This window comes from Triticum urartu, chromosome 4A (assembly GCF_056163025.1).
Source record: "Triticum urartu cultivar PI428250 chromosome 4A, HENAU_Tu73, whole genome shotgun sequence".
NCBI classification, from domain to species: domain Eukaryota; kingdom Viridiplantae; phylum Streptophyta; class Magnoliopsida; order Poales; family Poaceae; genus Triticum; species Triticum urartu.
In genome coordinates, this window is record NC_141876.1 from 588,646,841 (window position 1) to 588,718,929 (window position 72,089).

A 72,089-nucleotide genomic window follows, 5' to 3' on the forward strand; every position below is an offset into this window, starting at 1 on the left:
TTTATTTGAAGGTTTAGAGTTTGGAACATACAAATTTACTTGGAACAGCAGGTATATACCGCATATACGAAGGTATAGTGGACTCATATGGAGTAACTTTGGGGTTTAAGGGATTGGATGCACAAGCAGTATTCCCGCTTAGTACAAGTGAAGGCTAGCAAAAGACTGGCAAGCGACCAACTAGAGAGCGACAACAGTCATGAACATGCCTTAAAATTAATAAACATTAGATGCAAGCATGAGTACGATATAATCCACCATGAACATAAATATCGTGAAGACTATGTTGATTTGTTTCAACTACATGTGTGAACATGTGCCAAGTCAAGTCACTTAAATCATTCAAAGGAGGATACGACCCCATCATACCACATCACAACCAAGATAAGGGCACGCAAGGTAAACCATTATAACTCATAGCTAATCAAGCATGGCACGAGCAACTATGATCTCTAATTGTTATTGCAAACATGTTTATTCATAATAAGTCGAATCAAGAACTACGAACTCATATATTTACGAAAACAAGAGAGGTCGAGTTCATACCAGTTTTTCTCATCTCAGTCAGTCCATCGTATATCATCATAATTGCCTTTCACTTGCACGACCGAACGATGTGAAAATAATAAGAGTGCACGTGCATTGGACTAAGCTGGAATCTTCGAGCATTCAATAAACAGGAGAAGACAAGGCAATATGGGCTCTTGGTTGAATCAACAATGATGCATATAAGAGCCACTTCAACAATTTAATCATGGTCTCCCCCTATCGGCCCCCAAAGAAAAGAAAAGAAATAAAACTATTTACACGGGAAAGCTCCCAACAAGCAAAAGAAGAACGGGAAATATTTTTGGGTTTTCTTTTAATTATTACTACTACAGCAGGAAAAGTAAACTACCACTAATTTTTTGGTTTTTCTGAAGGTTTAACAAACACACAAGAAGAAAGCAGGAAAAAGAAAATAAAATAGCATGGATATTAAAGTGAAAGAGTATGAGCACCGACATCTAGCAATGAGTGTGTGAACATAAATGTAATGTCGGTGAGAAATACGTACTCCCCCAAGCTTAGGCTTTTGGCCTAAGTTGGTTCATTGCCAGGGATGGCCTGGCGGATATCCGTAGGTATAGCTGGGGTCGTACTAAGATGCATCGACTATCGCCGCCTGAGCTGCAGCATGGCGTCGGGCTGCCTCCGCTCTCCTCTCGTACTCATCTGCCTCCTCTCTGGTAATATATCTTCCTTTTGTCTGAGGATCAAAGAAGGCAAGAGCAGGGAGAGTAATACGGACAACATGCCGTTTGTTAAAGATTAGTCGATACTGGAGAGATGATTCAGTCCTCTCGACAAACTGGTGGGAGGCCATGGAATTAAAATCTAAATAAGCAGGAGGCAACTCCATATCACCCTCACGAACGTCCACCTCAAGAAAATGTAGCGACCCGACCTCAAACGGTCAAGTCTCTGTGCTTCAGTGTCATCCCTAGATCGGTAATGCTGACACACACAGTACTCGAAGGATTTATAACAGAGTAGCAATCACACACTTATTACATCGAATGTCTCAAAAGATAACTTACTACAATAAATATGGCTTAAGGCCATCTAGTACGATAACAACGGAAGGCTTGGAAGATAAACTGAGTCCATCAACTCCAACGACATAGCTGAGCTACACGGCAACGACCTAACAAACCTTACTCGTCGTCTGAAAAGTCTGCAACATAATACGTTGCAGCCTGAAAATGGGTCAACACATGGAATATGCTGCTAATATAACACAGTAGAGCAAGAATAGAATAATGCTATCACTACATGCATATTTGGCTGGTGGATAGCTCTATGGTTATAGTTTTTGCGAAAAGCCAATTTTTCCCTACAAAAAAAGAATAAGTTTTATTTAACTATCATGGTGGTTGAAACATCATTGAGAAGGTTCCTCCAACTCAATCCCAATTAAAAGTAATTAACAACGCAACAATATTAATTAAGAGTGATGAGATACTTAAGATACTCCAAGTACTAGATACTCAAGATTGTCCACAACCGGGGACACGGCTAACCATGATTAGATTGTACACTCTGCAGATGTTTGCGCACTTTTCCCCACAAGACTCGGTCGCCTCCGTTGGAGTTCTCGCACTACATGGTGTTGGAGAAACGGATGACCGAGACACGTCTTTCAGAAACATTAACTCTCTACTCCGGGTAGACCAGACCAAACCTACAAACCCACTAACTGCTGATCTACCTCTTCAAGAGCTTCACGTAACTTACTCAACTATGCTAGAGCCCAAAATAGCTTGTGGCTGCACACAGAAGTTTCTAGCAGCAATCATCTGTGTTCCCTTTGAGCCTGGGTGGCGGTCCATAAGAAAATCACACGGATCCCCGGGATTTCGAAAGAAATACAGGCAACACTGGGTACTCCAGGTGCCTCAATCCACCCAGATGTGTATTTAAGTTGCCACCTTAAGTTGAACCATTAATTAACAATCTCACATCTGTCATGGATTTCACTCAAACCCATCCCTCGTCTACGAGCATAGCATAGCAATATAAGCAACACGTAGAAGTAACTCCCAAGGTTTTGAATATAACAGGGCAATAGGCTCTACCTCAACACTACTTCCCAACCCACATGTTAATGACATCCTAATCATGCAATGTTTGAGGATTGAAACTAATGCATAAAACTGGGAATGGAAAGAGTATGATCAATGTGTTACTTGCCTTGCTGACGATCCGAGAAAGCTAGGGACTTGTAGTAGCACGCTTCGCACTCCGAGAATTCTATCGCAAGCAAACAATAGCATACATAAGAAATCAAGCGAAGATGCACGGGCAAAACTCAAATAAGATGAATCGACCGGAAAGTTCAACTTAAGAACTCCGGTTTGCAAAAAGAATCAAACCAAATGGAGCAACGAAACTCAAATGGCGAAAGAAAAAAAAATCCATTTACTAATCTGAATTAAATTCAAATTTTATAGTACCAAAATCTTGTTTAAGTTGATTAAACAGAAAGAGGGTCTCGAGACGAAGATCTAGGCGCTTGAATCGCCTGATTTCGATAAACGAGCAAAAAGAAAAACAGAAATGAAAATCGGATCAGAAATCGCGATCGAGAAAAATCACGGAAAAAACCGATAAAAAGAAAACGGACGAACAGACTAACGAACGAGCGTTCGTTAGCTGTAACTATCGGGCAAAAACCGTTCGTTTAAACGAACGTACGAACGAACGTCCGCTAAATAGAAGAACCGGGAAAAACCGGCGAACCGATCTAAAAATATGAACTAGGGTTCTATAAAAAAACCGAATCGGTTTTCTTGAAAAAACCAGGCGGCGGTGGATCAGCGCGTTACCTCTCCTGCGAGGCAACTCCGGTGAGGCGGTGCTCGGCGGCAGGCTTGCGGGGCGGCGGGGCGGCTCGGCGGCGCGGGCGGCGGGGCTGGCGAGGGCAGCGGCGACTTGGGGTTCCAGGGGGGCCCCGGGGTGGCTTTGAAAGGGGGGGCGAGGCACGGGTAGCTTGGGCGAGGGGGCGCCCGGGGAGGAGTCGGGCTCGGACTCTCCTCGGCGTCCGTGCTGCGCACGGCGGCGCGCGTGAGGGGAGGCTTGCACGGGGTTGGGCCGGCTTGGCTCGGCTGGGCTTCGGTCCGGTCGGGCGCTCGAAGTTTTTTTTTTAAAAAATAATTCCACCGAACAGAAAATAAATCCTATAAAATAAAATAAAAATCTAAAAATGCCAAAATAAATTTTCACCATCTAAATAAAATATTTAGAACAAGATGAACATTTTCTTGGTCCTAAAATGCAATTTTGAAAACGTGCAATTTTTCTAATGCAAATAAAATCCAAATAAAATCAAATAAATGATTTTAATATTTTTCCTCCAATATTTCAATTATTTTGGAGAGGTCATATTATCTCCTCTCATATATTTTAATATGAAATATTTTTCGGAGAGAAAAATAATTAAAACCAAAATCCTCGTTTCAATATTTGATAAAAATCAAATATGAAAACCGGGAAGTCCCCAACTCTCTCTGAGGGTCCTTGAGTTGCTTAGGATTTCAAGGATTGCGGAACGAAAATGCAATAAAATATGATATGCATGAATGACCTTCCAAATTGAAAATTTGGGATGTTACAAACCTACCCCCCTTAAGATGAATCTCGCCCTCGAGATTCGGGTTGGCTAGAAAATAGGTGTGGGTGGTCTTTGCGTAGATCATCCTCTTGTTCCCAGGTGGCTTCATCCTCGGTGTGGTGGCTCCACTGAACTTTTCAAAACATGATAACCTTGCTATGGGTGACTCGGCTGGCAAACTCAAGAATCTTAACTGGCTTCTCCTCATAAGTCAAATCACTGTCCAACTGAATCGCTTCCAAGGGTACTGTATCTCTTATCGGTATATCGGCCATCTCAGCATGACACTTCTTCAACTGTGAAACGTGAAATACATCGTGAACTCCTGACAGTCCCTCCGGTAACTCCAACTTGTAGGCAACTTCTCCCATACGTTCCAAAACACGATACGGTCCTACAAATCTCGGGGCTAACTTTCCCTTAACTCCAAAACGTTTCACTCCTCGCAAGGGAGATACTCGCAGATACGCTCTCTCTCCAATTTCATAGGTTACCTCCTAGCGTTTCGAGTCTGCATAACTCTTCTTCCTGGACTGAGCAATCTTCAGTCTATCACGAATCATCTTAACCTTCTCTTCAGACTCCTTGATCAGGTCTGGTCCAAACAATTGTCGGTCTCCTACTTCATCCCACATCAACAGCGTTCTGCACCTGCGTCCATACAGGGCTTCGAATAATGCCATCTTCAAACTGGCCTGGTAGCTATTGTTGTATGAGAACTCTGCGTAAGGCAAATTGCCATCCCAACTAGATCCATAATCTAGCGCACAGGCTCTCAACATATCTTCCAGAATCTGGTTGACTCTCTCGGTCTGTCCATCCGTCTGCGGGTGAAATGTTGTACTAAACTCCAATCTCGTACCCAAAGTCTGGTGTAACTAATGCTAAAACTTTGAGGTAAACTGTGTTCCTCTATCTGATACGATGGTCCTCAGAACTCCATGCAGACATACGATCCTGGACATATATATCTTGGCCAACTTCGCACTTGTATAAGTGGTTTTCACTGGGATAAAGTGAGCCACTTTGGTCAAGCGATCAGCTACTACCCATATAGAATCATATCCTGATTTGGTCCTGGGCAAACCGGTGATAAAATCAATGCCAAGTTTATCCCACTTCCAATCGGTTATCGGCATAGGCTGTAACAATCCTGCTGGCTTTTGATGCTCTACCTTCACTCTCTGACATACATCACATACGGCTACATTCTCGGCAATATCCTTCTTCATACCCGTCCACCAGAAATGTTCCTTCAAATCCAAGTACATCTTGGTGTTTCTGGGGTGTATCCAGTATGGTGAGTCATGAGCCTCCTGAAGTATTAACTTCCTGATCTCTGGGTCATTGGGCACGTATATCCGGTCCTCAAACCATAAGGTATCGTTCTCATCCTCACGAAAACCTTTGGCCTTCCCTTTGCTCATCTTCTCCCTTATCTCGGCAATCTCTTTGTCATCCTTCTAAGCTTCCCGAATCTTACCCAACAATGTCGACTGAACCTCCATTGTTGCAACAAAACCTCTAGGAACAATCTCTAATCGCAGTTCCTTAATATCCTCTGCTAACTCCTTTGGCAATCCCGTACTCCCTAGGATATTAGCATAACTCTTTCGGCTCAAGGCGTCTGCTACGACATTGGCCTTTCCTGGATGATAATATAGCTTCATGTCATAATCCTTTATAAGCTCCAACCATCTCCTCTGTCTAAGGTTCAGCTCCTTCTGTGTGAAAATGTACTTCAAACTCTTATGATCCGTGTACACATCACAATGATTTCCAATAAGTTAATGCCTCCAAGTCTTCAATGCATGCACTATGGCTGCTAGCTCCAAATCATGCGTGGCATAATTCAACTCGTGAGGTTTTAGTTGTCGCGAGGCGTACGAAACAACTCTTCCGTCCTGCATAGGCACACTTGGAAATCCTTATGTATATCTGGCAGTGTCAGCACTGGGGCTGTAGTCAAACGTTTCTTCAACTCCTAGGAACTTGCCTCGCAATCTTCCTTCCATTTAAACTTAGTATCCTTCTTTAATAACTCCGTCATTGGTTTTGCAATCTTGGAAAAATTCTCAATGAATCTCCGATAGTATCCTGCGAGTCCAAGAAAACTGCGGATCTCGCTAACTGAAGTGGGTGCCAACCATTCAGTGACTCACTGAACCTTGCCGGGGTCTACTGATATACCTTCTCCTGATATAACATGTCCAAGGAATCCGACTTCCTTCAACCAAAACTCGCATTTGCTGAACTTGGCATACAACTGGTGTTCCCTGATTTTCTCGAGAACTAATCGCAAATGCTCCTTGTGCTCCTCTTCATTCTTTGAATATACCATAATATCATCAATAAACACCCAACAAACTTGTCCAAATATTCCATGAATACTTTGTTCATCATGCTCATGAAATAGGCAGGAGCGTTAGTCAGTCCAAACGACATGACCGTATACTCGTATAATCCATACCGCGTGGTGAATGCTGTCTTTGGTATATCCTTCTCTTGAATCTTCAACTGATGGTATCCCGATCGCAAATCGATCTTCAAAAACACCTTTGCTCCTTGCAGTTGATCAAACAGATCATTGATCATCGACAGTGGGTACTTGTTCTTAATCGTCATTTCATTCAAAGCCCGATAATCAACAACCATTCTTAGGGATTAATCGTTCTTCTCAACCAAAAGCACTGGGGCTCCCCAAGGTGATGAACTCTGTCAAATGTAACCTTTTTCCAATAACTCCTTGATCTGTTTCTTAATCTCCTCCAGATCATTCGCGGGCATCCGATAGGGTCTCTTGGATATTGGCCCTGTACCTGGCAATACCTCTATCAAAATTCGATGTCTCGATCCGGTGGCATGCCTGGTAACTCTTCTGGAAAAACATCCGGGTAATCCTTCACTACAGGCACTTCCTCCTGAACAACTCCCGTGAGGTTATTCACATGCTCCTCCTAGGTACATGCCTATGAAGGAAATATGCCCTAGAGGCAATAATAATGTTATTATTTTATTTCCTTATATCATGATAAATGTTTATTATTCATGCTAGAATTGTATTATCCGGAAACATAATACTTGTGTGAATACATAGACAAACCAAACGTCACTAGTATGCCTCTACTTGACTAGCTCATTAATCAAAGATGGTTATGTTTCCTAACCATAGACATGTGTTGTCATTTGATTAACGGGATCACATTATTAGGAGAATGATGTGATTGACATGACCCATTCCATTAGCTTAGCACCTGATCATTTAGTATGTTGCTATTGCTTTCTTCATGACTTATACATGTTCCTATGACTATGAGATTATGCAACTCCCGTTTGCCGGAGGAACACTTTGTGTGCTACCAAACGTCACAACATAACTGGATGATTATAAAGGAGCTCTACAGGTGTCTCCAAAGGTACATGTTGGGTTGACGTATTTCGAGATTAGGATTTGTCACTCCGATTGTTGGAGAGGTATCTTTGGGCCCTGTCGGTAATGCACATCACATAAGCCTTGCAAGCATTTCAACTAATGAGTTAGTTGCGAGATGATGTATTACGAAACGAGTAAAGAAACTTGCCGGTAACGAGATTGAACTAGGTATTGAGATACCGACGATCGAATCCCGGGCAAGTAAAAATACCGATGACAAAGGGAACAACGTATGTTGTTATGCGGTCTGACCGATAAAGATCTTCGTAGAATATGTAGGAGCCAATATGAGCATCCAGGTTCCGCTATTGGTTATTGACCTGAAATTTGTCTCAGTCATGTCTACATTATTCTCGAACCCGTATGGTCCGCACGCTTAAGGTTTCGATGACAGTTATATTATGAGTTTATGAGTTTTTGATGTACCGAAGTTAGTTCGGAGTCCCGGATGTGATCATGGACATAACGAGGAGTCTCGAAATGGTCGAGACATAAAGATTGATATATTAGACAGCTATATTCGGACATCGGAAGTGTTCCGGGTGATTTCGGAGAAAATCGGAGAGCCGGAGGGTTACCGGAACCCTACCGGGAGAAGTAACGGGCCATATGGGCCTTAGTGGAGAGAGAGAGGGGCAGCCAGGGTGGGCTGCGCGCCTCCTCCCCCCTGGTCTGAATTGGACTAGGAGAGGGGTGGCGGCGCCCCCCTTTCCTTCTTCCTCCCCACTTCCTTCCCCCTCCTAGTAGGAGTCCTACTCCTACTAGGAGGAGGACTCCTCCTGGTGCGCCAATAGGGGCCGGCCGGCCTCGTCCCCTTGCTCCTTTATATACGGGGGTAGGGGGCACCCCTAGACACACAAGTTGATCCACGTGGTCGTTTTCTTAGCCGTGTGCGGTGCCCCCTTCCACCATAATCCTCGATAATATTGTAGCGGTGCTTAGGCGAAGCCCTGCGATGGTAGAACATCAAGATCATCACAACGCCGTCGTGCTGACAGAACTCTTCCCCAACACTTTGCTGGATCGGAGTCCGGGGATCGTCATCGAGCTGAACGTGTGCTAGAACTCGGAGGTGCCGTACGTTCGGTGCTTGGATCGGTTGGATCGGGAAGACGTACGACTACTTCCTCTACGTTGTGTCAACACTTCCGTTGCCGGTCTACGAGGGTACGTAGACAACACTCTCCCCTCTCATTGCTATGCATCACCATGATCTTGTGTGTGCGTAGGAATTTTTTTTGAAATTACTACGTTCACCAACAGTGGCATCCGAGCCTAGGTTTTATGTGTTGATGTTATATGCACGAGTAGAACACAAGTGAGTTGTGGGCGATATAAGTCATACTGCTTACCAGCATGTCATACTTTGGTTCGGCGGTATTGTTGGACGAAGCGGCCCGGACCGACATTACGCGTACGCTTACGCGAGACCGTTCTCCCGACGTGCTTTGCACAAAGGTGTTCGATGGAATGCCCGAGCCACACTACTTAAGCTTTCTCCTCTCCAAGCTCGACCTCCAAGCTCCATTTTCCATAATATTTGTCTAGGTTTAGCGGTCCGTCACGCCCCGTCCCCGTCTTCACCGCCGTTGATCACCCGCGCCGAGCTCATCGCCGGCACCACCGTGGTGAGCCTCTTGTTTTATCTTCTTTCTGAAAGGAAAAATATTCTTACTTGTATGTTTACATAGATACTTGTATTATTTTCTTACTTTTATTATTGCATCTTATATAGTGCGATGGTTTTGGTATCCGCCCCCGTCGGCCCTCGTCCTGTCTATGATTGGGATGTGGTATATATATTATCTTTATAACTATTGGTTCATTTATTGTTTATGAAAATTATGCCGACCAACGTGACATGGATTTTATTTATGTAGGATGTATGTGAATCGGAAATGCCAACCGACCCTATTGTCGAGAGGTTAAATTTAGTTGAAGAAGAAAACAATTTGTTGAAGGAAAAAATAAAAAAATTGAGGAGGAGAAGATGATATTGGAGTTGCATGTTGAGGATGTCATCGATGATCACAAGATCAAGATGGATGCAATGCGCTAGAAGATTAGAAAGATTAGAAAATATGCCATTCATACCGAGGCTTGGTATCATTATGCCGTTGGATCAATTGTTACCTTGGTTGCGATTATGATCGCATTTGTTTTCGCATTGAAATGTTTTACATAGTTTCAATGTATGGTTTAATTAATTAGATGCTCTGGAGAGATATATGTTGTTATATGAGAACTATGTATGCACTTTGGTTTTCATATGATGATGAACTTCTATTAATTTGGACACTTAATTATATATAATGCACGCAGATGAACCGGCAATGGATGTACGGTGATAGACACACCCGCGAGTACATTAAGGGCGTGCATGAGTTTCTCGATGCGGCTGAGGCAAACAAGCAGAATGGTTTTATGTGTTGTCCATGCACTGAATGTGGGAATACGAGGTCTTACTCTAACTAGAAAATCCTTCACTTCCACCTGCTTTACAAGGGTTTCATGCCACACTATAATGTTTGGACGTGGCACGGAGAAATAGGGGTTATGATGGAAGACGGCGAAGAAGAAGAGTACGATGACAACTATGTGCCCCCTGAATACGGTGATGCTGCAATGGGGGGAGCTGGTGAAGATCAAGAGGAACCAAACGATGTGCCGCATGATGCTGCAACGGGTGAAGCTGTTGAAGATCAAGAGGAACCAGACGATGTGCCCAATGATGATGATCTCCGCCGGATCATTGTCGATGCAAGGACGCAATGCGAAAGTCAAAAGGAGAAGCTGAAGTTCGATCGCATGTTAGAGGATCACAAAAAACGGTTATATCCCAATTGCGAAGAAGGCAACACAAAGCTCGGTACCATACTGGAATTGCTGCAGTGGAAGGCAGAGAATGCTGTGGCTGACAAAGGATTAGAGAAGCTACTGAAAATATTGAAGAAGAAGCTTCCAAAGGATAACGAATTGCCCGACAGTACATACGCAGCAAAGAAGGTCGTATGCCCTCTAGGATTGGAGGTGGAGAAGATACATGCATGCCCTAATGACTGCATCCTCTACCGCGGTGCATATAAGGGTCTGAACGCATGCCCGGTATGCGGTGCATTGCGGTATAAGATCAGACGAGATGACCCTGGTGATGTTGACGGCGAGCCCCCCAGGAAGAGGGTTCCTGCGAAGGTGATGTGGTATATATGCTCCTATAATACCACGGTTGAAACGTCTGTTCAGAAACGAAGAGCATGCCAAGTTGATGCGATGGCACAGTGAGAACCGAAAGAAAGATGGGAAGTTGAGAGCACCCGCTGACGGGTCGCAGTGGAGAAAAATCGAGAGAAAGTACTGGGATGAGTTTGCAAAGGACCCAAGCAATGTATGGTTTGCTTTAAGCGCGGATGGCATTAATCCTTTCGGGTAGTAGAGCAGCAATCATAGCAGTTGGCCCGTGACTCTATGTATGTATAACCTTCCTCCTTGGCTGTGCATGAAGCAGAAGTTCATTATGATGCCAGTTCTCATCCAAGGCCCTAAGCAACCCGGCAACAAAATTGATGTGTACCTAAGGCCATTAGTTGAAGAACTTTTACAGCTATGGAATGGAAACGGTGTACGTACATGGGATGAGCACAGACAGGAGGAATTTAACCTTAAGGCGTTGCTGTTCGTGACCATCAACGATTGGCCCGCTCTCAGTAACCTTTCAGGACAGACAAACAAAGGATACCACGCATGCACGCACTGTTTAGATGACACTGGAAGTATATACCTGGACAAATGCAGGAAGAATGTGTACCTGGGCCATCGTCGATTTCTTCCGACCAACCATCAATGTCGAAAGAAAGGCAAGCATTTCAAAGGCGAGGTAGATCACCGGAAGAAGCCCGCCATGCACACCGGTGATCACGTGCTTGCTATGGTCAATGATTTACACTACGTAATCTTTGGAAAGGGTCCCGGTGGACTAGCTGTTCCGAATGACGCTGAGCGACATGCACCCATGTGGAAGAAGAAATCTATATTTTGGGACCTACCCTACTGGAAAGACCTAGAGGTCCGCTCCTCAATCGACGTGATGCACATGACGAAGAACCTTTGCGTGAACCTGCTAGGCTTCTTGGGCGTGTATGGGAAGACAAAAGATACACCTGAGGCACGAGAGGACCTGCAATGTTTGCACGAAAAAGACGGCATGCCTCCAAAGCAGTATAAAGGTCCTGCCAGCTACGATCTTACGAAAGAAGAGAAAGAAATCTTCTTTGAATGCCTGCTCAGTATGAAGGTCACGACTGGCTTCTCGTCGAATATAAAGGGAATAATAAATATGCCAGAGAAAAAGTTTCAGAACCTAAAGTCTCATGACTGCCACATGATTATGACGCAACTGCTTCCGGTTGCATTGAGGGGGCTTCTACCGGAAAACGTCCGATTAGCCATTGTGAAGCTATGTGCATTCCTCAATGCAATCTCTCAGAAGGTAATCGATCCGGAAATCGTACCAAGGCTAAGGATTGATGTGGCGCAATCTTTTGTCAGTTTTGAGCTGGTGTTCCCACCATCCTTCTTCAATATCATGACGCACGTCCTAGTTCATCTAGTTGACGAGATTTTCATCCTGGGCCCGTATTTCTACACAATATGTTCCCCTTTGAGAGGTTCATGGGAGTCCTAAAGAAAGATGTCCGTAACCGCGCTAGGACAGAAGGAAGCATCTCCATGGGCCATCAAACAGAGGATTTTATCGGGTTTTGTGTTGACTTCATTCCTGGCCTTAAGAAGATAGGTCTCCCTAAATTGCGGTATGAGGGGAGACTGACTGGAAACGGCACTTTTGGAAGAGACTCAATAATATGCAGGGACGGATATTCTTGGTCTCAAGCAAACTACACAGTTCTACAGAACTCTACCTTGGTGACCCCGTATGTCGATGAACACAAGAACAGTCTGCGCTCCAAACACCCGGAGCAGTGCGACGACTGGATTACATGTGAACACATCAGGACTTTCAGCAGTTGGTTGGAAACACGTCTCAGAGGTGACAACACTGTTTGTGATGAGTTGTACTTGTTGTCCAGGGGACCATCTTTGACTGTATTGGCTTACAAAGGATACGAGATAAATGGGAATACATTTTACACGATCGCCCAAGATCAAAAGAGCACCAACCAAAACAGCGGTGTCCGCTTTGATGCAGCAACCGAGAGCATAAAGGTCACATATTATGGTTACATAGTGGACATATGGGAACTTGACTACGGACCTGATTTTAAGGTCCCTTTGTTTAAGTGCAAATGGGTCAATCTATTAGGTGGCGGGGTACAGGTAGACCCACAGTACGGAATGACAATAGTGGATCTGAAAAATCTTGGGTACACTGACGAACCGTTCGTCCTAGCCAATGATGTGGCACAGGTTACCTATGTGAATGACATGTCTACCAAACCGAGAAAAAGAAAAGATAAGGAAGCGAATACATCATACGATGAGCCAAAGCGCCACATAGTTCTTTCAGGAAAAAGGGACATCCTGGGAGTGGACGGCAAGACAGACATGTCTGAAGATTATGAAAAGTTTCATGAAATTCCTCCCTTCAATGTCAAGGCTGACCCAAGCATCCTGATAAACAATGAAGATTATCCATGGTAACGACGCAATAAGCAAATGACACAAGCGAAGAAAAAGTGAAGACCTTCTCCCGCAACTATTATGATGATACCACGCCAACTTTGTAACACACGAACATGCTACCATTGTCCATTTTGTACATGAACATGCTATGTGGGTGAAATTATGATACCATGCAAACTTTCAACTTTTTCAGAGTTCATTTGAAATGCTTTCATGTCTTATGGTTCGGCCCTCGTAATACCATGACCATTAGTCCCTGGCCCATGCCAACTTTCAACTTTCAACTTTCTAAAACTAATGGCACTAACAGAAAGTTTATAATTTTGCTCCTCGCCCCTGGCCCATGACCATTAGTCCCGGTTTGTGCCACAAATCGGGACTAAAGGGTTGGTCCTCGTTGCGGGCAGAGTTTAGTCCCACCTCGCCAACCGAAGGGGGCTCACACCGGTTTATAAGCCCGTCCCTCTCTGCCTTGTTGAGCTCCTCTCAAAGTGAAAATAGATGCCCTAATAGAGAAAAGTTTAACCTAAATTCATAGTGAATTTCTCTGAAATTCATAGAAATTTACTAGGAATTTAGGTTGAATTTTCTCTATAAGCGCATCTATTATCATTTTTTAGTAAGTTAATCACAAACTTGTGATTCAAACAATTTTCAAAGAATTCAAATTTTAACTATTCAAATTTGAAAACTAATGGCACTAACAGAAAATTTATAATTTTTCTAAAACTAATGGCACTAACAGAAAGTTTATAATTTTGCTAACCTAAAAGCAAACAGAATTAATAATTAAAGCAAAAAACAAAAGAAAATAAATAATGCAGAAAACAAAACAAAAAACTAGAAAAAATAGCAACAATAAGTATTTTGTTGTAAGTAGAAACAAAATAAAATAAATAAAGCAACAGAAAGTTTATAATTTTGCTGACCTAAAAGCAAAAAGAATTAAAAAATAAAGCAAAAAACAAAAGAAAATAATTAATACAGAAAACAAAACAAAAAAACTGGAAAAAATGAAAATAGCAACAATAAGGATTTTGTTGTAAGTAGAAATAAAATAAAATAAATAAAGCAACAAAGAAAACGAAAGAAACAAAAAAAGTGTTTTCAAATTTGAAAACTAATGGCACAAACAGAAAGTTTATAATTTTTCTAAAACTAAAAGCAAAAAGAATTAAAAAATAAAGCAAAAAACAAAAGAAAATAAATAATACAGAAAACAAAACAAAAAAACTGGAAAAAATGAAAATAGCAACAATAAGGATTTTGTTGTAAGTAGAAACAAAATAAAATAAATAAAGCAACAAAGAAAACAAAAAAAACAAAAAACGTGTTTTCAAATTTGAAAACAAATGGCACTAACAGAAAGTTTATATTTTTTCTAAAACTAAAAGCAAAAAGAATTAAAAAATAAAGCAACAAACAAAAGAAAATAAATAATGTAGAAAAAAAACAAAAAAACTGGAAAAAAAGTTAAATATAGCAACAATAAGTATTTTGTTGTAAGTAGAAACAAAAAAAAACAAAAAAAGTGCCACCTACTGGGCACCCACGGCCTGAATACGACTAGAAACCCTACCATGGGCCAGGATTCAGGCCCGCAGGAGGCCCAGTAGGCTCACAGGCACACATTGCGCGGTTAGGCCCGGAAGCCTGCTTTAGAGAGGAGCTCGAGAGGGAAGGCACACCGCACCTTATAAACAGGTGCGGCTCCCTCTCAACTAGCGAGGTGGGACTAAACATTTGGGCGCGGGGCAACACAAGGCCTTTGGTCCCGGTTGGTGGCACCAACCGGGACCAAAGGCCGCCGCTTCCCGCCCTCTGGGCTGCTGAAAACTGGCCTTTGCTCCCGGTTGGTGGCACCAACCGGGACTAAAGGGGGGCATTGGTCACGGTTGGTGCCACGAACCGTGACCAATGCGCAGTCTATTAAGCAAGACTTGTGAAAAATTTCGTTCAGTTCTTCCATCGCGCCCCGACGACACCGCCATGCTGCCCCTCTGCGCCTCGCCGTCGCCGTCGTCGCCCTGCCTCTGACGCCGTCCCGTGCCGCCCCGACCTGTCGCCACCCTGCGCCGCCCCGACTCCGTCGCCGCGCGCCACCCCGCGCCGTCGCGGTCTCTCCGCGCCGCCCCGACGCCGTCGCGCCCCGACACCGTCGCCGCCCCGCCTCTGCCTCGCCGCGCCCCAGCTGCCCCGCGCCGCCGTCGCCTCTGCCTCGCTGTGGTCTGGGCCGGCACCGCCCCCCTCTTCCCCCTTTTTTTGCAAACACATATATGTTTTTTTCCTGCAGATTATATGTATATGTATGAGTATATGTATGAGTATATGATGATGTATCAGTATATGTATGTGCCGAAAAGATAGATTTTTAGAAAAAATACTATTTTTTCTGTTGATGATATGATGATGTTTTTTTTCATATATGCATTTTTTCATATATGTATTAATTTTTTTAAGTTGTTAGTAGATATCGATTTTAGGTTAGTGCATTTTATCACTGATTTTAGGTTAGTTGATCGATTTAGTGCATTTTATGTTTGTTGCATTTTATGTTTGTTGCATTTTAGGTTAGTGCATTTGCTAAGTGATATTAAGAAAGGAAGGAAACGAAGGATAGGAAAGAAGAAAATAGGAAGAGGAAAGAAAGAACAAGAGGAGAGGAAGAAAAGGAGAAATAAATAAGAAGAAGAAAAAAGAAGAAAAAGAAGAGGAGAAGAAGAAAGGAATAGTGGAGAAGAAGAGAAAATTTCTATTTTCTCTTCTTCTCCACTATTCCTCCACTATTCGTTTCTTCTTCTCCTGTTTTTTTTCTTTTTTTTCTTCGATCTTCTCCTCTAGCTATTCCTTTCTTCGAGGGTTCTATAGGGTCGAGGGATCGAGGGTCGAGGGTTCCAGGGTCGTCTAGGGGTCGAGGGTTCCAAGGTCGTCGAGGGTTCGAGGGGTCGAGGATTGCTGAGGGGTCGAGAGAGGTTTCCTAGTGTCAAAGTATTGAAGAAATCCATGGCTTCATCATTAGCCGGAAGTAACCAGGGCATGACGAAGTCCTCCAAAGTTATTTTGGAATGGTGTCCCGGATAGGATAATTTGCCTTTTTGTATGAATTTCAGCAAAGGCCTTCCAAATAACGATATTTGGAAGGTTCTTGCTGAACTTTGTACCAAAAAGCGAATTATCTTATCTGGGACTTCGTTCCAAAATAACTTTGGAGAGCTTCGTACCATCATGCACCTGTTACTTTCGCCTAATGATGAAGACATGGTTTTGTTGAATCCTTTGACACTAGGCAACCTCCCGACCCCTCGGTGATCCTCTCAAACATGAGAGGAAGAAGAGGATAAAAAAGAAACTCCTCTATTCTTTCTTCTCCTCTTTTTTTTCTTCTTCTTCCTCTTTTTTTATCGGGAACGAGGGTCGTCGAGGGACATGGATGTAGTGTCGTCGTTGTCGATATATACCCCCTCCCGGTAGCTTACTATGATTAGGTAGCTAGTTCTACGTTTGGCACTAATATAGGATGTAGTGTCCGACACCGACGGCCACGTGTATCTCACACCCACGATACTTGCTATTTAGGGTTTCCTCTATCGCTCGTTGACCCTCGACGACCCTTGTTCCCGATAAAAAAAAAGAGGAAGAAGAAAAAAAGAGGAGAAGAAAGAATAGAGGAGTTCTTACTCCTATATTCTTTCTTCTCCTCTTTTTTTTCTTCTTCCTCTTCTTTTTTATCCTTGAAGCGTTGTCGAGGCCACCCCAAACCCTAGAGAAGCAGCGTCGAGGCCACTAATTAATATTAGTTCTACGTTTTTGCCACTAATATATCCATCTGTCATGTTTGAATAATAATTGCCATGTTGTTAATATTTGTAGAAACTATGGACACCGCTCGAGACGAAGTACAAGAAGAGTTGTTGGGGGACATAATCGCATGAGGAAGTGATGCCATCTGCTCATTGTTTCTCAACGAGACCGATGGTCTGGAAGCAGCTGATTATGATGGCTCCGGTGATCTAATGCCGGTGCAAGAAGGAGACCGTGAGGACGGCTCTGGTAACCCAATGCCGGTGCAAGAAGGAGACCGTGATGACGTCTCCGGTGACCGAACCGAGTTCGGCTAGGTATATATATTAGTTAAGCTTCTGCTGACTGGCTAATTGATGCATTCATTGTTTTGGTATGTACACATATTAATTAAGTCTTTGTTGTTTTTTCTAGCCCTCCGGATCGAGCACAACTTCGGTAAAGAGACAAGGCCCGAAGAAAAAGTTGAGCTCAGATGAAAAGTTTGAGATCATAGCAATCGCGCCCGATGGCCAACCGATTGAACCCCTCCGGACAAAGAGCGCATTTGTTGCTCAGTGCAGGGTTTTGGTTAGGGACAAGATCCCGATCAGCATCCAGCAATGGTTTAAGCCGGCTACAGAAGACCCTGAGGTGTCTTATGTCAATGATATGCAGAAAAATGATCTTTGGACTGAGCTGAAGTCAAATTTCACTCTACCGCCAGAGGATAATCCAGAGAAGCCTGTTAAAGAGCAATTAATCAAGTCTTTTGCTCTTAAGAGGATGGCAGAACAATTCAGGAGGTGGAAGAAAGAGCTGAATAAGTTTGTCGAAAATAATGAGACACCGGAATTCAAGGGCAGATATGAGAAGACCAGAGATCACTGGCCCGCATTTGTGGCCCACAAGACATCGGAAAAGAGTAAGAAGATGTTGGCGACAAACAAGCAAAATGCTGCGAAGAAGAAGCATCACCATCGCACGGGGTCAGGTGGCTACCTCGTAGCCCGGCCTAAGTGGGCCAAGACTGAGAATGATCTGGTTGATAAAGGGATCGAACCAGAGACAATTAACTGGCCAGACCGTTGCCGGACTTGGTTCTTCGGGGCTGGCGGAACCTTGGACCCTGTAACAGGGAAGTGCATTTGGATGAACGATCAAATGGACATACCAGTCAGGAAGCTTCAGCACTATATCGAAGCAGTGCAGCAAGGGACGTTCTTTCCAGACAGAGAGAACGACAAGCTCACAATGGCCCTCGGGAATCCTGAGCACCCTGGACGGACACGAGGCACGCCAGGCTCCATTCCGTGGAAGGTTGGGTTTCCGGACACAGGCGGTTACAAATCCCATGAGAGGAGGAAAAAAGTGCAGCAGACCCAAATGCAGGCGCTGCAAGCAAGGGTACAAGCGATAGAGGAACGAGAAGCAAATCACAGCAAACGTACTGCCGAAGCTTCCCCCGAAGCTACCCCGCCATCTCAGCGGAGAAGCAGCGTGGCTTCCACCGAGCTGCTTCAGCCGGAGCATGCCTTGATGGCTCCTGCCAGCTATCCCGTGGATGCTATCACGGAGTCTCAAAATTGGCACCTTATGATGCAATGGATGAATTTGAAGGTCAAGGCGGCTGTTGGCTCTGTTTATCCTACTGAACCCGGCACAACTTTTCACTGTCGGCCGATTCCAGAAGGATATGCTAGGGTGATGGTGGATGAAATAACGGAGGGATTTGAGGACCTCCAGCTTGACCGCCCTACCGGTGAAGGGTAGACTAGGCTGGGGTCTGCTCTGAAGACTCCATGCCTATGGCGGAAGGAGCTCATCAACCTTCCGAACTGGACGCCTCCGCCTCCGCCTCCTCCTCCTCCTCCGGCAAGTCAGGGCACTCTGCCTCCTCCACCACCTCCTCCTCCGGCGAGTCAGGGCACTCCGCCTCCTCCACCGCCTCCTCCTCCGGCGAGTGACGATCAGGGCACTTTACCGGCTCCTTCTCCAGCGCGTGGCGGCACTCCTCCTCCTTCTCCGCCTGCGCCGACGCGCCCGAGCAGCCAGCCTCCTCCTTCTCTACCTCGTCAGCAAGGGCGGAAGAGACCTGCCGCCGCTCCGGCTGCTTCGGCGTCTCGTAGTCCTTCTCCTCCGCCTCGTAATCAAGTAAAGAAGACAACCGCTCCGTCTGCTCGACCGGCGTCTAGCAGTACAGCCAGAGGCGGGAGGACATACAGATTCGGTCCTTCTCTGAAGACTCCAGAGAAGTTACCATACGAGAGGTCCCCGGAGGAGAACGCTGAGATCGCACGAACCGAAGTGGATGACTGGTTTCAAGGGTTGAAAGCAAAGAGACATCCACTTCTGGAGGAGAAGGTAGATCCGGTGAAAGCGAAGCGCACTCTGGCTGCCCTGACAAAACCACCCAAGTCTCCGCCGAAAGGAAACTATGAGCGCATTATTGGAAAGGAATTTGCCAAAGCGGAGCTGTCGGGAAGTACTGTCAGTGATCAAAGGCTGAAGGAACGACGAGCTGGGAAACAAATTGCCCAGCTTGGCGAACAAGCGAAGCAATCGTGCCCCCCGCTCAAGGTGCCTAGCCACAACGTCGCTAATGATCCGAGGATAGTGCCCGGTTATAGCAATCTTGCAGATTATCTGCCCGATGATGTACATTATGAACCCATGGAGGTGCAGATACAAAGATATGAGTACGGGAAGCCTGTCGTCAAAGATGAAAGATCTCTATCAACGATGATGCGAAGATTGCATGATTAGTACTTGAAAATCTGCAGAGACTCTGGGGGGAGGAGTACTTTGTATGTGAAAGTTAAAAAGGAGCATGACCTCATTGGAATTGAACTGTTGCCTGTTCCATTTGAGGAGTTCTATCAGTTTTTCAATCAATTGGCCCTCAATAAAACAACGGTCGCCTGCTACTGTCTGTAAGTAGTACTACTTCTGTCATTAAGTCTCTCTATATAGCTCAGCTCTTTCATTGCATGTATTTATAATCATCCTCACTATATTATGCAGATTGAAGATCGCCGAATTGAAGAAAAGACAAGTCGGTGATATTGGGTTCATTAACACATATCTCATAGATGCAACTCAGGTTAAATTTCATGCCGCAGCTACCGAGGCCAACTTGCTACGATCGTTGGTAATAAATGAAAACAAAGATATAATGCTCTTTCCTTACAACTTCAAGTGAGTGTTACTGTCTTGTGCGTATTCGGTTTCCCTTATATATTTGTCAAGGTTATAGTAATGTAATTGATGGGTTATGCATGCGTGTGCAGTTTCCACTATATTCTCCTAGAGATTAGGCTTGAGCAGGGACTAGTAACCGTCTTAGACTCAAGACGAAAAGATCCCCAGGACTATGTAGACATGACTCAAATACTCGAGAAGTAAGTTAAATTGATCATTATCCACCATATCAGCAACTTTGTTCATTTCCTGATATATCAAGTAATTGTTTTCTTTGTCCGGCAGGGTTTGGAGAAAATTCACCAGAAAAGCTCCGGGGCTGCCGAAGGAGCTGCAATTTAGGCACCCGAAAGTAAGTACTATAGTAGCATGTTCCGCGCATCTACTAGTCATTCAAGCGCTAGTTTCATCAATACCATTTGGCATTCTTGCTTATCAGTTTGATTGACCTCTATTTCTTATAAAGTGGTTGTGGCAGGAACAAGGGAATGATTTCTGTGGATACTACGTTTGCGAGTCCATCCGCCACACGACCTGTGAGCGGGGCTACACTGACAAACAATATGAAGTACGTAAATAACAACATTCACAATTTTATTTTATTACCATCATTTGTGTTGAGTTTCATTCATTCATATATATATATATATGTATGTATTGACCCCCTTCTTTAAATTAGATGTTTCGGAAGCGGGATGAACTCCTAGCACCAGCTCGCATGCGAGCAATTCAAGAGGAATTGGCGGCATTCTTTCTTGACCACATGATCCCTGAAGACGGAGAATACTATGTGGACCCTGAGTCCGTATGATTATATTTGTAAGAGATAATTATTGTATATATGTAGCCGGTAGTGTCGGATAGATATACAAGAACTTGTTGTTTGACCAATCTCTCGGAGAAGGAGAGGTGGTCGATATCACTTCTCTCTGTATGCATATATGTTCATGAGGATCTTCTGTTTCCTTCGTTTGCTTACTAGCTAGCTAGCGTGTCTAGTCTTCTCTATACGTATGTATAGTATGTAGCGTCGACCAAGCACGGACATAAGAGAGGACACTTCTCTCTATTAATTATAGCTAGCTAACACAATATATGAAACACCTAAATTAACCCCCCAAACCCCCCCCCCCACTTTCGAAAAAAAACAAAAACCCCAGCCACAGAAATGTTGACGCGTGGATGCCTATTGGTCCCGGTTGGTGGCACCAACCGGGACTCCTGCCTGGGCTCCGCGCACAGGCCACGTGGAGGCCCATCTGTCCCGGTTCTGGATTGAACCGGGACTAAAGGGACAGGGCATTATTACCGACCCTTTAGTCCCGGTTCCAGAACCGGGACAAAAGGCCCTTACGAACCGGGACAACATTCCCTTTTTCTACTAGTGTTTGTGTTGTGAAGTTTTCAAGTTTTGGTTAAAGATTCGATGGACTATGGAATAAGGAGTGGCAAGAGCCTAAGCTTGGGGATGCCCAAGGCACCCCAAGGTAATATTCAAGGACAACCAAGAGCCTAAGCTTGGGGATGCCCCGGATGGCATCCCCTCTTTCATCTTCGTTCATCGGTAACTTTATTTGGAGCTATATTTTTATTCACCACATGATATGTGTTTTGCTTGGAGCATCATTTTATTTTTTAGCTTTGCTTGATGTTTGAATAAAATACCAAGATCTGAAATTCTTAAATGAGAGAGTCTTCACATAGCTACATAATTATTTAACTACTCACTGATCTTCACTCATATCTTTTGGAGTAGTTTGTTGTTTGCTCTAGTGCTTCACTTATATCTTTTAGAGCATGATGGTAGTTTTATTTTGAAGAAATAGATGAAATCTCATGCTTCACTTATATTATATTGAGAGTCTTAAAATAGCATGGCAATTTGCTTTAATTAATATCATGAGAAATTTGATGCTTGATAATTGTTTTGAGATATAAAGGTGGTAATATCATAGTTGTGCTAGTTGAGTAATTGTGGAATTGAAAAATACATGTGTTGGAGTTTGTGATTCCCGTAGCATGCACGTATGGTGAACCGTTATGTAACGAAGTCGGAGCATGAAGTATTTGTTGATTGTCTTCCTTTGTGTGGCGGTCGGGATCGCGCGATGTTTAACTCCTACCAACCCTTCCCCTAGGAGCATGCATAGTAGTACTTTGCTTCGAGGGCTAATAAATTTTTGCAGTAAATATATGAGTTCTTTATGACTAATGTGAGTCCATGGATTATACGCACACTTAACTTTCTGCAATTTTCTAGCCTCTTCGGTACCGCGCATTGCCCTTTCTCACCTTGAGAGTTGGTGCAAACTTCTCCGGTGCATCCAAACCCCCTGATATGATACGCTCTATCACACATAAACCTCCTTATATCTTCCTCAAAACAGCCACCATACCTACCTATCATGGCATTTCCATAGCCATTCGGAGATATATTTCCATGCAACTTTCCACCGTTTCATTTATCATGGCATGCTCCATCATTGTCATATTGCTTTGCATGATCATGTAGTTGACATTGTATTTGTGGCAAAGCCACCGTTCATAATTCTTTCATACATGTCGCTCTTTATTTATTGCATATCCCGGTACACCGCTGGAGGCATTCATATAGAGTCATATTTTATAATAAGTATTGAGTTGCAATTCATGAGTTGTAAGTAAATAAAGTGTGATGATCATCATTATTAGAGCATTGTCCCAAGTGAGGAAAGGATGATGGAGACTATGATTCCCCCACAAGTCGGGATGAGACTCCGGACTAAATAAATAAATAAAAGAGGCCATAAAAAAGGGCCCAAACAAAAAAATGAGAGAAAAAGAGAGAAGGGACAATGTTAATATCCTTTTATCACACTTGTGCTTCAAAGTAGCACCGTGATCTTCATAATAGAGAGTCTCTCATTTTGTCACTTTCATATACTAGTGGGAAATTTCAGTATAGAACTTGGCTTGTATATTCCAATGATGGGCTTCCTCAAATGCCCGAGGTCTTTGTGAGCAAGCAAGTTGGATGCACACCCACTTAGTTTCTTTTTGAGCTTTCATACACTTATAGCTCTAGTGCATCCGTTGCATGGCAATCCCTACTCCTCGCATTAACATCAATTGATGGGCATCTCCATAGCCCGTTGATTAGCCTCGTTGATGTGAGACTTTCTCATTTTTTGTCTTCCCACATAACCCCTACCATTATACCTTATTCCACCATAGTGCTATATCCATGGCTTGCGCTCATGTATTGCGTAAGAGTTGAAAAGACTGAAGCGCGTTAAAAGTATGAACCAATTGCTTGGCTAAAACCGGGGTTGTACATGATATGAGTATTTTGTGTGGGGAAGATGGAGCATAGCCAGACTATACGATTTTGCCGGGATAACTTGCTTTGGCTATGTTATTTTGATAAGACATAATTGCTTAGTTAGTATGCTTAAAATATTATTGTTTTTATGTCAACATTAAACTTTTATCTTGAATCATATCAAATCTGAACATTCATGCCACAATAAGAAGAATTACATTGAAATTATGCCAAGTAGCATTCCACATCAAAAATTCTATTTTTATCATTTACCTACTTGAGGACGAGCAGGAATTAAGCTTGCGGATGCTTGATACGTCTCCAACGTATCTATAATTTTTGATTGCTCCATGCTATATTATCTTCTGTTTTGGACATTATTGGGCTTTATTAAACACTTCTATATTATTTTTGGGACTAACCTATTGACCCAGAGCCTAGTGCCAGTTCCTATTTTTCCCTTGTTTCAGTGGTTCGAAGAAAAGGAATATCAAACGGAGTCGAAATGGAATGAAACCTTCTGGATAAGTTATTTTTAGAAGGAAAGCAACCCGGGAGACTTGGAGTCCACGTCAAGAAAGCAACGAGGAAGGCACGAGGCAGGGGGGCGCACCCACCCCCTGGGCGCGCCCTCCACCCTTGTGGGCCCCTCGTGGCTCCCCTGACGTACTTCTTCCTCCTATATATATATATCCATATACCCTAAAAACTTCGGGGAACAGAATAGATCGGAAGTTCCGCCGCCGCAAGCCTCTGTAGCCACCAAAAACCAATCGGGACCCTGTTCCGGCACCCTGCCGGAGGGGGGAACCCTCACCGGTGGCCATCTTCATCATCCTAGCGCTCTCCATGACGAGGAGGGAGTAGTTTACCCTCGGGGCTGAGGGTATCTACCAATAGCTATGTGTTTGATCTCTCTCTCTCTCTCTCTCGTGTTCTTGAGGTGATTCGATCTTGATGTATCGCGAGCTTTGCTATTATAGTTGGATCTTATGTTGCTTCTCCCCCTCTACTCTCTTGTAAAGGATTGAGTTTTCCCTTTGAAGTAATGTTATCGGATTGAGTCTTTAATGATTTGAGAACACTTGATGTATGTCTTGCCGTGCGTATCTGTGGTGACAATGGGATATCATGTGATTCACTTGATGTATGTTTTGGTGATCAACTTGTGGGTTCCGTCGATGATATGCATAGGGTTTGGCACGCGTTTTCGTCTTGACTCTCCGGTAGAAACTTTGGGGCACTTTTTGAAGTAATTTGTGTTGGATTGAATAGATGGATATGAGATTGTGTGATGCATATCGTATAATCGTACCCACGGATACTTGAGGCGACATTGGAGTATCTAGGTGACATTAGGGTTTTGGTTGATTTGTGTCTTAAGGTGTTATTCTAGTACGAACTCTAGGGCTGTTTGTGACACTTATAGGAATAGCCCGATGGATTGATTGGAAAGAATAACTTTTAGGTGGTTTTGTACCCTACCATAATCTCTTTGTCTGTTCTCCGCTATTAGTGTCTTTGGAGTGACTCTTTGTTGCATGTTGAGGGATAGTTATATGATCCAATTATGTTATTATTGTTGAGAGAACTTGCACTAGTGAAAGTATGAATCCTAGGCCTTGTTTCAACGCATTGCCATACCATTTGTGCTCACTTTTACCATTAGTTACCTTGCTGTTTTTATATTTTCAGATTACAAAAACCTATATCTACCATCCATATTGCACTTGTATCACCATCCCTTCGGCGAACTAGTGCACCTATACAATTTACCATTGTATTGGGTGTGTTGGGGACACAAGAGACTCTTTGTTATTTGGTTGCAGGGTTGTTTGAGAGAGACCATCTTCATCCTACGCCTCCCATGGATTGATAAACCTTAGGTCATCCACTTGAGGGAAATTTGCTACTGTCCTACGAACCTCTGCACTTGGAGGCCCAACAACGTCTACAAGAAGAAGGTTGTGTAGTACACATCACATAGCAGAAGTGGCATCATCAATAACATGTGACATATCAGAATTAATAGCAGAAGCAGGTTTAGGTGTCGCAAGCTTACTCAAAATAGAAGGTGAATCAAGTGCAGAGCTAGATGGCAGTTCCTTACCTCCCCTCGTAGTTGAGGGATAAATTTTTGTTTACGCGTCTTTCAACTTCTTCATAGTGACCAGCAGATATAAATCCCAAGTGACTCAAAGAATAGAGCTATGCTCCCCGGCAACGACGCCAGAAAATAGTCTGGATAACCCACAAGTATAGGGGATCGCAACAGTTTTCGAGGGTAGAGTATTCAATCCAAATTTATTGATTCGACACAAGGGGAGCCAAAGAATATTCTCAAGTATTAGTAGTTGAGTTGTCAATTCAACCACACCTGGATAACTTAGTATCTGCAGCGAAGTATTTAGTAGCAAAGTAATATTTTTGGGTTTTGTAGTGATTGTAACAGTAGCAACGGAAAAGTAAATAAGCGGAGAAAAATATATGAAAAGCTCGTAGGCATTGGATCGGTGATGGAGAATTATGCTGGATGTGGTTCATCATGTAACAGTCATAACATAGGGTGACACAAAACTAGCTCCAATTCATCAATGTAATGTAGGCATGTATTCCCAATATAGTCATACATGCTTATGGAAAAGAACTTGCATGACATGTTTTGTCCTACCATCCCGTGGCAGCAGGGTCCTAATGGAAACTAAGGGATATTAAGGCCTCCTTTTAATAGAGTACCGGACCAAAGCATTAACACATAGTGAATACATGAACTCCTCAAACTACGATCATCACCGGGAGTGGTCCCGATTATTGTCACTTCGGGGTTGCCGGATCATAACACATAGTAGGTGACTATAGACTTTCAAGATAGGATCAAGAACTCACATATATTCATGAAAACATAATAGGTTCAGATCTGAAATCATGGCACTCGGGCCCTAGTGACAAGCATTAAGCATAGCAAAGTCATAGCAACATCAATCTCAGAACATAGTGGATACTAGGATCAAACCCTAATAAAACTAACTCGATTACGTGATAAATCTCATCCAACCCATCACCGTCCAGCAAACCTACGATGGAATTACTCACGCACGGCGGTGAGCATCATGAAATTGGTGATGGAGGATGGTTGATGATGACAACGGCGACGGATTCCCCTCTCCGAAGCCCCGAACGGACTCCAGATCAGCCCTCCCGAGAGGTTTTAGGGCTTGGCGGCGGCTCCGTATCGTAAAAAGCGATGAATCCTTCTCTCTGATTTTTTCTCCCCGAACACGAATATATGGAGTTGGAGTTGAGGTTGGTGGAGCGTCGGGGGGCCCACGAAGCTGGGGGGCGCGCCCAGGGGGGCCAGGCGTGCCCCCACCCTCATGGACAGGTGGAGGCCCCCCTGACGTGGTTTCTTATTCCAGTATTTTTAATATTTTCCAAAAATAAGTTCCTTGGAGTTTCAGGTCATTCCGAGAACTTTTCTTTCTGCACATAAATAACACCATGGCTATTCTGCTGAAAACAGCGTCAGTCCGGGTTAGTTCCATTCAAATCATGCAAGTTAGAGTCCAAAACAAGGGCAAAAGTGTTTGGAAAAGTAGATACGATGGAGACGTATCATCATCCAATATATCGATCATTATGTCTTGACCATTTCGAGACTCCTCGTCATGTCCATGATCATATCCGGGACTTCGAACTACCTTCGGTACATCAAAACAGATAAACTCATAATACCTATCATCACTGAACGTTAAGCATGCGGAACCTACCGGTTCAAGAACTATGTAAACATGACCGAGACTCATCTCCAGTCAATAACCAATAGCGGAACCTGGATGCCCATATTGGTTCCTACATATTCTACGAAGATCTTTATTGGTCAAACCGCATTACAACATACGGTGTTCCCTTTGTCATCGGTATGTTACTTGCCCAAGATTCGATTGTTGGTATCTCAATACCTAGTTCAATCTCGTTATGGGCAAGTCTCTTTACTCGTTCCGTAATGCATCATCCCGCAACTAACTCATTAGTTACATTGCTTGCAAGGCTTATAGTGACGTGCATTACCGAGAGGGCCCAGAGATACCTCTCCGACAATCGGAGTGACAAATCCTAATCTCGATCTATGCCAACTCAACAAGTACCATCGGAGACACCTGTAGAGCACCTTTATTATCACCCAGTTACGTTTTGACATTTGGTAGAACACAAAGTGTTCCTCCTGTATTCAGGAGTTGCATAATCTCATAGTCATAGGAACATGTATAAGTCACGAAGAAAGCAATAGCAATATACTAAACGATCAAATTCTAAGCTAACGGAATGGGTCAAGTGAAACACATCATTCTCTAATGATGTGATCCCGTTAATCAAATGACAACTCATGTCTATGGTTAGGAAACTTAACCATCTTTGATTCAACGATCTAGTCAAGTAGAGGCATACTAGTGACACTTTGTTTGTCTATATATATTCACACATGTACTAAGTTTCCGGTTAATACAATTCTAGCACTAATAATAAACATTTATCATGATATAAGGAAATATAAATAACAACTTTAGTGTTGCCTCTATGGCATATTTCCTTCAGTCTCCCACTTGCACTAGAGTCAATAATCTAGATTACACAGTAATGATTCTAACACCCATGGAGTCTTGGTGCTGATCATGTTTTTCTCGTGAGAGAGGCTTAGTCAACGGGTCTGCAACATTCAGATCCGTATGTATCTTGCAAATCTCTATGTCTCCCTCCTTGACTTGATCGCAGGTGGAATTGAAGCGTCTCTTGATGTGCTTGGTTCTCTTGTGAAATCTGGATTCCTTTGCCAAGGCAATTGCACCAGTAGTGTCACAAAAGATTTTCATTAGACCCGATGCACTAGGTATGACATCTAGATCGGATATGAACTCCTTCATCCAGACACCTTCATCTGCTGCTTCCGAAGCAGCTATGTACTCCGCTTCACACGTAGATCCCGCCACGACGCTTTACTTAGAACTGCACCAACTGACAGCTCCACCGTTCCATATAAACATGTATCCGGTTTGTGACTTAGAGTCATCCGGTTCAGTGTCAAAGCTTGCATTGAGGTAACCATTTACGATGAGCTCTTTGTCACCTCCATAAACGAGAAACATATCCTTAGTCCTTTTCAGGTATTTAGGATGTTCTTGACCGTTGTCCAGTGATCCATTCCTGGATTACTTTGGTACCTCCCTGCTAAACTTATAGCAAGGCACACATCAGGTCTGGTACATAGCATTGTATACACGATAGAGCCTATGGCTAAAGCATAGGGAACACCTTTCATTTTCTCTCTATCTTCTGCAGTGGTCGGGCATTGAGTCTGACTCAACTTCACACCTTGTAACACAGGCAAGAACCCTTTCGTTGCTTGATCCATTTTGAACTTCTTCAAAACTTTGTCAAGGTATGTGCTCTGTGAAAGTCCAATTAAGCGTCTTGATCTATCACTACAGATCTTAATGCCTAATATATAAGCATCTTCACTGAGGTCTTTCATTGAAAAACTCTTATTCAAGTATCCTTTTATGCTATCCAGAAATTCTATTTCATTTCCAATCAACAATATGTCATCCACATAAAATATTAGAAATGCTAGCTCCCACTCACTTTCTTGTAAATACAGGCTTCTCCAAAAATTTGTATAAAACCATATGCTTTGATCACACTATCAAAACGTTTATTCCAACTCCGAGATGCTTGCACCAGTCCATAAATGGATTGCTGGAGCTTGCACACTTTGTTAGGAACCTTTGTATCGATAAAACCATCAGGTTGCATCATATACAACTCTTCTTCCAGAAAATCATTCAGGATTGCTGTATTTACATCCATTTGCCAAATCTCATAATCAGAAAATGCAGCAATTGCTAACATGATTCGGACGAACTTAAGCATCGCTACGGGTGAGAAGGTCTCATCGTAGTCAACTCCTTAAACTTGTAGAAAACCTTTCGCAACAAGTTGAGCTTTGTAGACAGTAACATTACCGTCTGCGTTAGTCTTCTACTTGAAGATCCATTTATCCTCGATGGCTTGCTGATCATCGGGCAAGTCAACCAAAGTCCACCCTTTGTTCTCATACATGGATCCCATCTCAGATTTCATGGCCTCAAGCCATTTCGCGGAATCTGGGCTCATCATCGCTTCCTCATAGTCCGTTGGTTCATCATGGTCAAGCAACATGACCTCCAGAACAAGAGTAGCGTACCACTCTGGTGCGGATCTTACTCTGGTTGACCTATGAGGTTTGGTAGTAACTTGATCTAAAGTTACATGATCATCATCATTAGCTTCCTCACTAATTGGTGTAGGAGTCACAGGAACTGATTTCTGTGATGAACTAATTTCCAATAAGGGAGCAGGTACAGTTACCTCATCAAGTTCTACTTTCCTCCCTCTCACTTCTTTTGAGAGAAACTCCTTAGGATCCATTCTTAGCAACGATTGTTTTGCCTTCGGATCTGTGATAGAAGGTGTACCCAACAGTCTCCTTTGGGTATTCTATGAAGACACATTTCTCCGATTTGGGTTTGAGCTTATCAGGTTGAAGCTTTTTCACATAAGCATCATAGCCCCAAACTTTAAGAAACGACAACTTTGGTTTCTTGCCAAACCATAGTTCATAAGATGTCGTCTCAACGGATTTAGATGGTGCCCTATTTAGCGTGAATGCAACCATCTCTAAAGCATAACCCCAAAACGATAGCGGTAAATCAGTAAGAGACATCATATATCGCACCATATCCAATAAAGTACGATTGCGATGTTCGGACACACCATTACGCTGTGGTGTTTCAGGTGGCGTGAGTTGTGAAACTATTCCGCATTGTTTCAAATGAAGACCAAACTCGTAACTCAAATATTCTCCTCCACGATCAGATCATAGAAACTTTATTTTATTGTTATAATGATTTTCCACTTCACTCTGAAATTCTTTGAACTTTTCGAATGTTTTAGACTTATGCTTCATCAAGTAGATATACCCATATCTGCTCAAATCATCTGTGAAGGTGAGAAAATAACGATACCCGCCGCGAGCCTCAACATTCATTGGACCACATACATCAGTACGTATGATTTCCAACAAATCTGTTGCTCGCCTCATTATTCCAGAGAACGGAGTTTTAGTCATCTTGCCCATGAGGCATGGTTCGCAAGTACCAAGTGATTCATAATCAAGTGATTCCAAAAGTCCATCAGAATGGAGTTTCTTCATGCGCTTTACACCAATATGACCAAAGTGGCAATGCCACAAATAAGTTGCACTATCATTATCAACACTGCATCTTTTCGCTTGAATAATATGAATATGTGTATCACTACTATCAAGATTCAATAAAAATAGACCACTCTTAAAGGGTGCATGACCATAAAAGATATTACTCATATATATAGAACAACCATTATTCTCAGATTTAAATGAATAACCGTCTCACATCAAACAAGATCTAGATATAATGTTCATGCTCAACGCTGGCACCAAATAACAATTATTCAGGTCTAATACTAATCCCGAAGGTAGATGTAGAGGTAGCGTGCCGACAGCGATCACATCGACTTTTGAACCATTTCCCACGCGCATCGTCACCTCGTCCTTAGCCGATCATCACGTTGTGTCTCGGCACGACAAACTTTCGCAACGGTGCATATTCATGGAGAACACTTGTACCTTGAAATTTAGTGAGAAATCATCTTATAATGCTATCACCGAACTAACACTACAAAAAAAAGACACATCTGTGACATTTTGGGCCGAACGAATTTTTTTCTGCCATACATATGACACTTCTATGACGATAATTGTGACAAACCCTGTATCATCATAGATGTGGTGGGCTCCTACTTCTATGACAAAAAATCATGACAGAAAATGGATTTTTCATCCTGGGCGGGCTGGAGACCCAGCTGCATGACATTCTTTGGGCCGTCCATGACGGAAAAAACCGTGGTAGAAGCGAGGGCGAGGAAAATTTCGGGGAGTTCCCGGTTATGGTGGGAGGTCGGCGGCCGAGCGATGCGCGTTTCTCTAGTACACGTGCGCGCGTGTGTGCGAGGCGTTGGCTCTAACTGAACCCGAGCGAGGCGTTGGGCTCTAACTGAACCCGAGCGATTGCACTGCAGGCTACGCGTTACTGAACCCGAGCGATCGATCGATGGCTGTTAACTGAACCCGATCGAGCGATTCCTTTGCTACTGCTGCTAACTGAAGCCGATCGATTGGATGAATAGTAAGATTTCCCGGGGGGTTGGATGAACAGTGAGCGGTGGCGTTGCCTCTGGATGAACAGGACCCCGTGGTGTGGAGGGCTAGATGAATAGTAGACGGTGGAGGGGTGCCCGTGGAGGGGTGGTTGAACAGGACACCATGGAGTGGAGGGCTGGATGAACAGTAGACGGTGGAGGGGTGCCCATGGAGGGGTGGTTGAACAGTAGCCGGTGGAGTAGCGCGCGGTGGAGGCTGGAGGAGGTCGACGGTAGCCCGTGGAGGCTGGAGGAGGTCGACGGTGGAGATGAACAATATCCCGTGGAGTCCCGTTTTGCGGTACGCCACACCCCTCCCAATCAACAGGACCCCCGTTTCGACCGTAGGAGGTCCGTTTCGTCCATTTTGCGGTACGCCACACCCCTCCCGATCAACAGGACCCCCGTTTCGACCGTAGGAGGTCCGTTTCGTCCGTTTTGTGGTACGCCACACCCCTCCCAATCAACAGGACCCCCCTTTCGACCGTAGGAGGTCCGTTTCCTCCGTTTTGCGGTACGCCACACCCCTCCCGATCAACAGGACCCCGTTCCGAACGTAGGAGGTCCGTTTCCTCCATTTAGCAGTACGCCAGGCCTCGTTTCCATCGCATGTTCTGTCCAAGCCCTCCCGATGAACACGACCACGCATTCCGTTCCGACCCAGCCGGTTGGCTCCCACGCGTTCCGTTGCCTCCCGATGAACACGACGCATTCCGTTGCCTCCCCATGAACACGACACATTCCATTGCCTCCCCATGAACACAACGACGACGCTGTTTCGCCGTTCTGACCCAGCCATGTCAACGAGCCCTCGCCGTACGTATGCGCGAGTAGGCGTTCGAGACCCCGCCTGTATGTACACATACGTGGCCGTATTTTCTTTCTTGCACCCTCGCCGCTGTACATGCGTGTACATGCTACGTGCGCGCCTCTACTATGACACGTGCGCGCCTCTACATCCATCAGTATCTTTGTACGTACACGTTCGCGACCAGAATGACAACGCTACGTACGCTTCGACCAGGTGGGTCCCGACTGTCAGGCACTTCCTTGCCTGCGAAGATGTAGCTGGTGAGTCCCAGCAGTCAGTGAGGCGAATCGTTTTTTTTTGCCCGGACGCACTTCCTTGCGTGCTAAGGTGTAGCTGCTGGGTCCCAGCAGTCATGGGGGCGAATCGTTTTTTTTGCCCGGACGCACTTCCTTGCATGCGAAGGTGTAGCTGGTGGGTCCCAGCAGTCGGGGGGCGAATTGTTTTTTTTGGACGCACTTCCTTGCGTGCGAAGATGTAGCTGGTGGGTCCCAGCAGTCAGGGGGGCGAATCGTTTTTTTCTGGACGCACTTCCTTGCGTGTGAAGATGTAGCTCGTGGATCCCAGTAGTCAGGGGGCGAATCATTTTTTTTGCGAAATACGATGGCCCGTCCGGTGGGTCCCCGCTGTCAGGTGGAGGAATAATTATTTTGTGTGTAATAAGGAGGCACTTCCTTGCGGCTGTCGTGGACCCAGCTGCCAGCCTCTCCATGTACAGTCCACGTCCGATGGAAGTCGTTCCTTGACCACGTTGACCATGCCGTGCCGAGAGCACCAGGGCGGTGGACGATGATAACCCACAAGTGTAGGGGATCGCAACAGCTCTCAAGGGTAGAGTATTCAACCCAAATTTATTGATTCGACACAAGGGGAGGCAAACAATATTCTCAAGTATTAGCAGCTGAGTTGTCAATTCAACCACACCTGGATAACTTAATATCTGCACCAAGGTATTTAGTAGCAAAGTAATATGATAGTAGTGGTGACGGTAACGAAAGAGTAACAAAAGCAAAAGTAATATTTTTGGTATTTTGTAGTGATTGTAACAATAGCAACGGGAAAGTAAATAAGCATAAACCAGTATATGGAAAACTCGTAGGCATTGGATCGGTGATGGATAATTATGCCGGATGTGGTTCATCACGTAACAGTCATAACCTAGGGTGACACAGAACTAGCTCCAATTCATCAATGTAATGTAGGCATATATTCCGAATATAGTCATACGTGCTTATGGAAAAGAACTTGCATGACATCTTTTGTCCTACTCTCCCATGGCAGGGGGGTCCTAATGGAAACTAAGGGATATTAAGGCCTCCTTTTAATAGAGAACCGGAACAAAGCATTAGCACATAGTGAATACATGAACTCCTCAAACTATGGTCATCACCGGGAGTGGTCCCAATTATTGTCACTTCGGGGTTGCCAGATCATAACACATAGTAGGTGACTATAGACTTGCAAGATAGGATCAAGAACTCACATATATTCATGAAAACATAATAGGTTCAGATCTGAAATCATGGCACTCGGGCCCTAGTGACAAGCATTAAGCATAGCAAAGTCATAGCAACATCAATCTCAGAACATAGTGCATACTAGGGATCAAACCCTAACAAAACTAACTCGATTACATGATAGGTCCCATCCAACCCATCACCGTCCAGCAAGCCTATGATGGAATTACTCACGCACGGTGGTGAGCATCATGAAATTGGTGATGGAGGATGGTTGATGATGACGAAGGCGACAAATCCCCCTCTCCAGAGCCCCGAACGGACTCCAGATCAGCCCTCCCGAGAGGTTTTAGGGCTTGGCGGCGGCTTCGTACCATAAAACGCGATGATTTCTTCTCCTTTATTTTTTTCTCTCCGAAAGCAAATATATAGAGTTGGAGTTGGCGTCAGAGGAGCTCCACGGGGCCCACGAGGTAGGGGGCACGCCCTAGGGGGGGCACGCCCCCCACCCTCGTGGACAGGGTGTGGGCCCCCTGGTCTTCATATTTGGCAAGGATTTTTTATTATTTTAACTAGATGTTCCGTGGAGTTTCAGGTCATTTTGAGAACTTTTGTTTTCTGGACATAAAACAACATCATGGCAATTCTGCTGAAAACAGCGTCAGTCCGGGTTAGTTCCATTCAAATCATGCAAGTTAGAGTCCAAAACAAGGGCAAAAGTGTTTGGAAAAGAAGATACGACGGAGACGTATCAACTCCCCCAAGCTTAAACCTTTGCTTGTCCTCAAGCAATTCAGTTGAAAAACTGAAAGTGATAAAGAAAAACTTTTAAAAACTCTGTTTGCTCTTGGTGTTTTAAATATGTAAAGCCAACATTCAAGTTTTCAGCAAAGATCATAACTAACCACATTTGCAATAATTCTCAGGTCTCATGTTTACTCATATCAATAGCATAATCAACTAGTGAGCAATAATAACATGATATAACAAGAAGGTATCTCGCTAGCCCTTTCTGAGACCGCAAAACATAAATGCACAACACCTTTAAAGATCAAGGACTGACTAGACATTGTAATTCATGGTAAAAGAGATCCAGTCATAGTCATACCCAATATAAATTAAAAGTAGTGAATGCAAATGACAGCTGTGCTCTCCAGCTAGTGCTTTTTAATAAGAGGGTGATGACTCAACATAAAAGTAAATAGATAGGCCCTTCACAGAGGGAAGCAGGGATTTGTAGAGGTGCCAGAGCTCGGTTTTGAAATAGAGATAAATAATATTTTAAGCGGTATACTTTCATTGTCAACATAACAACTAAGAGATGGCGATATCTTCCATGCCACACACATTATAGGCGGTTCCCAAACAGAATAGAAAGTTTATACTCCCCCTCCACCAACAAGCATCAATCCATGGCTTGCTCGAAACAACAAGTGAAGGAAATATGCCCTAGATGCAATGATAAAGTTATTATTTATTTCCTTATTTCATGATAAATGTTTATTATTCATGCTAGAATTGTATTAACTGGAAACATAATACATGTGTGAATAAATAGACAAATAGAGTGTCACTAGTATGCCTCTACTAGACTAGCTCGTTAATCAAAGATGGTTATGTTTCCTAACCATAGACAAAGAGTTGTTATTTGATTAACGGGATCACATCATTAGGAGAATGATGTGATTGACATGACCCATTCCATTAGCTTAGCACCCGATCGTTTAGTATGTTGCTATTGCTTTCTTCATGACTTATACATATTCCTATGACTATGAGATTATGCAACTCCCATTTGCCGGAGGAACACTTTGTGTGCTACCAAATGTCACAACGTAACTAGGTGATTATAAAGGAGCTCTACAGGTGTCTCCAAAGGTAAATGTTGGGTTGGCTTATTTCGAGATTAGGATTTGTCGCTCCTATTGTCGGAGAGGTATCTCTGGGCCCTCTCGGTAATGCACATCACATAAGCCTTGCAAGCATTGCTACTAATGAGTTAGTTGCGAGATGATGTATTACGGAACGAGTAAAGAGACTTGCCGGTAACGAGATTGAACTAGGTATTGAGATACCGACGATCAAATCTCGGGCAAGTAACATACCGATGACAAAGGGAACAAACGTATGTTGTTATGCGGTCTAACCGATAAAGATCTTCGTAGAATATGTAGGAGCCAATATGAGCATCCAGGTTCCGCTATTGGTTATTGACCGAAGACATGTCTCGGCCATGTCTACATTGTTCACCAACCCGTAGGGTCCACACGCTTAAGGTTTCGATGACAGTTATATTATGAGTTTATGAGTTTTGATGTACCGAAGGAGTTCGGAGTCCCGGATGAGATCGCGGACATGACGAGGAGTCTCGAAATGGTCGAGATGTAAAGATCAATATATTGGACGACTATATTCGGACATCGGAAAGGTTCCGAGTGGTTCAGGTATTTTTCGGAGTACCCGGGAGTTACGGGAATACTGGGGAAGAAGTATATGGGCCTTATTGGGCTTTAGGGGAGAGGGAGAGGTAGGCCGCGCGCCCCCCAAGGCCAAGTCCGAATTGGACTAGGGGGAGGGGCTGCGCCCCCTCCTTCCTTCTCTTCCCTCTTCCCCTTCCTTGTCTCCTACTCCTACTACATGGAAGGACTCCTAGTTGGACTAGGGAAAGGGGAATCCTACTCCCGGTGGGAGTAGGACTCCCCTAGGGCGCGCCATAGAGAGGGCCGGCCCTCCCCTCCTCCACTCCTTTATATACGGGGGCAGGGGGCACCCCATAGACACACAAGTTGATCCACATGATCATATTCTTAGTCGTGTGCGGTGCCCCCTTCCACCATAATCCTCGATAATATTGTAGCGGTGCTTAGGCGAAGCCCTGTGACGGTAGTACATCAAGATCGTCACCACGCCGTCGTGCTGACGGAACTCTACCCCGACACTTTGCTGGATCGGAGTCCGGGGATCGTCATCGAGCTGAACGTGTGCTAAAACTCGGAGGTGCTGTAGTTTTGGTGCTTGATCGGTCGAGTCGTGAAGACGTACGACTACATCAACCGCGTTGTGCTAACGCTTCCGCCGTCGGTCTACAAGGGTACGTAGATCACACTCTCCCCTCTCGTTGCTATGCATGACCATGATCTTGCGTGTGCGTAGGAAAATTTTGAAATTACCACGTTCCCCATCAGTGGCATCCGAGCCTAGGTTTTATGTGTTGATGTTATATGCACGAGTAGAACACAAGTGAGTTGTGGGCGATATAAGTCATACTGCTTACCAGCATGTCATACTTTGGTTTGGCGGTATTGTTGGATGAAGCGGCCCGGACTGACATTACGCGTACGCTTACGCGAGACTGGTTCTACCGCCGTGCTTTGCACACAGGTGGCTGGCGGGTGTCAGTTTCTCCAACTTTAGTTGAACCGAGTATGGCTACGCCCGGTCCTTGCGAAGGTTAAAACAACACCAACTTGACAAACTATCATTGTGGTTTTGATGCGTAGGTAAGATTGGTTCTTGCTTAAGCCCGTAGCAGCCACGTAAAACTTGCAACAAACAAAGTAGAGGACGTCTAACTTGTTTTTGCAGGGCATGTTGTGATGTGATATGGTCAAGGCATGATTCTAAATTCTATTGTATGAGATGATCTTGTTTTGTACCAAGTTATCGGCAACTGGCAGGAGCCATATGGTTGTCGCTTTATTGTATGCAATGCAATCGCCCTGTAATGCTTTACTTTATCACTAAGCGGTAGCGATAGTCGTAGAAGCATAATATTGGCGAGACGACAACGATGCTACGATGGAAATCAAGGTGTCGCGCCGGTGACGATGGTGATCATGACGGTGCTTCGGAGATGGAGATCACAAGCACAAGATGATGATGGCCATATCATATCACTTATATTGATTGCATGTGATGTTTATCTTTTATGCATCTTATCTTGCTTTGATTGACGGTAGCATTATAAGATGATCTCTCACTAAATTTCAAGATAAAAAGTGTTCTCCCTGAGTGTGCACCATTGCCAAAGTTCGTCGTGCCCAGACACCACGTGATGATCGGGTGTGATAAGCTCTACGTCCATCTACAACGGGTGCAAGCCAGTTTTGCACATGCAGAATACTCAGGTTAAACTTGACGAGCCTAGCATATGCAGATATGGCCTCGGAACACTGAGACCGAAAGGTCGAGCGTGAATCATATAGTAGATATGATCAACATAGCGATGTTCACCATTGAAAACTACTCCATTTCACGTGATGATCGGTTATGGTTTAGTTGATTTGGATCACGTGATCACTTAGATGATTAGAGGGATGTCTATCTAAGTGGGAGTTCTTAAGTAATATGATTAATTGAACTTAAATTTATCATGAACTTAGTCTTGGTAGTATTTTGCAAATCATGTTGTAGATCAATAGCTCGCGTTGTTGCTTCCCTGTGTTTATTTTGATATGTTCCTAGAGAAAATTGTGTTGAAAGATGTTAGTAGCAATGATGCGGATTGGATCCGTGATCTGAGGTTTATCCTCATTGCTGCACAGAGGAATTATGTCCTTGATGCACCGCTAGGTGACAGACCTATTGCAGGAGCAGAAGCAGATGTTGTGAACGTTTGGCTAGCTAAATATGATGACTACTTGATAGTTTAGCGCACCATGCTTAACGGCTTAGAATCGGGACTTCAAAGACGTTTTAAACGTCATGGACCATATGAGATGTTCCAGGAGTTGAAGTAAATATTTCAAGCAAATACCCGAATTGAGAGATATGAAGTTTCCAACAAGTTCTATAGCTAAAAGATGGAGGAGAATCGCTCAACTAGTGAGCACGTGCTCAGATTGTCTGGGTACTACAATCGCATGAATCAAGTGGGAGTTAATCTTCCAGATAAGATAGTGATTGACATAATTCTCTAGTCACCATCACCAAGTTAGTAGAACTTCGTGTTGAACTATAGTATGCAAGGGATGACGAAAACGAATCCCGAGCTTTTCATGATGATGAAATCCATGAAGGTAGAAATCAAGAAAGAGCATCAAGTGTTGATGGTTGACGAGATCACTAGTTTCAAGAAAAGGGCAAAGGAAAAAAGGGGAACTTCAAGAAAAACAGCAAGCAAGTTGCTGCTCAAGTGAAGAAGCCCAAGTCTGGTCCTAAGCCTGAGACTAAGTGCTTCTACTGCAAAGGGGCAGGTCACTGGAAGCGGAACTACCCCAAGTGATTGGCGGATAAGAAGGATGGAAAAGTGAACATAAGTATATTTGATATACATGTTATTGATGTGTACTTTACTAGTGTTTATAGCAACCCCTCAGTATTTGATACTAGTTCAGTTGCTAAGAGTAGTAACTCGAAACGGGCGTTGCAGAATGAACAGAGACTAGTTAAGGGTGAAGTGATGATGTGGTTCCAAGATTGATATGATCATCGTTGCACACTCCCTATACTTTCGGGATTAGTGTTGAACCTAAATAAGTGTTATTTGGTGTTTGCGTTGAGCATAAATATGATTTGATCATGTTTATTGCAATACGGTTATTCATTTAAGTAAGAGAATAAATTGTTGTTCTGTTTACATGAATAAAACCTTATATGGTTACACACCCAATGAAAATGGTTCGTTGGATCTCGATCATAATGATACACATATTCATGATATTGAAGCCAAAAGATGGAAAGTTAATAATGATAGTGCAACTTATTTGTGGCACTGCCATTTAGGTCATATTGGTGTAAAGCGCATGAAGAAACTCCATGCTGATGGGCTTTTGGAATCACTTGATTATGAATCAGTTGATGCTTGCGAACCATGCCTCATGGGCAAGATGACTAAGACATCGTTCTCCGGAACAATGGAGCGAGCGACAGATTTGTTGGAAATCATACATACTGATGTATGTGGTCCGATGAATATTAAGGCTTGTGGAAGGTATCATTATTTTCTGATCTTCACAGATGATTTGAGCAAATATGGGTATATTTACTTAATGAAACACAAGTCTGAAACAGTTGAAAAATTCAAAGAATTTCAGAGTGAAGTGGAGAATTGTCGTAACAAAATTGAAAGTTTCTACGATATGATCGCAGAAGTAAAATATTTGAGTTACGAGTTTGGCCTTCAGTTAAAAACAATGTGAAATAGTTTCACTACTCATGCCACCTGAACACCATAGCATAATGGTGTGTCTGAACGTCATAACCGTACTTTATTAGATATGGTGCGATCTATGATGTCTCTTACCGATCTACCACTATCGTTTTGGGGTTATGCATTAGAGATAGCTGCATTCACATTAAATAGGGCACCATCTAAGTCCGTTGAGATGACACAATCTGAACTGTGGTTTGGCAAGAAACCAAAGTTGTCGTTTCTTAAAGTTTGGGGTTGTGATGCTTATATGAAAAAGTTTCATCCTAACAAGCTCAAACCCAAATCGGAGAAATATGTCTTCATAGGATACCCAAAGGAGACTGTTGGGTACACCTTCTATCACAAATCCGAAGGCAAGACTTTTGTCGCTAAATTCGGAGTTTTTCTAGAGAAGGAGTTTCTCTCGAAAGAAGTGAGTGGGAGGAAAGTAGAACTTGATGAGGTAACTGTACCTTCTCCCTTATTGGGAAGTAGTTCATCACAGAAATCTGTTCCTGTGACTACTACACCAATTAGTGAGGAAGCTAATGATGATGATCCTCTAACTTCAGATCAAGTTACTACCGAATCTCGTAGGTAAACCAGAGTGAGATCCGCACCAGAGTGGTACGGTAATCCTGTTCTGGAAGTCATGTTACTAGACCATGACGAACTTGCGAACTATGAGGAAGCGATGATGAGCCCAGATTCCGCGAAATGGTTTGAGGCCATAAAATCTGAGATATGATCCATGTATGAGAACAAAGTATGGACTTTGATGGATTTGCCCGATGATCGGCAAGCCATAGAAAATAAATGGATCTTCAAGAGGAAGACGGACGCTGATAGTAGTGTTACTATCTACAAAGCTAGAATTGTCGCAAAAGGTTTTCGACAAGTTCAAGGTGTTGACTACGATGAGATTTTCTCACTCGTATTTATGCTTAAGTCTGTCCGAATCATGTTAGCAATTGCTGCATTTTATGAAATCTGGCAAATGGATAAACAAAACTGCATTCCTTAATATATTTACTAAAGAAGAGTTGTATACGATGCAACTAGAAGGTTTGGTCGATCCTAAAGGTGTTAACTAAATATGCAAGCTCCAGCGATCCATCTATGGACTGGTGCAAGAATCTCGGAGTTGGAATATACGCTTTGATAAGTTGATCAAAGCATATAGTTTTATATAGACTTGTGTTGAAGCCTGTATTTACAAGAAAGTGAGTGGGAGCACTACAGCATTTCTGATAAGTATATGTGAATGACATATTGTTGATCGGAAATAATGTATAATTTTCTAGAAAGCATAAAGGAATATTTGAAAGGAGTTTTTAAAAGAAAGACCTCGGTAAAGCTGCTTACATATTGAGCATCAAGATCTATAGAGATAGATCAAGACGCTTGATAAGTTTTTTCAATGAGTACATACCTTGACAAGATTTTGAAGTAGTTCAAAATGGAACAGTCAAACAAAGAGTTCTTGCCTGTGTTGCAAGGTGTGAAATTGAGTAAGACTCAAAGCCCGACCACGGCAGAAGATATAAAGAGAATGAAAGTCATTCCCTATGCCTCAGCCATAGATTCTATAAAGTATGCCATGTTGTGTACCAGATCTGTTGTATACCCTACACCGTGTTAAGCGAGGGAATACAATAGTGATCTAGGAAGTAGATCACTGGACAGCGGTCAAAATTATCCTTAGTGGAATAAGGATATGTTTCTCAATTATGGAGGTGACAAAAGGTTCGTCGTAAAGGGTTACATCGATGCAAACTTTGACACTGATCCAGATGATTCTAAGTCTCAATCTAGATGCATATTGAAAGTGGGAGAAATTAGCTAGAGTAGCTCCGTGAAGAGCATTGTTGACATAGAAATTTGAAAAATACATACGGATCTGAATATGGCAGACCCGTTGACTGAACTTCTCTCACAGGCAAAACATAATCACACCTTAGTACTCTTTGGGTGTTAATCACATAGCGATGTGAACTAGATTACTGACTCTAGTAAACCCTTTGAGTGTTGGTCACATAATAATGTGAACTATTGGTGTTAAATCACATAGCAATGTGAACTAGATTATTGACTCTAGTGCAAGCGGGAGACTGAAGGAAATATGCCCTAGAGGCAATAATAAAGTTATTATTTATTTCCTTATTTCATGATAAATGTTTATTATTCATGCTAGAATTGTATTAACCGGAAACATAATACATGTGTGAATACATAGACAAACAGAGTGTCACTAGTATGCCTCTACTAGACTAGCTCGTTAATCAAAGATGGTTATGTTTCCAAACCATAGACAAAGAGTTGTTATTTGATTAACGGGATCACATCATTAGGAGAATGATGTGATTGACATGACCCATTCCATTAGCTTAGCACCCGATCGTTTAGTATGTTGCTATTGCTTTCTTCATGACTTATACATATTCCTATGACTATGAGATTATGCAACTCCCGTTTGCCGGAGGAACACTTTGTGTGCTACCAAACGTCACAATGTAACTGGGTGATTATAAAGGAGCTCTACAGGTGTCTCCAAAGGTAAATGTTGGGTTGGCGTATTTCGAGATTAGGATTTGTCACTCCGATTGTCGGAGGTATCTCTGGGCCCTCTCGGCAATGCACATCACATAAGCCTTGCAAGCATTGCAACTAATGAGTTAGTTGCAAGATGATGTATTACGGAACGAGTAAAGAGACTATCCGGTAACGAGATTGAACTAGGTATTGAGATACCGACGATCAAATCTCGGGCAAGTGACATACCGATGACAAAGGGAACAAACGTATGTTGTTATGCGGTCTGACTGATAAAGATCTTCGTAGAATATGTAGGAGCCAATATGAGCATCCAGGTTCCGCTATTGGTTATTGACCGGAGACATGTCTTGGTCATGTCTACATTGTCCCCGAACCCGTAGGGTCCGCACGCTTAAGGTTTCGATGACAGTTGTATTATGAGTTTATGAGTTTTGATATACCGAAGGAGTTCCGAGTCCCGGATGAGATCGGGGACATGACGAGGAGTCTCGAAATGGCCGAGACATAAAGATCGATATATTGGACGACTATATTCGGACATCGGAAAGGTTCCGAGTGGTTCAGGTATTTTTCGGAGTACCGGGGAGTTACGGGAATACGGGGGAAGAAGTATATGGGCCTTATTGGGCTTTAGGGAAGAGGGAGAGGCAGGCCGCGCGCCCCCCAAGGCCTAGTCCGAATTGGACTAGGGGGAGGGGCTGCGCCCCCTCCTTCCTTCTCTTCCCTCTTCCCCTTCCTTGTCTCCTACTCCTACTACATGGAAGGACTCCTAGTTGGACTAGGGAAAGGGGAATCCTACTCCCGGTGGGAGTAGGACTCCCCTAGGGCGCGCCATAGAGAGGGCCTGCCCTCCCCTCCTCCACTCCTTTATATACGGGGGCAGGAGGCACCCCATAGACACACAAGTTGATCCACGTGATCATATTCTTAGCCGTGTGCGGTGCCCCCTTCCACCACCATAATCCTCGATAATATTGTAGTGGTGCTTAGGCGAAGCCCTACGACAGTAGTACATCAAGATCGTCACCATGCCGTCGTGCTAACGGAACTCTACCCCGACACTTTGCTGGATCGGAGTCCGGGGATCGTCATCGAGCTGAACGTGTGCTAAAACTCGGAGGTGCCGTAGTTTCGGTGCTTGATCGGTCGGGCCGTGAAGACGTACGACTACATCAACCGCGTTGTGCTAACGCTTCCGCTGTCGGTCTACAAGGGTACGTAGATCACACTCTCCCCTCTCGTTCCTATGCATCACCATGATCTTGCGTGTGCGTAGGAAAATTTTGAAATTACTACGTTCCCCATCAACAAGTGCCTCCAACTAATATCAGGTCCCGGGGGGAGTTTTGTTTGCAATTAATTTTGATATAGTTTGCAAAAAGCATGGGACTGGGCATCACGGTGACCAGCCATTTTCTCATGAGTGAGGAGCGGAGTCCATCCCTCTTGAAAATAACCCGCCTAACATGGAAGATAAGGGCAGCCCTAGTTGATACATGAGCTATTCGAGCATACAAAACAGAATGTTTATTTGAAGGTTTAGAGTTTGGAACATACAAATTTACTTGGAACAGCAGGTATATACCGCATATACGAAGGTATAGTGGACTCATATGGAGTAACTTTGGGGTTTAAGGGATTGGATGCACAAGCAGTATTCCCGCTTAGTACAAGTGAAGGCTAGCAAAAGACTGGGAAGCGACCAACTAGAGAGCGACAACAGTCATGAACATGCCTTAAAATTAATAAACATTAGATGCAAGCATGAGTACGATATAATCCACCATGAACATAAATATCGTGAAGACTATGTTGATTTGTTTCAACTACATGTGTGAACATGTGCCAAGTCAAGTCACTTAAATCATTCAAAGGAGGATACGACCCCATCATACCACATCACAACCAAGATAAGGGCACGCAAGGTAAACCATTATAACTCATAGCTAATCAAGCATGGCACGAGCAACTATGATCTCTAATTGTTATTGCAAACATGTTTATTCATAATAAGCCGAATCAAGAACTACGAACTCATATATTTACGAACACAAGAGAGGTCGAGTTCATACCAGTTTTTCTCATCTCAGTCAGTCCATCATATATCATCATAATTGCCTTGCACTTGCACGACCGAACGAAGTGAAAATAATAAGAGTGCACGTGCATTGGACTAAGCTGGAATCTTCGAGCATTCAATAAACAGGAGAAGACAAGGCAATATGGGCTCTTGGTTGAATCAACAATGATGCATATAAGAGCCACTTCAACAATTTAATCATGGTCTCCCCCTATCGGCCCCCAAAGAAAAGAAAAGAAATAAAACTATTTACACGGGAAAGCTCCCAACAAGCAAAAGAAGAACGGGAAATATTTTTGGGTTTTCTTTTAATTATTACTACTAGAGCAGGAAAAGTAAACTACCACTATTTTTTTGGTTTTTCTGAAGGTTTAACAAACACACAAGAAGAAAGCAGGAAAAAGAAAATAAAATAGCATGGATATTACAGTGAAAGAGTATGAGCACCGACATCTAGCAATGAGTGTGTGAACATAAATGTAATGTCGGTGAGAAATACGTACTCCCCCAAGCTTAGGCTTTTGGCCTAAGTTGGTTCATTGCCAGGGATGGCCTGGCGGATATCCGTAGGTATAGCTGGGGTCGTACTAAGATGCATCGACTATCGCCGCCTGAGCTGCAGCATGGCGTCGGGCTGCCTCCGCTCTCCTCTCGTACTCATCTGCCTCCTCTCTGGTAATATATCTTCCTTTTGTCTGAGAATCAAAGAAGGCAAGAGCAGGGAGAGTAATACGGACAACATGCCGTTTGTTAAAGATTAGTCGATACTGGAGAGGTGATTTAGTCCTCTCGACAAACTGGTGGGAGGCCATGGAATTAAAATCTAAATAAGCAGGAGGCAACTCCATATCACCCTCACGAACGTCCACCTCAAGAAAATGTAGCGACCCGACCTCAAACGGTCAAGTCTCTGTGCTTCAGTGTCATCCCTAGATCGGTAATGCTGACACACACAGTACTCGAAGGATTTATAACAGAGTAGCAATCACACACTTATTACATCGAATGTCTCAAAAGATAACTTACTACAATAAATATGGCTTAAGGCCATCTAGTACGATAACAACGGAAGGCTTGGAAGATAAACTGAGTCCATCAACTCCAACGACATAGCTGAGCTACACGGCAACGACCTAACAAACCTTACTCGTCGTCTGAAAAGTCTGCAACATAATACGTTGCAGCCTGAAAATGGGTCAACACATGGAATATGCTGCTAATATAACACAGTAGAGCAAGAATAGAATAATGCTATCACTACATGCATATTTGGCTGGTGGATAGCTCTATGGTTATAGTTTTTGCGAAAAGCCAATTTTTCCCTACAAAAAAAGAATAAGTTTTATTTAACTATCATGGTGGTTGAAACATCATTGAGAAGGTTCCTCCAACTCAATCCCAATTAAAAGTAATTAACAACGCAACAATATTAATTAAGAGTGATGAGATACTTAAGATACTCCAAGTACTAGATACTCAAGATTGTCCACAACCGGGGACACGGCTAACCATGATTAGATTGTACACTCTGCAGATGTTTGCGCACTTTTCCCCACAAGACTCGGTCGCCTCCATTGGAGTTCTCGCACTACATGGTGTTGGAGAAACGGATGACCGAGACACGTCTTTCAGAAACATTAACTCTCTACTCCGGGTAGACCAGACCAAACCTACAAACCCACTAACTGCTGATCTACCTCTTCAAGAGCTTCACGTAACTTACTCAACTATGCTAGAGCCCAAAATAGCTTGTGGCTGCACATAGAAGTTTCTAGCATCAATCATCTCAGTTCCCTTTGAGCCTGGGTGGCGGTCCATAAGAAAATCACACGGATCCCCGGGATTTCGAAAAAAATACAGGCAACACTGGGTACTCCAGGTGCCTCAATCCACCCAGATGTGTATTTAAGTTGCCACCTTAAGTTGAACCATTAATTAACAATCTCACATCTGTCATGGATTTCACTCAAACCCAACCCTCGTCTACGAGCATAGCATAGCAATATAAGCAACGCGTAGAAGTAACTCCCAAGGTTTTGAATATAACAGGGCAATAGGCTCTACCTCAACACTACTTCCCAACCCACATGTTAATGACATCCTAATCATGCAATGTTTGAGGATTGAAACTAATGCATAAAACTGGGAATGGAAAGAGTATGATCAATGTGTTACTTGCCTTGCTGACGATCCGAGAAAGCTAGGGACTCGTAGTAGCACGCTTCGCACTCCGGGAATTCTATCGCAAGCAAACAATAGCATACATAAGAAATCAAGTGAAGATGCATGGGTAAAACTCAAATAAGATGAATCGACCAGAAAGTTCAATTTAAGAACTCCGTTTTGCAAAAAGAATCAAACCAAATGGAGCAACGAAACTCAAACGGCGAAAGAAAAAAAATCCATTTACTAATCTGAATTAAATTCAAATTTTATAGTACCAAAATCTTGTTTAAGTTGATTAAACAGAAAGAGGGTCTCGAGACGAAGATCTAGGCGCTTGAATCGCCTGATTCCGATAAACGAGCAAAAAGAAAAACAGAAACGAAAATCGGATCAGAAATCGCGATCGAGAAAAATCGCGGAAAAAACCGATAAAAAGAAAACGGACGAACAGACTAACGAACGAGCGTTCGTTAGCTATAACTATTGGGCAAAAACCGTTCGTTTAAACGAACGTACGAACGAACGTCCGCTAAATAGAAGAACCGGGAAAAACCGGCGAACCGATCTAAAAAAACGAACTAGGGTTCTCTAAAAAAACCGAATCGGTTTTCTTGAAAAAACCAGGCGGCGGTGGATCAACGCGTTACCTCTCTGGCGAGGCAACTCCGGCGAGGCGGTGCTCGGCGGCGGGCTTGCGGGGCGGCTCGGCGGTGCGGGCGGCGGGGCTGGCGAGGGCAGCGGTGACTTGGGGTTCCAGGGGGGCCCCGGGGTGGCTTTGAAAGGGGGGGCGAGGCACCGGTAGCTTGGGCGAGGGGGCGCCCGGGGAGGAGTCGGGCTCGGACTCTCCTCGGCGTCCGTGCTGCGCACGGCGGCGCGCGTGAGGGGAGGCTTGCACGGGGTTGGGCCGGCCTGGCCCGGCTGGGCTTCGGCCCGGTCGGGCGCTCGAAGTTTTTTTTAAAAAAAATAATTCCACCGAACAGAAAATAAATCCTATAAAATAAAATAAAAATCTAAAAATGCCAAAATAAATTTTCACCATCTAAATGAAATATTTAGAACAAGATGAACATTTTCTTGGTCCTAAAATGCAATTTTGAAAATGTGCAATTTTTCTAATGCAAATAAAATCCAAATAAAATCAAATAAATGATTTTAATATTTTTCCTCCAATATTTCAATTATTTTGGAGAGGTCATATTATCTCCTCTCATATATTTTAATATGAAATATTTTTCGGAGAGAAAAATAATTAAAACCAAAATCCTCGTTTCCATATTTGATAAAAATCAAATATGAAAACCGGGAAATCCCCAACTCTCTCTAAGGGTGCTTGAGTTGCTTAGGATTTCAAGGATTGCGGAACGAAAATGCAATAAAATATGATATGCATGAATGACCTTCCAAATTGAAAATTTGGGATGTTACAAACCTACCCCCCTTAAGATGAATCTCGCCCTCGAGATTCGGGTTGGCTAGAAAATAGGTGTGGGTGGTCTTTGCGTAGATCATCCTCTCGTTCCCAGGTGGCTTCATCCTCGGTGTGGTGGCTCCACTAAACTTTGCAAAACATGATAACCTTGCTATGGGTGACTCGGCTGGCAATCTCAAGAATCTTAATTGGCTTCTCCTCATAAGTCAAATCACTGTCCAACTGAATCGCTTCCAAGGGTACTGTATCTCTTATCGGTATATCGGCCATCTCAGCATGACACTTCTTCAACTGTGAAACGTGAAATACATCGTGAACTCCTGATAGTCCCTCCAGTAACTCCAACTTGTAGGCAACTTCTCCCATACGTTCCAAAACACGATACGGTCCTACAAATCTCGGGGCTAACTTTCCCTTAACTCCAAAACGTTTCACTCCTCGCAAGGGAGATACTCGCAGATACGCTCTGTCTCCAATTTCATAGGTTACCTCCTTGCATTTCGAGTCTGCATAACTCTTCTGCCTGGACTGAGCAATCTTCAGTCTATCACGAATCATCTTAACCTTCTCTTCAGACTCCTTGATCAGGTCTGGTCCAAACAATTGTCGGTCTCCTACTTCATCCCACATCAATAGCGTTCTGCACCTGCGTCCATACAGGGCTTCGAATAATGCCATCTTCAAACTGGTCTGGTAGCTATTGTTGTATGAGAACTCTGCATAAGGCAAATTGTCATCCCAACTAGATCCATAATCTAGCGCACAGGCTCTCAACATATCTTCGAGAATCTGGTTGACTCTCTCGGTCTGTCCATCCGTCTGCGGGTGAAATGTTGTACTAAACTCCAATCTCGTACCCAAAGTCTGGTGTAACTGATGCTAAAACTTTGAGGTAAACTGTGTTCCTCTATCTGATACGATGGTCCTCAGAACTCCATGCAGACATACGATCCTGGACATATATATCTTGGCCAACTTCGCACTTGTATAAGTGGTTTTCACTGGGATAAAGTGAGCCACTTTGGTCAAGCGATCAACTACTACACATATAGAATCATATCCTAATTTGGTCCTGGGCAAACCGGTGATAAAATCAATGCCAAGTTTATCCCACTTCCAATCGGTTATCGGCATAGGCTGTAACAATCCTGCTGGCTTTTGATGCTCTACCTTCACTCTCTGACATACATCACATACGGCTACATTCTCGGCAATATCCTTCTTCATACCCGTCCACCAGAAATGTTCCTTCAAATCCAAGTACATCTTGGTGTTTCCGGGGTGTATCGAGTATGGTGAGTCATGAGCCTCCTGAAGTATTAACTTCCTGATCTCTGGGTCATTGGGCACGTATATCCGGTCCTCAAACCATAAGGTATCGTGCTCATCCTCACGAAAACCTTTGGCCTTTCCTTTGCTCATCTACTCCCTTATCTCGGCAATCTCTTTGTCATCCTTCTAAGCTTCCCGAATCTTACCCAACAATGTCGACTGAACCTCCATTGTTGCAACAAAACCTCTAGGAACAATCTCTAATCGCAGTTCGTTAATATCCTCTGCTAACTCCTTTGGCAATTCCGTACTCCCCAGGATATTAGCATAACTCTTTCGGCTCAAGGCGTCTGCTACGACAGTGGCCTTTCCTGGATGATAGTGTAGCTTCATGTCATAATCCTTTATAAGCTCCAACCATCTCCTCTGTCTAAGGTTCAGCTCCTTCTGTGTGAAAATGTACTTCAAACTCTTATGATCCGTGTACACATCACAACGATTTCCAATAAGTTAATGCCTCCATGTCTTCAATGCATGCACTATGGCTGCTAGCTCCAAATCATGCGTGGCATAATTCAACTCGTGAGGTTTTAGTTGTCGCGAGGCGTATGAAACAACTCTTCCGTCCTGCATAGGCACACTTGGAAATCCTTATGTATATCTGGCAGTGTCAGCACTGGGCTGTAGTCAAACGTTTCTTCAACTCCTAGAAACTTGCCTTGCAATCTTCCTTCCATTTAAACTTAGTATCCTTCTTTAATAAATCCGTCATTGGTTTTGCAATCTTGGAAAAATTCTCAATGAATCTCCGATAGTATCCTGCGAGTCCAAGAAAACTGCGGAACTCGCTAACTGAAGTGGGTGCCAACCATTCAGTGACTCACTGAACCTTGCCGGGGTCTACTGATATACCTTCTCCTGATATAACATGTACAAGGAATCCGACTTCCTTCAACCAAAACTCGCATTTGCTGAACTTGGCATACAACTGGTGTTCCCTGATTTTCTCAAGAACTAATCGCAAATGCTCCTTGTGCTCCTCTTCATTCTTTGAATATACCATAATATCATCAATAAACATCACAACAAACTTGTCCAAATATTCCATGAATACTTTGGTCATCATGCTCATGAAATAGGCAGGAGCGTTAGTCAGTCCAAACGACATGACCATATACTCGTATAATCCATACCGCGTGGTGAATGCTGTCTTTGGTATATCCTTCTCTTGAATCTTCAACTGATGGTATCCCGATCGCAAATCGATCTTCAAAAACACCTTTGCTCCTTGTAGCTGATCAAACAGATCATTGATCATCGACAGTGGGTACTTGTTCTTAATCGTCACTTCATTCAAAGCCCGATAATCAACAACCATTCTTAGGGATTAATCCTTCTTCTCAACCAAAAGCACTGGGGCTCCCCAAGGTGATGAACTCTTTCAAATGTAACCTTTTTCCAATAACTCCTTGATCTATTTCTTAATCTCCTCCAGATCATTCGCGGGCATCCGATAGGGTCTCTTGGATATTGGCCCTGTACCTGGCAATACCTCTATCAAAATTCGATGTCTCGATCCGGTGGCATGCCTGTAACTCTTCTAGAAAAACATCCAGGTAATCCTTCACTACAGGCACTTCCTCCTGAACAACTCCCGTGAGGGTATTCACATGCTCCTCCTAGGTACATGCCTATGAAGGAAATATGCCCTAGAGGCAATAATAATGTTATTATTTTATTTCCTTATATCATGATAAATGTTTATTATTCATGCTAGAATTGTATTATCCGGAAACATAATACTTGTGTGAATACATAGACAAACCAAACGTCACTAGTATGCCTCTACTTGACTAGCTCATTAATCAAAGATGGTTATGTTTCCTAACCATAGACATGTGTTGTCATTTGATTAACGGGATCACATTATTAGGAGAATGATGTGATTGACATGACCCATTCCATTAGCTTAGCACCCGATCATTTAGTATGTTGCTATTGCTTTCTTCATGACTTATACATGTTCCTATGACTATGAGATTATGCAACTCCCGTTTGCCGGAGGAACACTTTGTGTGCTACCAAACGTCACAACATAACTGGATGATTATAAAGGAGCTCTACAGGTGTCTCCAAAGGTACATGTTGGGTTGGCGTATTTCGAGATTAGGATTTGTCACTCCGATTGTTGGAGAGGTATCTTTGGGCCCTCTCGGTAATGCACATCACATAAGCCTTGCAAGCATTTCAACTAATGAGTTAGTTGCGAGATGATGTATTACGAAACGAGTAAAGAGACTTGCCGGTAAAGAGATTGAACTAGGTATTGAGATACCGACAATCGAATCTCGGGCAAGTAAAAATACCGATGACAAAGGGAACAATGTATGTTGTTATGCGGTCTGACCGATAAAGATCTTCGTAGAATATGTAGGAGCCAATATGAGTATCCAGGTTCCGCTATTGGTTATTGACCGGAGACGTGTCTCGGTCATGTCTACATTGTTCTCGAACCCGTAGGGTCCGCACGCTTATGGTTTCAATGACAGTTATATTATGAGTTTATGAGTTTTTGATGTACCGAAGTTAGTTCGGAGTCCCGGATGTGATCACGGACATAATGAGGAGTCTCAAAATGGTCGAGACATAAAGATTGATATATTAGACGGCTATATTCGGACACCGGAAGTGTTCCTGGTGATTTCGAAGAAAACCGGAGAGCCGGAGGGTTACCAAAACCCTACTGGGAGAAGTAATGGGCCATATGGGCCTTAGTGGAGAGAGAGAGGGGCAGCCAGGGTGGGCCACGCGCCTCCTCCCCCCCTAGTCCGAATTGGACTAGGAGAGGGGGGGCGGTGCCCCCCTTTCCTTCTCCCTCCCGACTTCCTTCCCCCTCCTACTAGGAGTCCTACTCCTACTAGGAGGAGGACTCCTCCTGGTGTGCCAATAGGGGCCAGCCAGCCTCCTCCCCTTGCTCCTTTATATACGGGGGCAGGGGCACCCCTAGACACACAAGTTGATCCACGTGATCGTTTTCTTAGCCGTGTGCGGTGCCCCCTTCCACCATAATCCTCGATAATATTGTAGCGGTGCTTAGGCGAAGCCCTGCGATGGTAGAACATCAAGATCGTCACCACGCCGTCGTGCTGACGGAACTCTTCCCCGACACTTTGCTGGATCGGAGTCCGGGGATCGTCATCGAGCTGAACGTGTGCTAGAACTCGGAGGTGTCGTACATTCGATGCTTGGATCGGTTGGATCGGGAAGACCTACGACTACTTCCTATATGTTGTGTCAACACTTCCATTGCCGGTCTACGAGGGTACGTAAACAACACTCTCCCCTCTCGTTGCTATGCATCACCATGATCTTGTGTGTGCGTAGGAATTTTTTTTTAAATTACTACATTCCCCAACAGCCAAGATACATACTTATTCCTTTTTCCCTCCGGGGTGGTGAGATAAATCGACTTACTAGCACAGTCAATACTTCCTCCATACTTTGACATCCAGTCCATGCCTAATATCACGTCCAATCCTTGTGACTCCAAGATAATTAGGTCGGACGGAAAAACATGTGTGCCAATGGTTAGGGGTATCTGGTCGCACCATCGGCTAGCCATATACTCTGTTCCAGGTGAACTCACTAAAAGAGGGGTCCTAAGGGTTTGGTTTGGTAGTTTAAACTTATCCATGAATCCCCTTGATATGTATGAATGCGATGCACCAGTATCAAAAAGAACAAGAGCGGTAAATGACTTAACCAAAAACTTACCTATAACCGTGTCTGGCTGCTGTTCAACCTCCTCCACGTTAATGTGGTTCACTTGTCCTTTGTTGAATGGATTGGGCTTCTTCCCAGCGCTCCCATTTCCGTTTCCATTCTTTCCTTCAGGGCACTCCGTGGCATAGTGTCCAGTCTTCCTGCACTTAAAGCAAGTAACGTGACTTAGGTCTCTTTTGGCGGGTGTGGCTGGATTGAGGCGGTTCTGATTGTTGTTGGCTCCGTTCCCATTCCCATTCTTAGAACCATTGTGGTTATGCGATCCTCCTCCGGTGTGGTTATCACCTCCACGGTTATGAACAAGTCCTCCCGAGTTCGGGGTTAGGCGAGGCTTCTGCTGAGCTCCTGAGTTATACCTCCCTTGTCCATACTTCCTCTTACAGCTCTCAATCTGCTGGTGCTTCCCTTCAATCATAAGAGCCTTATCTACCAACTCCTGTTAGTTGTTGAAGGTTGCTACCATCAACTGCATACTCATCCCATCATTCAGCCCTTCCATAAACTTCTCCTGCTTCGCGACATCTATGGCCACATCGTCAGGGGCATAGCGAGATAACTTGCTAAACTCATCCACGCACTGAGCCACAGTACGGTTCCCCTGGCGTAAGTTGCGAAACTCACGCTTCTTCATATTCATGGCTCCAGTTGAGACATGGGTTGTGCGAAATGCTTGCTGAAACTGGTCCCAAGTGACATTGGCTATGGGGAATGTGGCCGTGTAATTCTCCCACCATGAGGCTGCTGGTCCATCCAATTGATGTGCGGCAAAGCGCACCTTCTCAGCATATGTGCAACCTGCGGTGGTCAACTCCCTTCCAATACGGTGTAGCCAATCATCAGCAACTATAGGATCGGTGCTACTGGAAAACACCGGCAGCTGTAACCTTAGAAAACGGGCTAGGTTGTCAACTGGCGGGTTGTTGTTGTTGTTGTTGCCCTGGTTCTGAACTAGCAATTGCATCAAGGCATTCTGCTGCTGGATCAACTGGGTGAGCTCCAGCGGGAAGGCAAAACCGGTGTCACGTCTTAGAGGCATCTGATGGGTTTAGATGGAAGAGATCAGAATAGAAAAGGGGTCTAATGAGAAAGCACTACCGATATGCACATGAGACAAACACAAACATTTCACTCAATCAATCAAGCAAGGGCATACAAGCGGTCTAGAACTATCGCAAAAGTGCTCAACTACTACTAAATACATGGGGGAATACTACTAATATGTGGTGGTCATCTAGAAATTTTGATCGGTGGAAGACTCCATGATGTCTGCTCCAGCTTCGTCTTCAAAGTCATCATCACTAGGGTCGGAGTCGGTGTCGTCGATGAAGATGTAGTTGTCCAGGCAAGTGGAATCATCGTCTTCTCTTCCTGGCGCTGGATCTCCCATGAATACTCCGATCTTCTTAACCAGGTCGCCATTCTTCTCCAGTAACGTCTTGATTTCCTTCTCATATCCATCGCGTGTAAACTTGAGTTCTTCCTCTAGATCGATGATCCTAGTCTTCGCCTTCTTCAAGTCCATCATGTCTGCGCACATCTAGTTCTCCTAATGTCGAATGTGCTGGTTTAACTCCTGGATGAAAGCTGCAATGGATCTATCCTTCCTGGTGCTGATCACTTCCCATTGCTCGTCTCGGCGCCCACATATCTCGTAGATAGTGTCCTTAAGATCCTTGTTGTAGACTTCTCCAATGCGTCCCATGGTAGTGCGGGCTGCCATGCTCTTGCCTAAACTCCAGGTGGGTGCTTCAAAAGAAAACTCTATGGGTTTAGAGGTTGGCGAGAACGTCCTTCCAGGAACTTGTACTTGAATCATCCAGCGCTCCTCTTCTGGTAAGGTGGCGTTGTACGTCCCGGTGAAGCTTGGTATTCCAATGTTCAAGTACCTAGTGACTTCCTTCAAGTGGCGTCCAAAAGGTGTGTCTTCATCCGGTTGTGCGAACTTGTTCTTCATCTCCGCCATCCTAAGGAGTAGAAAATGAAGAGGAGTCAGAAATGAGTAGAGAAGAGTGACCTAGGGTTTATCTTAGTGGTCGTGTCCTACACTCAGCGTGTGCTCTGATACCATCTTGTAGCGACCCGACCTCAAACGGTCAAGTCTCTGTGCTTTAGTGTCATCCCTGGATCGGTAATGCAGACACACACAGTAATCGAAGGATTTATAACAGAGTAGCAATCACACACTTATTACATCAAATGTCTCAAAAGAGAACTTATTACAATAAATATGGCTTAAGGCCATCTAATACGATAACAGTGGAAGGCTTGGAAGATAAAGTGAGTCCATCAACTCCAACGGCATAGCTGAGCTGCACGGCAACGACCTAACGAACCTTACTCCTTGTCTGAAAAGTCTGCAACATAATACGTTGCACCCCAAAAACGGGTCAGCACATGGAATATGCTGGCAATATAACACGGTAGAGCAAGAACAGAATAATGCTATCACTACATGCATATTTGGCTGGTGGAAAGCTCTATGGTTATAGTTTTTGCGAAAAGCCAATTTTTCTCAACAACAAAGGAATAAGTTTTATTTAACTATCATGGTGGTTGAAACATCATTGAGAAGGTTCCTCCAACTCAATCCCAATTAAAAGTAATTAACAACCCAACAATATTAATTAAGAGTAATGAGATACTTAAGATACTCCAAGTACTAGATACTCAAGATTGTCCATAACCGGGGACACGGCTAACCATGATTAGATTGTACACTCTGCAGATGTTTGCGCACTTTTCCCCACAAGAATCAATCGCCTCCGTTGGAGTTCTCGCACTACATGGTGTTTGAGAAACGGATGACCGAGACACAGCCTTTGAGAAACATTAACTCTCTACTCCGGGTAGACCATACCAAACCTACAAACCCACTACCTGCGGATCTACCTCTTCAAGAGCTTCACATAACTTACTCAACTATGGTAGAGCCCATAATAGCTTGTGGCTGCACACGGATGTTTCTAGCATGAATCATCTCAGTTCCCTTTGAGCCTGGGTGGCGGTCCATAGGAAAATCACACGGAACCCCGGGATTTCCAAAAAAAAATACAGGCAACACTAGGTACTCCAGGTGCCTCAATCCACCCAGATGTGTATTTAAGTTGCCACCTTAAGTTGAACCATTAATTAACAATCTCACATCTGTCATGGATTTCACTCAAACCCAACCCTCGTCTACGAGCATAGCATAGCAATATAAGCAACGCGTAGAATTAACTCCCAAGGGTTTGAATATAACAGGCAATAGGCTCTACCTCAACACTACTTCGCAACCCACATGTTAATGACATCCTAATCATGCAATGTTTGAGGATTGAAACTAATGCATAAAACTGAGTATGGAAAGAGTATGATCAATGTGTTACTTGCCTTGCTGACGATCCGAGAAACCTAGGGATTCGTAGTAGCACGCTTCGCACTCCGGGAATTCTATCGCAAGCAAACAATAGCGTACATAAGCAATCAAGCGAAGATGCATGGGCAAAACTCAAATAAGAAGAATCGACCAGAAAGTTCAACTTAAGAACTCCGGTTTGCAAAAAGAATCAAACCAAACGGAGCAACGAAACTCAAACAGGGAAAGAAACAAGATCCATTTACTAATCTGAACTAAAGTCAAATTTTACAGTACGAAAATCTTGTTTAAGTTGATTAAAAAGAAAGAGTGTCTAGAGACGAAGATCTAGGCGCTTGAATCGCCTGATTCTGATAAACGAGTGAAAAGAAAAACAGAAACGAAAATCGGATCAGAAATCGCGATCGAGAAAAATCGCGGAAAAAACCAATAAATAGAAAACAGACGAACAGACTAACGAATGAGCGTTCGTTAGCTGTAACTAACGGGTGAAAACTGTTCATTTAACCGAACGTCCGCTAAATAGAAGAACCGGGAAAAACCGGCGAACCGATCTAGAAAAAACGAACTAGGGTTTTCTAAAAAAACGAATCGGTTTTCTTAAAAAAACCGGGCGGCGGCGGATCGGCGCGTTACCTCTTCGACGAGGCAACTCCGGTGAGGCGGGGCTCGGCGGCGGGCTTGCGGGGCGGTTCGGCGGCGGGCAGGTGGCTCGGCAGCGCGCACGGCGGCAGGCGACGGCGCGGGCTGCGGCGGCGCGGCTGGCGAGGGCGACGGCGGTGACTTGGGGCTCCAGGGGGCCCCGGGGTGGCTTTTAAAGGGGGGGCGAGGCGGCGGTGGCTTGGGCGAGGGGGCGCCCGAGGTGGAGTCCAGCTCGGACTCTCCTCGGCATTCGTGCTGCGCACGGCGGCACGCACGAGGGGAGGCGGTGGCGCAGGGTTGGGCCGGCCTGGCTCGGCTGGGCTTCGGCCCGGTCGCGCGCAGGAAGTTTTTTTTAAATAATTCCGCCGAACAGAAAATAAATCCTATAAAATAAAATGAAAATCTAAAAATGCCAAAAGAAATTTTCACCGTCTAAATGAAATATTTAGAACAAGATGAACATTTTCTTGGCCCTAAAATGCAATTTTGAAAACGTGCAATTTTTGTAATGCAAGTAAAATCCAAATAAAATCAAATAAACGATTTTAATATTCTTCCTCCAATAATAAGAGTGTACGTGCATTGGACTAAGCTGAAATCTGCGAGCATTCAATAAACAGGAGAAGACAAGGCAATATGGGCTCTGGGTTAAATCAACAATAATGCATATAAGAGCCACTTCAACAATTTAATCATGGTCTTCTCCTACTGACCCCCAAAGAAAAGAAAAGAAATAAAACTATTTACACGGGAAAGCTCCCAACAAGCAAAAGAAGAACGGGAAATATTTTTGGGTTTTCTTTTTAATTAATACTACTATAGCAGAAAAATAAACTACTACTAATTTTTTGGTTTTTCTTAAGGTTTACTAAACACACAAGAAGAAAGCAGGAAAAAGAAAATAAACTAGCATGGATATTACGGTGAAAAAGTATGAGCACCGACATCTAGCAATGAGTGTGTGTGAACATAAATGTAATGTCGGTGAGAAATACGTACTCCCCCAAGCTTAGGCTTTTGGCCTAAGTTGGTCTATGGCCATGGCTGGCCTGGTGGATATCCATAATAATAGTTGTTGGGGTCGTACTGTGGTGAAGAAGGATAGTTGGGATCATACTGATGTGCAGCGGTTATCGCCTGCTGTGCTGCAGCATGGAGTCGGGCTGCCTCCGCTGTCCTCTCGTACTCTTCTGCCTCCTCTCTGGTAATAACATATCTTCCTTTTGTCTGTGAATCAAAGAAGGCGGGAGCAGGGAGACTAATACGGAAAACACGTCGTTTATCAAAAATTAAGCGATATAAGAGAGGTGATTCAGGCCTCTCGACAAACTGGTGCGAGGCCATAGAGTTATAATCTAAATATGCAGGAGGCAACTCCATATCACCCTCACGAATGTCTATTTCAAGAAAATGAGCTAAGCGGGTTGCGTAAATTCCTCCAAAGAAATCTCCATTATGTATATTATGATGCAACCTACGAGCTACAATGGCTCCCATATGATAAGATTGGTCTCCTAACACAGCACTCCTGAGAATGCTAAGGTCAGGGACACACATGTGACATGCTTCATCCTTAGCATTTATGCACCTACCTATGAAGAGAGCAAAATAATGTATAGCAAGAAAGTGAATGCTCCCTATGGTAGCTTGCGTTATATCTCTAGATTCCCCTACAGTTATACCAGCAAGAAAGTCTCTAAATTCAGATTTACGGGGATCAATAGTGCTACCCCATTGTGGAAGTTTGCAAGCAAAAGTAAAATCCTCTAAGTCCATGGTATAAGATTTGTCATAAAGATCAAACATGACTGAAGGAGAATTACGTGAAGATCAAAATTCAAACCTCCTCACAAATGAGCTAGTGAGTTGATGGTACTGGGGGCATTTGTCTGCCTCAAAGTCCACAAGATTGGCGTTACGCAAATATGCGTTAAATTCTTCTTTGATTCCCACTCGATCCATAAAATTTTCCGAAGGCCATTCACAAGGCCGTACTGGAGCGTCCCTTGGGGGCTCCTCATCAGCATCACGCATTGCAATCCTGGGGCCTTGCTTCCTTGAAGAACCACCTTGGAACATCTTCCTAAGCATATTGTTTTCTCTGAAAAATTTCTGAAATTTTTAGTAACTTCAAACAAAAGTGAGCCAACTTTAATAAAATTGATAGCAACTACTCCTACAAGTGCCTAGAGCCTATAACAAGCATTAGAACTACTTGGAACCATATAAATTTGACATGCAAGCTCAAGAACATGGTCACCTATGCAGCACAAATTAGCAATGAATAAAGCACTAGAACAAAAACTAGCAGGACCAATGGAGGACTCACATAACAAGGAACAATCTCCCCAAGCGGTTTTGCGAGAGGTGCTTTGAGCAAGGTGATCGAAAATCGCAAAAAACTGAGCTAGAACTCGTGCTTGAGCTGGTTATTCGTGTTTGTGGGAGGAAGAAGAAGAGGATGGGTGCAGGAATAAGTGGAGGAGGGCCACCGTGGGCCCACAAGGCAGGGGGGCGCGCCCTGGGGGGTAGGGCGCGCCCTCCACCCTCGTGGCCAGGTGGCAGCTCCCCCCGTGGTGTTTTCAGTACCATAAATCCTCAAATATTCACGAAAAAATCATATTAAATTGGCATGGCATTTGGAGGACTTTTATTTTCGGGGAATTTTTATATTGCATGAATAAATCAAAAAACAGACAGAAAAATACTATTTTTACTTTATTTCGACTAAATAACATAAAGTATAAAGAGGGTACAGAAGGTTGTGCCTTCTAGTTTCATCCATCTCATGCTCATCAGAAAGAATCCACTAACAAGGTTTATCAGGTCTTGTTCACAAACTCACTCCGATTAACATGGAAGCGGAGAAATTTCGAATAACACTATGTTACCTCAACGGGGATATGCACATCCCCTATAATAAGAATATCATATTTCTTCCTGACAGTAGGAAGAGGAAATTCAAAACCTCCAAATATAATTGATGGAATTTTTCCAATAGAGTTGATACTATGAACTTGAGGTTGTTTCCTCGGAAAGTGTACCGTATGCTCATTACCATTAACATGAAAAGTGGCATTGCCTTTATTGCAGTCAATAACAGCCCCTGCAGTATTCAGAAAAGGTCTTCCAAGAATAATAGACATACTATCATCCTCGGGAATATCAAGAATGACAAAGTCCGTTAAAATAGTAATGCTTGCAACCACAACAGGCACATCCTCACAAATACCGACAGGTATAGCAGTTGATTTATCAGCCATTTGCAAAGATATTTCAGTAGGTGTCAACTTATTCAAATCAAGTCTACGATATAAAGAGAGAGGCATAACACAACCACCGGCTCCAAGATCACATAAAGCAGTTTTAACATAGTTTCTTTTAATGGAGCATGGTATAGTATGTACTCCTGGATCTCCAAGTTTCTTTGGTATTCCACCCTTAAAAGTATAATTAGCAAGCATGGTGGAAATTTCAGTTTCCGGTATCTTTCTCTTATTTGTAACAATATCTTTCATATATTTAGCATAAGGATTCATTTTGAGCATATCAGTTAATCGCATACGCAAAAAGATAGGTCTAATCATTTTAGCAAAGCGCTCAAAATCCTCATCATCCTTTTTCTTGGATGGTTTGGGAGGAAAAGGCATGGGTTTCTAAACCCAAGGTTCTCTTTCTTTACCATGTTTCCTAGCAACAAAGTCTCTCTTATCATAACGTTGATTCTTTGATTGTGGGTTATCAAGATCAACAACAGGTTCAACATCTACATCATTATCATTACTAGGTTGAGCATCATCATGAACATCATCATTAACATTTTCATTAGGTTCATGTTCATTACCAGATTGTGTTTCAGCATCAGACATAGATATATCATTTGGATTCGCAGGTGGTTCAGCAATAGGTTCACTAGAAGTTTGCAAAGTCCTATCATTTTTCTTTTTCTTCCTTTTAGAAGAACTAGGTGTATCAATATTATTTCTCTGAGAATCTTGCTCAATTCTCTTAGGGTGGCCTTCAGGATACAAAGGTCCCTGAGTCATTCTACCAGTTCTAGTAGACACTCTAATAGCATAATGATTTTTCTTACTATTCATTTCATTGAGCAAATCATTTTGAGCCTTAAGTACTTGCTCTACTTGAGTGGTAAGCATAGAAGCATGTTTGCTAACAAGTTTAAGTTCACCTCTAATATTAGCCATATAGTCACCCAAGTGTTTAATCATATAAGCATTTTGTTTTAATTGTCTACCAAAATAAGCATTGAAGTTTTCTTGTTTGACAATAAAATTATCAAACTCATCAAAGCATTGCCAAGCAGACTTATAGTGAGGAATATCACCTTCATCAAATCTATAGAGACAATTTACCTTTACTACCTGTGTCGGGTTATCAAGACCAGGAGGTTCTTCAATAGATAATGGATTAAGATCATATGTTTCTTCAATAGGCGGTAGATTAAGACCATGTATTTCTTCAACAGAAGGTAAATTCTTAACATCTTCAGCTTTAATACCTTTTTCTTTCATAGATTTCTTTGCCTCTTGCATATCTTTAGGACTGAGAAATAGAACACCTCTCTTCTTCGGAGTTGGTTTAGGAATAGGCTCAGTAATTGGAGTAGGAGCTGGCTCAGGAGGTGCCCAATTATTTTCATTTGTCAACATATTATTTAATAGAATTTCAGCTTCATCCGGTGGTCTTTCCCTGAAAAGAGAACCAGCACAACTATCCAGGTAATCTCTGGAAGCATCGGTTAGTCCATTATAAAAGATATCAAGTATTTCATTTTTTAAGAGGATGATCAGGCAAAGCAAGGTCTTCAGAGCAGACTATGCTATCTGACGAAGCGCATATCTCGCTGGTTACGGATAGCTCCTTAGAGGAGGATTCAGAGACAGATGACCAGTCCTATTCCCCCCCCCCCCAAGGTGTATGCTCTAACTTGGCAGAGTTATGTTGCTCATATCGTGCGTATGGTGTCTCACATTGCTATGTCATTTGATTAGTTTAGACATGCTTTGTGTGAATGCCACATGTTCAGTGTCTAATTACAATATACGTGAATTGTGCATTGCCATCTTGTTGCAAGACATTATATATGTGAATTATACAATGATATCTTGTTGCAAAGGCATTATATATGTGAATTATGCAATGCCATGCTGTTTAGCCAATCATCATGTATGTGAATTATATCATGCTATCATTTTTTGTATTACGTGTTCCATTTGTCGACAACGTTTGTATATTCAACTACTCTTCCTGTGCATCAGCCATTTGAAGCGGTGATGGAAGTATCTGGAGTGAAAACAAGGTATTCAGAGCAGACAATGCTACCTGCTGAAGCAGACATCTTGCTGGTTACAGAGAGCTCCTCAGAGGAGGATTCAGAGTCTGATAACCAGTCCTATTTGCCCCCTGAGGTCTATGCTCAAACTTGGCAGGGTTATATTACCCATGTCATGCATGTTGTCTTGCATTGCTTAGTTTTTACATCATATATGGATTGACATCTTCTTACTTGCTTACTATATAAATCATATACTTGAATTATATCATGCCATCATGTTTACATAGTACATACACATCATCTATCTGAATTATGGCATGGCAACCTGTTTAATAAAGACATCATATAGTTATATCATCTCACACTACTTGGGAAAAGCCTAGCAGCAGCACGGGTTTTGGGCCTATTAGTAGCGCGGGGGCCGGCGCTACAGCTAACGTATAGCAGTAGCGCGGGTGCCACCCGCGCTACTACTACGTCCGTTAGAGAACGCTTCTCAATTTAATCTCTAATCACCCCTCATCATTCCAAATCATCTAACTTCCCGGACGGTCACCCATCCTCTCACTACTCCAGCCTGAGCACGCTTAACTTCCGGGTTCTATTCTCCCTCGATTCCAAGTCTGCACTTGTTGTTTTCCTGACAATAGTAAGATGTCAATCCTATTAACCCTCAGAAGTTTAGCTTGAGCATGAATTCACACATTTCTCTGTTTGAGTTTAAAACTATTGTTCTAAAAAACAATAATTATTTAGTAACACTAATATTTCTTGAGTAAGGAGTTTGACCACATTTTGACCAAAGTTTGACCAGATTTGACAAAAAATCCAAAAAACTGAAATAATTATTTAGTAACACTAATATTCTTGAATAATTATTTAGTAACACTAATACTTCTTGAATAAGTAGTTTGACTACAGTTTGACCAGATTTGACCAAAATTTAAAAAAACTGAAATTTGAGCATAACTTTTTTTCCTTTTACAATTTGAGGATTCTAAATATTTGCAAACAGGCCATAGGCAGTCTCCATCGGATGCGGATTTTCGTGATGAACATTTTGATATATTATACATTTTTTCTCACATCGTATGCAAAAGTTATAGCCGTTTTACATTTTCCCTACACTTTTTGCAAAACATGTCCAAATTTAAGTTTTTAAATTTCCCTAACTAGTAGATGTAGTAAGATAACTACATCTCAAAGGATTTTAATTTTTGAAACATTTTGATATATTATACGTTTTTTTCTAACATCGTATGCAAAAGTTATAGCCGTTTTACATTTTTCCCTACACTTTTTGCAAAACATGTCCAAATATAAGTTTTTAAATTTTCCTAACTAGTAGATGTAGTAACATAACTACATCTCGAAGGATTTTAATTTTTGAAGTTTTTATCATTTTCTTTTGCTTTTTACAAAACCGAAAAGGCGATCCATGGGGGGTAGAGTTTCAAAATGGGACCTTTAGTAGTAGCGAGGGGTTTTACCCCTCGCTAGTACTATGGCATGTCCCGGAGGGCACGCTTGAGACCTCTTAGTAGTAGCGAGGGGTAAAAACTTAGTAGTAGCGCGGGTTTATAACCCTCGCAACTACTATGGCATGGCCCAGGGGCACGGTAGAGATCGCTTAGTAGTAGCGAGGGGTAAAAACCAGCACTACTGCTATCAACTTAGTAGTAGCGAGGGTTAAAAACCCGCGCTACTACTATGGCATGTCCCGCGGGGCACGGTAGAGACCGCTTAGTAGTAGCGAGGGAAAAAAACAATCGCTACTGCTATCAACTTAGTAGTAGCGAGGATTAAAAACCCGCGCTACTAGTAAGTAGCTGTAGCGAGGGATATAAACCCGCGCTGCTAGTAAGCATCTGTGTATAAGCTTTTCCCTAGTAGTGTCATCCTGTTTAGTGTTACAGTCATCATATTTTGAATTATGGCATTCTATCCGTGAATGTATGTGAATTATGGCATGCCAACCTATTTAATAAACACATTATATAGTTATGTCATGTCATCCTGTTTACATAGTCTCATATTTTGAACTATGTCTTTCAATCTTTTTTAGTTAGCCATCATAATGTGAAATTGTGTCATGCTATCCTGTTTAGTTAGCCATCATATATGTGAAATAGTGTCATGCTATCCTGTTTGGTTAGACAACATAAATATGAATTATTTCATGCCCTCTTTTATTCCCCACTATCCATTGCACATGTCTATCATACAATGTCTATACTTTCAATTACTTTTCTTGTTTATCAGCCATTTGAATTGGAGAGCGTGATGGCAGTATCTAAGGGAGTAACAACACGGTCTTCGGAAAAGATAGTGCTACCAGTTGATGCAGATAGAACCACAGTTGTACTTGCCCAAGGACCAGATCCACCACACATAACCCAGACTCTTGCAGATTGTACCCCTACCCAGTTGAACAGAGAACCAGCTACACCCCTTCTAACCCCAACCCTGGCAGATATTAACCCAGTTCCAGTTGACACAGCACTATCTCCACTACAGAGCACCCAAACACGAGCAGTTAGTAAGGGAACTGCAGTGCCCAAAGCATGAGGACCACCACTCCGAATCCCAACTCAACGCTTAAAGGAGAAGAAGATTTGTTCTCAGGTCAGGTTCTGTAGCTATGGTCCATACTCCTTTGCTCTTGCATTACTGTATTTACTCATACCAACTATTTTCAAATTTGAAGGATGGAATTGAAACTCCAATGGTGCAACAGGTATGTTTTAAACCTATTTCTTTAACTGGTTTGCTGTTGTAACCTGCTCTATGTTGATTTCAGTTTCAATTGAATAAACAGTAATGTTCTCATTTCATGCACATTACAAGTGTTGTTATTACTCTAGTTACCCACACTTATATTCTGTCTATTCCGCTTTGTCTTGAACAAATATTATTTGAACTATGTCTCTATCTTGATTTCGCAACAAAAACTAGAATGATATAGACCATAAAGTGACAATGGTACATAGATATATGTTTCTTTCATGTTGTTATCCTGTCCACTTTACTACTGAACTCATTTACCAAAATGAGTTTCATATACAACATGGTAAACATGTGATGTGTCTGCTTGTTTCTCTTTTAGAATGCGGACAAAATATTGGAGAACAGTACCGCGTTATCCAATGGTAAAGGAAGTAATGCAGATAAGGTTCAAGATAGTGAGACATCCCTGTTGGTCTCCAAGAAAGCTGATCAAAACTATCTTGACGACAGTGAGGGAACCCAAAAGTCCAATCTTGATGTAGTGTTCGAGTTACTGGCCACTACTGCTGGCACAAGCTCTTCGAACCCGCTGCCTGAATCAGTTCGTATTCTTGAGTCTCAACTTCCAGTTGAAAGACATCGATCAGATGTGCTGCGATAGGAAGCTGAAGGACTGAGGAAGTCCCTGCAGATGCATATTTTCTGGTGCAACAGCAAGTGTTGGAGGATTTAAGCGCCAAACAAGAGAAAGTTAATAAGCTTGCTAAGCATCTTGCCAGCATTATGGGTACCTAGGATATTGTTTCTTGAGATCTTCTGAAGTGGTTTCAGTTCTGGATTTGTTTTGCTGCGGTGTTTATTTGCGCTGGTCGCCAACTTTGGCAACCAGTGTATATGATATGCTGCTTTGTTCCCTATATTTGCACTGGTGGCGAACTTTGATGCCTAGTGGATGTAATATGTGTAATAGCCGTGATATCCTAGTGTTAGTTGCTTGCTCATTTATTTCCTTGTTGTCATGTTTATTTGTTTTCTTGTAGTCATTGCAGTTTTTTTTTCGCGGTTAGCTAGTGGCTGCAATAACCTATTTTTTAAAACTAGGCCACAATAACCATGGGCTAATATTTAATGTAGTGACACTGGGCCTCCTACTGGCCGTAGAAACAGTGGGCCTTCTATGGGCCATAGAAACAATGGGCCTTCTACGGGCCTTAGAAACAATGGACCTTCTGCGGGCCGTATCATCAATGGGCCTTATACGGGCCGTATGATCGATTGGCCAAACATGGGCCAAACAGACCGCATATGGCCGTAAACGGGCTAGAGTTGGAATCGTCCGTTCATGGGCCGACCATAACGGGCCATCGTTAATAGGCCGTATTTGATGACGCTATGAAAACAGCCCAACATATTAACGGACCACAAACAGGCCGACTGTAACCACGGGCTGAATTTGGCCCACAAGCAGAAAATGACAGTAACGGGCCGTAAGTAAACGAATGCTGGAAATGAGCCCAAGAATAAATGGGCTCTGAGAAGGCCGAAAGATAACATGGGCTGGAAACGGCCCAACGGAATAACGGGCTGTTAATGGGTATAAAGTGATACACTGTTCATTACGGGCCAGTTTCACCACGGGCGGTTAATGGGTGTAAAGTGATACACTGTTCATTACGGGCAGTTTCACCACGGGCCGTTAATAGGCCAAGAGTTACATAGGGCCTCATATGGGCCGAAAGATGTCATGGGCCATACATGCGCCAGAAGTGAAAACGGGCTGGAATCATATTGGATGGCCCAGATGACGCTACTGGGCCTAATTCGGATAGGGCGTAACGGGCCTTGGGTTAGCGGGCTGTAAATGGGCTATATGCGAATAGGTCGTTAACAGGCTTTCCATGGGCCGGCCCGCCACCTTTTGACCAAGTCAAACGGGCCGGCCTTTTCACAGGAATGGGCCTCTGTTGGGCCGTGCCACGTGTCAACGTATCATAGGCGCCTTCCATCCAATGAGTGGATGATATCTGTCCCAACGATGAGCCGACACGTGTTCCCTCCAGCCAATGATGATTTTACATGTGGAAAATCCCCATTGGTCGGGGCTGTTAACGGGTTATTGGATCCAAAACCTGACCCGATAGCTTAACGGCGTTCCGTTACGGTGGATGCCACGTGTCGGTCACCCTTGATGAAAGCACTTCTGTGACGCGCAATTTATCGTCATGGAAGTGGACACTTCCATGATGATAATTTTGGCAATGTCATGGAACACTTCTACGACAGCATAGGTATGACTATCTTGATTCTGCCATAAATTTGTCATGGATGTACATGCATGACAGAAAACGCGACCTACTGTGACAAATACGTATCATCACGGAAGTGTATTTTTTGTAGTGTAAGCAAAATAAGATGCATAAAGGATAAACATCACATGCAATCAATATAAGTGAAATGATATGGTCATCATCATCTTGTGCCTTTGATCTCCATCTCCAAAGCACCGTCATGATCACCATCATCACCGGCGCGACACCTTGATCTCCAACGTAGCATCGTTGTCTTCCCGTCAACTATTGCTTCTACGACTATCGCTACTGCATAGTGATAAAGTAAAGCAATTACATGGCGATTGCATTTCATACAATAAAGCGACAAACATATGGCTCCTGCCAGTTGCCGGTAACTCCGTTACAAAACATGATCATCTCATGCAATAAAATTTAGCATCATGTCTTGACCATATCACATCACAACATGCCCTGCAAAAACAAGTTAGACGTCCTCTACTTTATTGTTGCAAGTTTTACGTGGCTGCTATGGACTGAGCAAGAACCGTTCTTACCTACGCATCAAAACCACAACGATTTTTTGTCAAGTATGTGTTATTTTAACCTTCAAAAAGGACCGGGCGTAGCCACACTCTATTCAACTAAAGTTGGAGAAACTGACACCCGCCTGCCACCTGTGTGTGAAGCACGTCGGTAGAACCAGTATCGCGTAAGAGTACGTGTAATGTCAATCCGAGCCGCTTCATCCAACAATACCGCCGAATAAAAGTATGACATGTTGGTAAGCAGTATGACTATTATCACCCACAACTCACTTGTGTTCTACTCGTGCATATAACATCTACGCATAAACCTGGCTCGGATGCCACTGTTGGGGAACGTAGTAATTTTAAAAAAATTCCTACGCACACGCAAGATCATGGTGATGCATAGCAACGAGAGGGGAGAGTGTTGTCCGTGTACCCTCGTAGACCGAAAGCGGAAGCGTTATGACAACGCGGTTGATGTAGTCGTACGTCTTCACGATCGGTCGATCCTAGTACCGAACGTACGACACCTCCGCGATCTGCACACGTTCAGCTCGGTGACGTCCCACGAACTCACGATACAGTACATCTTCGAGGTAGAGCTTCGTCAGCACAATGGCGTGATGACGATGATGATGAAGCTACCGGCGCAGGGCTTCGCCTAAGCACTACGACGATATGACCGAGGTGGATTATGGTGGAGGGGGGCACCGCACACGACTAAGAGATCAATGATCAACTTGTGTGTCTATTGGGTGCCCCCTCCCCCATATATAAAGGAGTGGAGGAGGGGGAAGGCCGGCCCTCTACTATGACGCGCCCTGGGAAGTCTTACTCCCACCAGGAGTAGGATTCCCCCCCCCCCTCCATGTAGTAGTAGTAGGAGAGATGGAAGGAGGAGAGAGGGAGAAGGAAAAAGGGGAGCGCCCCCCTCCTAGTCCAATTCGGACTAGAGGGGGAGGGGGTGCGGCCCCTCCCCCTCTCTCTCTCTCCACTAAGGCCCATAAGGCCCATTACACTCCCCCGGGGGTTCCGATAACCCCTGGTACTCCGGTATATGTCCAAACTCACTCTGAACCCTTCCAATGTCCAAATATAGTCATCCAATATATAGATCTTTATGTCTCGACCATTTCGAGACTCCTCGTCAGGTCCATGATCATATCCGGGACTTCGAACGACCTTCATTACATCAAAACACATAAACTCATAATACCGATCGTCACCAAACGTTAAGCGTGCGGACCCTACGGGTTTGAGAACTATGTAGACATGACCGAGACTCATCTCCGGTCAATAACCAATAGCGGAACCTGGATGCTCATATTGGTTCCTACATATTCTACGAAGATCTTTGTCGGTCAAACTGCATAACAACATACGTTGTTCGCTTTGTCATTGGTATGTTACTTGCCCGAGATTCGATCGTCGGTATCTCAATACCTAGTTCAATCTCGTTACCAGCAAGTCTCTCTTTACTCGTTTCGTAATGCATCATCCTGCAACTAACTCATTAGTTACATTGCTTGCAAGGCTTATAGTGGCATGCATCACCGAGAGGGCCCAGAGATACCTCTCCGACAATCGGAGTGACAAATCCTAATCTCGATCTATGCCAACTCAACAAGTACCATCGGAGACACCTGTAGAGCACCTTTATAATCACCCAGTTACGTTGTGATGTTTGGTCGCACACAAAGTGTTCCACCGGTATTCGGGAGTTGCATAATCTCATAGTCATAGGAACATGTATAAGTCATGAAGAAAGCAATAGTAATATACTAAACGATCAAATTCTAAGCTAACGGAATGGGTCAAGTCAATCACATCATTCTCTAATGATGTGATCCCGTTAATCAAATGACAACTCATGTCTATGGTTAGGAAACTTAACCATCTTTGATTCAAGGATCTAGTCAAGTAGAGGCATACTAGTGACACTTTGTTTGTCTATATATATTCACACATGTACTAAGTTTCGGGTTAATAAAATTCTAGCATGAACAGTAAACATTTATCAGGATATAAGGAGATATAAATAACAACTTTAGTATTGCCTCTAGGGCATATTTCCTTCAACGATGGAGATCAAGGTGTCGAGCCGGTGACGATGGAGATCATGACGATGCTTTGGAGATGGAGATCAAAAGCACAAGATGATGATGGCCATATTATGTCATATATTTTTATTGGATGTGATGTTTATCTTTTATGCATCTTATTTTTCTTAGTACGGCGGTAGCATTATAAGATGATCCCTTAGCAAAATTTCAAGGTATAAATGTTCTCCCCGAGTATGCACCGTTGTGACAGTTTGTCATATTGAGACACCACGTGATGATCGGGTGTGATAGACTCTATGTTAACATACAACGGGTGCAAGACAGTTCTACACATGCGGAATACTCGGGTTAAACTTGACAAGACTGGCATGTACAGACATGGCCTCGGAACGCTAGAGACAGAAAGGTCGAACGTGAATCATATAGTAGATATGATCAACATAGAGATGTTCACCATTGATGACTACTCCATCTCACGTGATGATCGGACATGGTTTAGTTGATTTGGATCACGTATCATTTAGATGACTTGAGATATGTCTATCTAAGTGGGAGTTCTTAAGTAATTTGATTAATTGAACTTAATTTATCATGAACTTAGGCTTAGTAGTTTTGCTTGCTCCCCTGTTTTTTGATATGTTCCTAGAGAAAACTAAGTTGTAAGATGATAGTAGCAATGATCTGAGGATTATCCTCATTGCTGCACAGAAGAATAATGTCCTTGATCCACAACTAGGTGATGAACCTGTTGCAGGAGCAGATGCAAACGTTATGAACATTTTGCATGCTTGATATGATGACTACTTAATAGTTTAGTGCGCCATGCTTTACAACTTAGAACCGGGACTTCAAAAATGTTTTGAAATGCCATGGAGCATATGAGATGTTGCAAGAGCTGAAATTGGTATTTCAGACTCATGCCCGTGTCAAGAGGTATGAGACCTCTAACAAGTACTTTGCCTACAAGATGGACGAGAATAGCTCAGCCAGTGAGCATGTGCTTAGAATGTATGGGGTAGTACAATCGCTTGAATCAAGTGGGAGTTAATCTTCCAAATAAGATAGTGATTGACAAAGTTCTCTAGTCACTATCATCAAGCTACTAGAACTTCGTGATGAACTATAATATGCAAGGGATGAAAAAAATGATTCCCGAGCTCTTCACAATGCTGAAATCGGCGAAGGTAGAAATCAAGAAAGAGCATCAAGTGTTGATGGTTAACAAGAACACTAGTTTCAAGAAAAAGGACAAAGGTAAAGAAAGGGAACTTCAAGAAGAATGGCAAGCAAGTTGCCACTCCCGTGAAGAAGCCCAAAGCTGGACCCAACCCTGAAACTAAGTGCTTTTACTGCGAAGGAAATGGTCACTCGAAGTTGAACTGCCTCAAGCATTTGGCGGATAAGAACGATGGCAAACTGAACAAAGGTATATTTGATATATAGATTGATGTGTACTTTACTAGTGTTCATAGTAGCCCCTGGGCATTTGATACTGTCGGGGCCGGATTTCCGGGACATAAATTCCCAGCAAACGACCCTTATGTTACCACCAGCCCCAAGATTACTGTTGTTGTTGGATATTTCCTTGATACAAAATTCCAAGCAATTACAAGGATTAGAGTACAAGACCTTATAGGTCCATTGAGTACAACAAGGATCTCTAGTGGTGGATGACGGAAGCGACTCGTGGATCTCCAATGTTGATGGGACTCCATTCCCACGGGA